Source organism: Labrus bergylta, chromosome 5, assembly GCF_963930695.1.
Source record: "Labrus bergylta chromosome 5, fLabBer1.1, whole genome shotgun sequence".
NCBI lineage: Eukaryota > Metazoa > Chordata > Actinopteri > Labriformes > Labridae > Labrus > Labrus bergylta.
The window spans coordinates 28,437,792-28,509,880 of NC_089199.1; the positions used below are offsets into that span (position 1 = coordinate 28,437,792).

Genomic DNA, 72,089 nt, shown 5'->3' on the forward strand with positions numbered 1-72,089 from the left:
CTATTTAGGTGGGACTTATGTTGAAATCCACCTTTCAGGCTGTGTTGCAACAGGCGGGCTCGTAGTTTTCAGTGTGAAAATGTTTGTTTGCAATTTTTAAAATACTTTAAATTGTGACTTTAGACATCTTTATTGTTTTGAGTGCTTGAAGAATTAAAGGCAGGGTTGGTAATTTTCGAAAAACTAGCATGATTTTGAAAGTAGCATTCCCTCCCCTCGGTGCTCCCTCAAAAGCCACGCCCCCTCACTTACATACACGACAATACATGTTAAAAATAAAGAAACATGACTATTTGACTACTCACAACGGGCCAAGTACAAACTCACAGTATAAATTCTGTCATCGTTGACGCGCTTTGAGTGTGGGATAGAGCACGCAAGAGAACGAGCAGGGAGACAGGGAGGCGTCTGATTGGTTCGTCAGATTGGTACCTCATGGCAGACATTGGTCAAAGTTTTTACACGCTTACAAACTGCCACAGATGACGGCTTTTCTTTGTTCCTTTTTCAGAGAACATGAGTTATTAATTTCTGTCAGGACCTAAAGACAATTTCAACCAAGATCTTAAAAAGTGGATCTGGAGAAAATTCCGGCGAGTTTGAAGTCAGATCGTGTTGTGCTTGAGTAAGCCTGAAAGAATAGTTTTCGGTTATTTCTTGTTCCTGAAATTTCCCCAAAATTGTCCTACTACAGTTAAACCGATGCTGCACACCACCAGACACTTTTATAATGATTATTTTTACTACGTTCTCTGAAATACAGAAACACAAGCACATCAATTCAACGTGGCTGCATATAACCGGACATCTGGATTAACTGACTTACGCATGGCATCAAAGACAGACTCCATATCCTATGCTGCCCAAGAGCTGCCTCAAAAGTGCCTGTGTGAGACTCACTCAACTTTAACCACAAATAAACCTACTAAAATATTACAGGTGCCTTAGTACATGAATATCTATCACATCATGACGGAACAAGATAATATACAACATAATCAAAAATAAAACATGAGAACGGGGGTAACGCTTGACATTACAACAGGTCACACACTTGGAATCTACCAAATCTTCTGGGAAGAATTGCGAATTGAGCAACTTAAAAAAAAACACAAAACTGAAATTAGGAAAATGGAAGACCACAAAAGACACTACTTTGTCACTGAAGAAGAAAGAGGTTATTTGAGAACCTTAGAGAAACTGCCTTTAACTTTGGCTCCTTCCAATAATTGAAAAGAACGGGTGGAGGGAGTTTTACCTGAAGGTGCTGTCCTCAACCTGATCTGTGAGGAGATGACTAGTGAAAGGGGTGAAAGGACCCTGCAGGTCTGCTCATTATGACACCATTATGTCATCGGACGCTCTATGATTTGTACCGTAGCTGCACATTGGGAACACAGCCCTCATGTTGGATATCACCTTTCTGTAAACTACATGATAAATGCACAGGAGAGCAGAGGGGAGGTGGAAAAGCACCACTTTATTCAGAACAGGTGGCCATGCGTGCTAAGGCTGAAATGACAAGCAGCTGTGGCAGCGTGCTCGCGCCAACATGCACACAAACACTTTCTCCTGAGATACAGAGTTTGACAAGACTGTCTGTCCGATGTTTCCTGAAATTTAAATCCTGCAGGACAGGAAGGAAGAAAACTTCTAATTTCACCTTCACTCACAAGTTCAAGATTTCTATCAACAAAAAGTGACTGCATTGTGTTGGAAATATTACAATGGTAATCTAAGAAAGTTTGAGGACAGTCTCAGGATCTCATGTACGAGATCCATTCTCTTGTTTATTGCAAGATAAGGTATCCAATGTTGTATTATTTGGATGCACCCCTTACATTGAAGGAGTCCCTTCTAAAGATGAACCTTGTCCACCATTAGTAACACAACCATTAGCGCATTCTCAAATATATCTGAGCAGCAATATCGTACATATTATACCACACAGTAATTGGACAAACAATCTTGCTTTTCATTTTGAAGTGTTTGTTGATGTTATTAACCTACTAACAGGAAATATAATGAAGGCAACTCGCTGCCATTCGTCAGGGAAGTCTTGCCAGAATGGAAGTGAGAGAGTGAGAGTGTCCAGATGCCGTCTCGTAGCAGAAGCTCCCGGCATGACGGACATGGATGGTATAAATAATGGAAGTAGGGACAAAACTGCTTCCCTCCAAAAATCGAAATGGCAATATATCGTCACATACGCCTTGCCAGTATGTGCATCGATGCAGATGTTTAAAAAAATCAATATGGCAGCTGTGATGGCAGATTTAAAAGACATCTTACCTATTGTGAAGTTCAAAACAAAGCCAATAGTTGAAGCCAAACTACATGGTGAAGTGCACGTTTCATTTCAAAACAAACAAGCAGTGGTAGATTAGCGGTTATGTTGCACACCCCATGTACAGAGGCTGTAGTCCTCATTGCAGCAGCCGTGGGTTTGAATCTGACCTCTGCCCTTTGCTGCATGTCATACCCAACGTTCTCCTCCCAACATGTCCCGTCTCTCCTCAGCTGTCCGATCATATAAAGGCAAAATAATGCTTGTACAAAAAAAACAAGCATGGATGAGAAACTATCCACCACCACAAAAACTGAAAAGCAATAGGAGAGTTTTAGATTTTAGTAAACACCAGGAGGTAGGGAGTTGGACACCATCCTGACGAGCTGCTAGCAACAACACAGGGCTAGCGTGTGCCGTCGAAACCACCACTTATCGACGCTTTCAAGCCCAAATTACCCTCAACTTCTAGGCAGGCTCAGAAGATCACAGAAGCAGTTTTATACTTCACTTTTAAAGACTTGTGCCCGTACAGAGTAGTTGATAACGAAGTCTTCAGGCAGATGCTTTGATGATGAGTGGAAACCATGCATTGTAATCTCCACTCATCAGTTTATTACAAAAACTGCAGATGCAGATTTTTGCAAATACATGTGGACAAGTACATTTTGGACTTTGTTGAACGCAATGGAAATCGACATGCAGGAAGACAGTCGAAACCATTTTTTTCCCTCTGGTAAGTAACCCATTTATGTTCTTCTCAAAGTTGTCTCTGCTATTGGCTGTTTAGAGTCACGATTGTTAGTGAAGTGATCAGACTCATTTTCTGTCATACATCTTCCTGTGAGTGAAGCAAGTGAAAAGACCTTTTCTATCCAGCTCCGCCTGCCTGTGTTACCCGCAATTTCCACGAACAGTAGTCCATGCTCGCTGCGTTCGGTCAGCACCACAGTGTTGCTCAGTCTGCCCAAATAATATCTAAATACACTGAGGGTTATTTTCTTGTGATTTTGCAATGCCACCGTCCTCCTTCAAAACAAACTGTGTTCATCAAATCCAACCCGGTCATGGAGAAAGCTGAGCCGGTTCAAAGACATCTCCTTGCCGTCTCTGCCGGGAGGTTTGTATATACGATTTGGTGAACGTTTTTGTGGGCTGAAGGGTGTAAATTGAAGCTTGTGTGAAGCTGTTAATAAACTGACTGACATCCCGACTGAAAGCCAAGCAGCCATGATCCCATGTTGCACAAAAACAAAAATGTTTTTGGAGATCTAAGAGCTCTTATCTCTAACAGCTAGAGCATGACACAAGGGGCTAAGGGCATGGATTAATGCCAAGTTGCTCTCTCGTTTCCAACCTCTCTGAACCAGTATGTGTGTGCGTTCATGGACTTCAGATTGATTGGCATGTCCGTCTCGCACGAACGACCTCCGAGTGCCAGTTTCACGCTAAAGCTCATTCCAGTGCCAACTCACTTTGTCAGTTGATTTGCCTAATGGACCTCCTTACCTTTCATGTTTAGCTGTTTGTTTGGCTCTCGTCCAATCACCTCTGCTCTTTCATAGCCAAGAGAAACAGACGGCAAAAGGTCCCACATGTAAACTTCTTACAAGAGCTCTGGGAATCCAGATAAGCCTCTATCGTTAGATCTTTAAATGATATTTGTATTGTAATTATTTTTTCCATCAAGAGATCTGCAGATGGGGTCATTAACCCCTACTGTGCTAGCCTTCCACTGTTTGAAAGAGTGAATGCCTACATAGACAAGCAGAGAGAAATACACCGTCAGCGTTGTGAATGCATGTCCAAAGGTTTGATATCCGGCTTCTGTCCCGAGCATCTACTCAGGCCTTTGGTCCAGTTTGAAGATGAGCCAAGCGTTAGTCTCTGTGGCGGCTCTGAAGGAGTGAGGCCGTGACTAACGTGAACCAGCGTCACCATCACTGAGCTGCCAGTCAGGAAATAAATACAGCTGGAGTGGACCCTAGACCAACGTGCCTTCAAGTTTGGTTTGATCCCAACTTCTCAGATCTCACCACACAAACTTATTACAGACTTTCAGAGGAGGTGTCAGAGCAGCAAACACAACATGTCACTATGGGACCACTAACTTATTTCTGTATGAAAGTGCACACAAAGAAAACAGTTAAATGTCAGTTCGGTTTAGCTAATATCCCATCGTTCTTTACTGAAAAACTTTTGGATTAAGCAGAAATTACATTTGAAGTAGTCTTTATTTAAAGGAGGAATATGTAAGATAACTTCTGAAATAAGTTATACAATGTCCTTGCTATATAATCAAACATAAAGGAAGCGTTTTATGTTGTTGTTACGTTTAAGTGCTGGCTTCTCTGTTAACAGTTCTTGCTATTTTTGCTTTATTTCCTTTGTTAACTGTTTTTGTGCACCAATACACCAAGACAAATTCCTTGTATGTGTAAATTTACTTGGCAATAAAAACAGATTCTGATTCTGATGCAGCAGCCAGTATGTCCTCCTTCTAAAGTTTCCATTCCATTATTCCATCCATGGTCCATGGTCCATGGTCTGGATTTGTTTTGACCAGAGAAGGTAGGCGTTTTTTAAGGTGTATGGTCGTTTTGATGCCCCTTGGTTTACCAGGTAAAAGGCAAACCAACTGGTGTAATAGCGATGGAGGCGGGCAAGCAAACTTGTTCAGATATAACTGATTCTACCCGACCTAAAAAGCCTGTCAGAGACATGTTGGTTAGGCTTAGTGCCAGAGCAACTCTCGAACGGGCACCAAGGAACAAATCCTTGGAAGCTCATGAGCAGTTTTGCCATGGATTGGTGCAAGTCAAGATCTGCAATTTCACAAGTAGAAGTCAAAGTACAGCACAGCTATACTTGCAAAGGTGAGGGTAAGACATGACACAAAGCTTTAAGAACATAATTGCCTTTCAGTGGAGGGATATGTTTAACATTTGGAAAATTAGGGGGTTTACAGCTCCATAACAAAAACTACAATTTCTTTCCAAGTCCTACTTTCCCTTTGGTTGTTTCCTCACATAGGAAGTGAGATAGAATGTTTTCCAATTATCACAGGTATGTGCATTTATGTTTGTATGTGCATACTTTATAAGATATATACTGTATGTTCTCCTGTCTTTAAAATCTCAGGGATTCCCCCCCTCCCCCAGCTTCATAGTGTGATCTGCTATGTTAGTCTTTAATGCAGCAGCTCATGCTCATGTAGATCTTTGGAACTGTTTGGAACAAACCAAACAGAAAGGACAAAAGAGACGGTGTTGTTTACATGCCTTCAGAAGATGGCACCTGCAACCCAACGTGCAATGCAGCATGGCATTCTCTGCAGAGATCAGTATTCATTTCATTTTATTTGACAAACAGTTAAAAACCTCATCTAGAAAAAAGCCAGAAAAAAAAATCTTAATTAGTTGTCAAATTATTCCTGTTGCCATCCATTAACAATACTGTAATGGTAAATGGTAATTGTACTTGAGCTTGTGTAGCACTTTTCTAGTCTTCTAAGTACTCAAAGCACTTTTACACCACAGGTCACACCTACACATTTACACAGAGGTTGCTATGTTAAGTGACCAACACACATAAGTACATATCACATTCATACGCCGCCGACAAAGTAGCGGGAGCAATTTGGGGTTCTTTGTCTTGCCTAAGGACACATCGCCATCGACCTGTGTTGAGAGTCAACCGACTCTTCCAACTGCCCCCCAAATGCAATTACGCAATTTAAATGGCTGTAGCGTTTTAAAATAAACCTTGGATGGCCCTTAATCTTAAAGAAAGATGTCACTGAAGTGTTTTAGTCAAACATTGAAGAAACAACATTATGTGAAAACATTTGCATTGACCTTATTTAGTACCTTATAAAAATGAGTTGATAAAATTTACCCATAAGAATGAAAAAGTAAAGGAAAGAGCAGGCTTGTAAATGATCTGCATACATTATACAATCCATGGCAGCATCTGTGGCCAAGTTGGAAAAGAGCCCTTCTGATCCACGGCCCATTTCAGCTGCCTGGTGGAACCACGTTGCCCAGGCCTGCGTTACTGTAGTGTTTAGTGTGACCCATGTCCCGCTCTCTGTGGGCAGAGCGGAGGCATTCCAGCAGCTGTCACGCTCCCATCCTTAAGTAAACCCATGCTGGCGTAATCGTCCAAAGGAAGCAGCCAGAGGGGTTGCTGAAACGTTGGAATCACGCACTCACTTAACAGAGCCCGCATTGAGCGAGGCTCAGCGAGCGAGGCGGCCCAGAGCAGATCTGCAACACCTGCAACACCTGCCCTGTTTCACGCAGCCTTCACGTCATGAGGGAGAGACGGCAGATATGAGATTTCTGCTGCAAGAAGCTGTTCACATCAGATTCCAGCCAAGAAATATCTTTGAACGAGTTGAGTTTGGCAATGGGCTGATTACTCTTTTTTTTTTTTAGAAATGTTGACATAACTTACACAACAGAACTGCATATGGAAGACATAGTAAATCAATTCAGACGAGTAAATCATTTGTTAATTAAAGGCATTAAAGGCCGGCTCTTTAAGTGTAATGACATACATTGTGTTGTTGTTTGAAGTAGAATTGTGGCCCAGCTTTTTCCAAAAATGTCTGTGATGCACGTGACACTACTAATACAAGGAAATGACTAAAAGTGAACCTGTAACCAATCTGGAAAGAGGGTCTTCATTGAAGGAATTTGTGGATGCATATTTGCGTTCACAAAGGGAAAAGCACAGCGCAAACCTTGTGCCTTAAGCCTTGCAGTGCACATCGATTCAACATATATTTGATTATCCACCTGGAACATAAAACTGTGAAAGTGAGCATCAGAAGTAACTAATCCCATTCTTGCACGTTCATAGTACGCCATCGACGAAGCAGCGGGAGCAACTCGGAGTTAAGTGTCTTGCCCAAGGACACATCAGACATGTAGCTGCAGGAGCTGGGAATTGGGCCCTGACCTTCAGGTTAGGAGATGGCCGACTCTACCAACTGAGCCACAGCCGCTCCTAGCAGGACTTGCAGGATTGCGAACTAAACAGATGGTACTAAAAGAGCTACGCAGCTGCACAGACGCTCCTGTCATAACCTGGCTTAACGGCCACGACAGGGACACAAGTTAACTGCAAGTAATCATGTTCTTTTTTTATTTGTATGAAAGTAAACAATTGAAATGATAACTGCAAACACTGATTGTGTACGTCAGTAAAGTCAGTAGTGTCAATGTTGATGTGGGATGTTGTGAAGCAAAATATAACAAAGACTGAAATGTGCAAATGATGGTTTGGGATGAGTCCAGGTGGGGCGAGAGAGAGAGAGAGAGAGAGAGACAAAGCCACACTGGGGTTGGGCTTTGTTGCCCTGAGAGCAACAGGCCCAGATCAGTGAACGTCACACTCCAAGTTGTTGACTGTAATAAAAATCGCCTCTTGGGAAGACAGTTTAAACCTTCTCCTTTGCTTTGGGAGATTTAGGTAACTGCTTGAATGTATATGCTGGATTTTCCTGTAATTTCAAATAAACTGAAAGCTCTGAAATGATAAAGAGTGGGATAATATTATTTCACTGCGCTGTGTTATGTTGAGGTGCATTAACATTAATGGACAGCACACACACACACACACACAATGAGCAGACATGTCTAAAAGTAGAGTTACCAAGAAGCATCATGTATAACTTAACAATGAAAGGCATTCAAACTTCAACACACATTTGCAATACTGCTACACTAAAGGCTCTTATAGAGGATAGTGAATAAATGCATTTTATTCAGCCTCAAAGCAGCAAGAAAAAGGCTGCTGATGCATTTTACTACGTGTTATTTACTACAGCAAGACTGCTCTGTTCCCCTCTCTACATACATTCACTCACACTTTCTCCCTCGCCGTCTCTCTAACACACCACACACGCGCGCGCACACACATGCACACACACACACAGAGGAGGGCCTGTAAGCGTCTTCCTCAATTAGGTGTGTTTAACTTTAACAGTGCGCCGGCGTCGGGCTAAGCCACGGCTCCCCCGAGACCAAGCCGCCAATCTCACTGAGTCAACACATGCATACATGCAGCGCCCTGACTGCCCCATGAAGTGCAGTCACATGCGCACACACACACACACACACACACACACACACACACACACACACACACACACACACACACTCACACACAATCTTACACACTGTTTGCTGACAACTGTAATGGGTCTACGTAGCAGTTTTGCTTCTTGGACACAGACAGAGCCCCCTCTGGAGGCCTCTCTGCACACATACACAATGCTGCTGAGACTTTTCAAGCCACCGGCTTCACCTGACTGAGATGTGGTTGTATGCTGAATAAGTGTGACTGTGTGTGTGTGTGTGTGTGTGTGTGTGTGTGTGTGTGTGTGTGTGTGTGTGTGTGTGTGTACAGGTGTTATACACTACATTCATTCATACAGAGACACCTGGTTGATTTGGAGTGCATGTTTCTTTGTGTGTGTGTGTGTGTGTGTGTGTGTGTGTGTGTGTGTGTGTGTGTGTGTGTGTGTGTGTGTGTGTGTGTGTGTGTTTTGACAGCTGCGTCTCTAACCAGGCTGCACAGTGTCCTCAGACGTCCCACAGAAACTTTAACCCTTAGACCCGACACCACAAACCCGCCACACACCACCAACTACACACCGCAAGCTCACTTCAACTTCAGTTCTCACAATAAATACCAGATTCATAAGAAGCTCTGCCACCAGGGGGCTCTCAATCAAAACAGTAAAAAAAAAAAGATGACGTCGATGCTGGCGGGGAATCATGGATGTGATTCTCTCTGCTACTCCCTCCACCTAAAAAAAAACTCGAGTTGACTGTAGTCAAGGTGAACAGGTGAAATAGACCTCAGGAGGAGAATATGTTTATTTACAAGCTTGTATCCGAGTATAAATTTCATGGTGATTTATCACAGCAGCACATACAGTAGCAGTACAGCAGCTTTCAGTAGCAGCTCATGCTTCCTTATGTAGCGGTCTCTGACATCCGGTGTTTCCAAAGCAACGATGAACATGTCATGTCTGTCATAGCGACTCTGTCATGGGATCCGCCACAAAAGGTACAGGGCGTTCCAACTATAAAATTAGGGATTTATCTGGTTTTAATCACTGTTGGAGTTATATGAGGTAATGTAAGTACTCAACAAAAAAATATATAACACAGGTTTAGTCAAAGTTTAACCCTGAATGTCTAAAACAAAAGCCCCCTTCTGGTGTTGCATTTAAATGACGCAGTTCCGATTTGGATATTTTACTGATTTTCTCTGCTGACAGTACTTAAACCTGACAAGCTCATAACCTGTGGCAGCTGATTAGCTGACAAAACTTTTCCATTATGTTTAAAACCTCTTGTGAGGAACATCCAGTTTGTGTGGATTTCTCACCCTCTTGTGGACAAAGAAATGTGTCTTACCTCTTTGCTTGGTTTTGTCCTTTACACACTGAAGTGGTGTTTTCAGGGGAAAAAATAATCCCCCTGCAGTCTGTAACGGAAAGAATCATTGCCTCTTTTTTTTAATGTTTCTGGAGCCTCGTTGACCACTTCATCTGACACCCTACAAAGAATTCTACAACTTAAAGGCTGTCCCTGTGTGATCAACTGTTTGAGTCCCTAAAGACAACAGAGACACGTTTGTTTCTTATAATCACACTTGCACAAAAATTGTATGTGAAAACAGATGCACACACTTGATAAAGTTTCACACATGGGGATATCAAGTTTAAATGTTTAACTTTCAATATTGAAACTTCATTGTAATTTTCTTAACGCTTGCGTGAGGCTTCCTCGTTGTTCAGAAGAAAAGAGAGACTGTTGGTCATAATCCAACTTGATTCTGTACCATTCTGACCACAGTACCCGGAGCCTGTTGGGAAACTGTCGGCTCTGGAGAATGTTCACTGAATTAAGAGTGTGTTCAGTGTGTGTGTGTGTGTGTGTGTGTGTGTGTGTGTGTACACCTTGGGGTTTCTACTTATGTACAATAATTATTATAACTGTTGGAGGGCGCAGACAGCTAAGCCTATGTGTTTCCATGCGTGTTGTATTGCATGCATGTGCATTTGTTCACGTTACTATGTGTGTGTGTTTGTGTGTGCAGGTCCTATAAGAATGCACATATTGTTTATCACATTCCTGGTGTGTGTGCGTGTGTGTGTGCGTGTGTGTGTGAGAAACAGACAGAGAAACCTAAACCTAACGGGTGCTGTGTGCTCCCAGCTCTGCCCAGCCCATCCACAAGCTGTCCCAGACAGAAAATTGGGAGGGTTGGGGTCCAAATTACACTCGGTGAGAGGAGAGAACGCTGCATTTGTTTCCTGCTCTGTGTGTCCAGTGTGTGTACAGTGACAGGAGTGTGTGTTGTGAAGTGTAAGGGGTTATGTGTGATGTGTTTTTTTCTCTGGCTTGGCGCACTGTGGGGTGAGAGCAGCCTCACTGTGACAGACTCTTTAGGGAGTATTATCAATATATCTACACTTAATGGCTGTCAGTCTTCAGTAGAACATAACACTGCTGTGCTTTGCTCTGTGTGTGTGTGTGTGTGTGTGTGTGTGTGTGTGTGTGTGTGTGTGTATTTCATGATCCTTTCCATCTTCCCACAGGGTAAGAAGAAGTGTGGAAAATGATTAAAGATTACACACATTTTGCAGTAAGTAGTGGTACAGTTTCCTTGTAATTTACTAATGCAAACTTGGATTTGGCAGAAATAAATGTAGCTGAAATCCTACAAAAACAAACAGACCCATTTTCATCAATTGCAAGTTAATTCGAAAACCTTAACCTGACGTAAAGTCAATAACTTAGCCCCCTTAAAAATGACCTGCAGGGTAAAACGACCCTAAATGAAAATATATTCCTAACCCTGTTTGCTACTGTTTGTTACTCTTGTTCTTTATGTGCACACCAAATAAGATCTTTAAGAGGGAAGATGAATCGTCTTTGCAAGATGATCTTTACACCATAGAGTAAATAAAAAAAAGCTTTAAAGGTCCAATATGTAAAATATCTACTACTGTAAATTAATTTATCATGACCTTACAATATGATCAGACATTAAGGAAACATGCTATGTTGCAGCAGCCAGTATGTCCTCCTTCTAGGTTTAGATTCTGGCCCTGAATGGTCTTTATTCGCTTTGATCAGAGATGTAGGCGGTTTTAAGGCTCCCCCACATCGCCGTTTTGGACGCCCCTCAGTTTGCCAGATAAACTACAAACCAACAGGTGTAGCAGCGATGGAAGCGGGCAAGAAAACTGGTTCAGATAGAAGTGATTGTACCCGACCTAAAAAGCCTCTGCATGTTTCTAATAAGCTCCACAAGAAGAGACGTGCTTTTCAAACTCGGATCAATATTGGAGATGCTTTTGAAAAATGGAGAGAGGTTAGAACGCAGAAAGGTAGAAAGGAAAGGTAGAAAGCTGGCTAAACACTGAAGCTTCAGTGTCCACGACATGGCAACCCTAGGGAGGAGGGGGAGACAGCGCCTATCAAGTGTTGAATGAGGACTGCAGTACCCATTTTAAACGCTAGGTGTGAGTGTGACATGTTGCTCCTTTAAAATCTATTGAAATGAGACTGAAGAACAAAGTTTTTATTCCTTGAACCCCTTCTATAAAGATGCCAGCCTCAAGTGGACACTCTAGGAACTGCAGTTTTCTGCACTACCACATTGGCTTTATTTTTTAACACCAGAGGTTGCCGCTTGGTGATTCCCCCCTTCGAAACAAAACCAAGAAAGGTCCCTTTTTTTGATAGTTGCAAATATCCTGTCATATTCTCCTGTGGTGAGGTATTGGAGAAGGTTGCGCTGCACTGATTTCAAGTCATTAATAATAAACATGTTCACTGTTTGAACCAATTGGAGGAGAGCAGGCATACACTGTGGATGTGAAAATGGAATGACTGAAGCAGGAATCACTCCAACTGCAGCAAATTAGTTTTTTACTCACCTCGAGCTTGACCTCTAATATACAGCCCGTCCTTACTCTGTCTCCACGACTTTTGAGATTAATATCTTTGTGAATTTTCTGTAAAACTTGTTTTTGTTTGTTTTTTTTGTTTTTTTACTCTAAAGTCACATTTGACAGCAAGAGATTTTACAAGATTTCCAGTTATGAGAGTCAGGACTCTATTGTGTCTCTGAAGCCTGTCGGGCTGTTTTGGTCCTTTTGTTTCTCTTCACACATTATGTGAACTAAACTGTTTTTATCTTTCATTGTTTATCCTCGAGTGTTTAGACTTTAACAAAAAGTTGATCTTTGACTTGATGAGTTGGAAGTCAAATCAAGAATTTGAGTTATAGCGAAATACTGTCATTGTTTAGATAACTTGTTAATTCCTGGTATACATGTTTGTTTTCATATTAACCTCACATTCAGCTTGGTTGGAGGAGAATATGATCCAGTCGGGGTGTTTTGTGTTTTTTTCTCTAGTTTGGTAAAAGTAAACACAGTGGTGTGTTTGGCTGATCTCTGGCGTTTAGAGGCTCTACTTAGTGGCAACTGGTCACTGCCAAAACAAACAAACCTCTGTGTGTGTGTGTGTGTGTGTGCATGTGTGTGTGTGTGCGTGCGTATGTGTGTGCGTGTGTGTGTGTGTGTGTCCAAGATGCAATGGACTCTGTGCACACTCGTGAGTACAAGTGTGTTGCTGCTAAGTGCCACTGTGTGTCAGCCAAAACAAACAGGCTTAATGAGAAGCAGCTCCTGGGACAGAGAGAGAGAGAGAGAGAGAGAGAGAGAGAGAGAGAGAGAGAGAGAGAGAGAGAGAGAGAGAGAGAGAGAGAGAGAGAGAGAGAGAGAGAGAGAGAGAGAGACTCGGCCAGGCCAAACACACTGACCCAACTGTCTCTCCCACTTGGACTTAAAGGATACTCTGTTCCCCTCTGTCCTTCTCCTATAGCTCGACCATCAGCTCCATCAGCCTCACCCCTCTCACCCCTCAACACTCCTTCCTGTCCCCCGACTCTCACCCCTCCATTCACTGCTGAGGTGTGAGGGTGACGAGGGTGAGAGGGGAAGAAGGGGGGGGAGGGGGGTAGTACGAGGTGAGTGATGGCAATTAGAAGTACATTTGTAACTGTGTGTGGGAAACACAGGGCAGTTGTGTTGCAGCTTGTTGGTGGGTTCACTTGGCTCTGCACGAGTAAAAGACATGAGTGAAATACAGAGAACGTGCCATAATGAGACGAGAAGAGGTTTACTTAAACGTAAAATACTTAACTGACTACAGGACTGTACTGAATTACTTAAAGATCCACACAGATTTACAAGCTTTTAATGATTAGTCACACTAATTGGATGAAAAATATCGTACAAATCCCGGATAGTGACGCATTAATTCAATGCTAGTGTGTGCAAAAACTGGATTTTATTTGAAACTGTATAATCTTTAATGTTTAGAGAAGGAATGTGCGACTTTTTGATCCTGCAGATGTCGCCCTTGAGCACCAGCATGAAACCAAAACCAAACTGCTGTTTGCCAACACCTCCGCTATTCTGAAGCCTCCGCTGTCCTCCAGCGACACACCTCCAACCCCCCCTCCACCCGCGTTCACACAAAGGAGTTATGAATTAGAACGCACCATAATTAAGCACCATTAAGACACCTCCAACCTATCAAGCTTAAAACTGTCCTTTGCTCGAGCTGCAATCGCCTGTGTCCTGCGTTGTTGTGTTAGCATGCTAATGTTAGCGCACTTTGTTTAACTCGTAGCTTCATTTTGCATGTAAGTTGACACAGAATGAGCGTGATCTAAAAACGCTTAAGTGACAATCAAATAATCAGTGAGTATGTTCTTCTCCTTTTCTCTAGTCCTTGACTAAAACAGCTTTATACACAAGGCTGTCTCGTCCATGTAAACGTGATGTAAACACGGCTCTGACAACAACACAGCCAGCGGGACTCGAGCTTCTCACTCATTGTAGACAGTCATGACTCAGAGAGACATTTACAGAAGATAAAATGTATTTCTGCTCTTTTTAATGATCAGATCTTTCAGCTCCCAAATGGCTCTTCATTTGGTACCATTTGACTCTTTTTAAATCAGCCACAGTTTGTATGTGAGAATGTATTTTACTTAAATTATTCATTGTTAATCAATTAAAAACTGTAATTCCCAGAATAACGCTATTTTGCATGATGTTTTGTACAAACCATTTATGTTATACCGGTGTGCCTGTGGCCCAGCAGTGAGGGGAAAAGATCATCCCTGCCTTCTGTTAGCAGCATAAAGGGGATAAAAAGGAAACCAGCTCTAATGCAGGAGCCGGCTTCAGTCCTTCACATCAGAGATCCGGCTTATAGAGCTCGACTTGTTCCTGGACAACGCATCACTAAGCTGTACCAGGCAGTCAGCTGTAACTATAAAAATGTGAAGCAGAGTGGTGCTAAGCCAACGTAAAATCTGAAATCTTTCCTGGCTTCAAAAAAAACCAAACCTCAAATACAAGCTGACAAGGTTCTGTGTGTGTGTGTGTGTGTGTGTGTGTGTGTGTGTGTGTGTGTGTGTGTGTGTGTGTGTGTGTGTGTGTGTGTGTGTGTGTGTGTTTACCGCATCCCTCACACTGACCCCTGCATGTCAGGTCATATCCTGCCCATCTCTCTTTTTTTCTTTTTTGATGGTTTCTGCTTTCTGTTTGCTTTGGCAGCTCCAGGTCTAATGGGGTTCAGGTGTGAAGAGTGTGTTTGCATGTTTGTGTGTCAGAGTGTGTGAGCATTCCTGAAAGCCTTTGTGTACGCGGTACAGTAAGTGTGTGTTTGTGTGCAATGTGTTTGTACGTCCAGTTATTTTGGGCGCAGTCACCATGGTCATTTATTTTTAGTCCTGAAAGAGTTTGTGTGTGTGTATGATTATGTGCACGTCTATGGGGATTTGTACACACCGTGCTTATGTGTGTGCATGGTGTGTTCTTTGGCAGCGGAGTGGCGAGCGGGGTTTGGAGGCTGCGGTGAGTTTGTGTGTACAGGGGTTGCTGGTGTGAAAGAGCAGTCAGAGCTCCTCTTCCCCCCGGAGAGAGTGAGTTTAATTTAGAGGAACAAGGCTCCTAACACACACTCGTGCTGCTGCCGTCTCCTCGGCCCGTCACTCCACGCCTCTTCCCTCCCCTCCACAGACCTCTCTGTCTCTCCCATTAAAAACCAACCATCTCTGCATCTTCTCTTTCCTGTCTCCTCTGTCTCACACTTCTCCCCTCTGTGCAACGTCTGACATCAGGTGGCAAACAGAACAAACTTAGAGGCTGATATTTACAGGACAAAACACTTTTGCTACCTTCTTGGCCATTTTTTGGTGAATATGGAGAAGTTCTTTGTAAGTTTGATTGTTCTGCATGAACCTAAGAAATGCTCCTTTGGGACTTTTCACATGCTTTACCTGTAAACAAAATAGTATATGGCATTTGTGCTTAAAGGCTTTGTATGTGATTTTTCACACTTAAATATAATATAAATCAAGTATATCCTCTGAAAATAACTCTGTGAGTCATGACTGTCTACAATGGGTGTAACACCCGAGTCCCACTGTCTGTGATGTTTTCAGAGTTTTCAGAGTCCTATCTTCACTTTGTTTACATCGCCCGGACGGCCGGCCAGCTCATCCCCGGCGTATAAAAGTTGTTTAATTGAGGGACTAGAGAAAAGAAGAATAACATACTGTACTCACTGCTTAACTGTGTTTCTAGATCACGCTCATTTCAGGTAAATTTACATGCAGTGTGAAGAGACGAGCATAATAAAGATCGCTAGCATTAGCATGCTAACACAACAATGCAGCGCGAGTTGTTTCGGTTTCATGCTGGTGCTCAAGGGCGACATCTGCTGGATCAAAAAAATCGCATGTAAAGCCTTTAAGGTCAAGTTTTGTATAAAATGCCGGGCAGAGGAAGCTAGCGGGGCTAAACAAGGCATTCTTAACTAAGAGGAGTTTTCAGTCACATTTACTGTGTACGTTCATTAGCATAACTCCTCACTAGAAGAGGTAAGACTCCATACTTGATTAAGTGTTATAAATGTTTTTTCAATGGATGAAAAAACGTCACCTTCACCCAAACCTATCTAAAACTGAGCTCCGTGCCATCCTCCCAACCAGTCCCTCTATGCAACAACAGCTCAAAATCCAGTTTGGACCAACCAAACTCCTGCCAACAAAGTCTGCAAAGAACCTGGGTCCAAGCTAACCTTTCAGGTTCATGTGGCCTCGATTGCTCCGTCTTGCCCTGTGCAACGTCAGAAAGGTCAGACCCTTTACTTGTGACAGCATGCAACGTGATATCACACATTGACTACTGAATCTCCTTACTGGCAGGACTCCCTGAACCCACATCTTAACCTCTGCAGATGATCCAGTGTGCAGAGTGCATCTGGTCTTTAGGCGACCCAAATCAGAACTTCCCTCTGCTGTCTAACTCCCTCCTCTAGCTCACAGTTGTGGCTAGTCTCAAACTTGAAACACTCGCTCTCAAAACAGCAACAACACCTAGTGTTTAAAATGGGTACTGCAGTCTGACTTTAAGACATTGAAGAGAGTTGCCCCCCCTCTGCTGCCCCCTCCATGTGCTCACAGGTGCGTCAGTATTTAACCAGCTCTGCATCGGTCTTGAAACCTTTCTGCCCTCAAATCCTCGCTTCATTTTTCAAAAGCTTCTCCAATATTTATTCTAGTTTCTGCTCGTGGAGCTTATTAGAAATATGCAGAGTCTTTTTAGGTCGGGTACAATCACTTCTATCTGAACCAGTTCTCTTGCCCGCTTCCATCGCTGCAACACCTGTTGGTTTGCCGTTTGCCTGGCAAACTGAGGGGTGTCCAAAACGGCCGTGTGGGGTCGCCTTAAAACCACCAACCTTCTCTGGTCAAAACAAATGCAGAGCATTCAGAAGCAGAATCTAAAGTTAGAAGGAGGACATACTGACTGCTGCATTGTTGTCAGAGAAGCCAGAACTTCAACAGAGCATGTTTCCTTAATGTCTGATCATATAGTAAGGTCACTTTATCATTTAATGTTGTAGATATCTTAGATATCGGACTTTTAAATCGATTGTTGTGTATATAGGAGTCACATTAATGTTTATGTTCCTATCACTGATGTTACTGCACTTCAGTATTGAGTTAAAACATGTTGGACTGCACCATGAAGAAAATCAAATATGAGACAAAACAGAAAAAAAAAAGTCCACAACATTTGGGGTGTTCAACTGATTTCATTAATAACCAAAAACATTGTTTTTTTTTTTTAGAAATGTTACATTTCAGTTGGATTTCCTGACCTAATGTAAGCCATATTAGAAATGAATTCAATCTGTTAAAAGTACTCAATCACAGTGATTACAAAACAGTCTCAGTAGTCACTTGGGCTACTTCGAAACATACTTCAAAAAGTTTAGAAGTCTGTGACTGAGAGACATGAACATTCACTGATTAGTAAGATTGGACATGTTAAAGTAAATTATCATGTTAAGGCATTTACAGTGTTATAGTCAGTAGTCACTAATGAGAGAGCAGAGATGGGATGATGTCATCATCCTCATGACGTGTGTGCATCCCTCTGCATGTCTCATCTCTCTCTGTGTCGCACACATCCCCGCCTCTCAACGCTGGGAGCTTACACCTGGCACTTTTCTGTCTCCTGGAATTTGAACTTAGTACTCGATGGTCACTGCCTTTGTCTTCAGGTATTCATTCAGAGCGTCTTGTCCTGCAGCAGAGACACAGACAGTGAATACTGTTATTAATAACCACAAACAAACACAAAAAGTTGTGTTCTTATAGATCAGAATAATACGAGACCCCTGTTTACTTTGTTCTCCATGTACAAGAATTTATCTATTCGCTGTCATTATTGGTTCTTTGTGTGTTTTATTTTGTTAAATTCAGTGTTTAGAATTCATTTCCTGTTTTATTTGTGTGAAAAAAGTGTGTCTGGTTGTGTGTCTCTATATGTCAGCCCTGTGATTGACTGGCATACAGTCCAGAGTGTAACCCCGCCTCTCGCCCAATGACAGCTGGGATTGGCTCCAGCCCCCAGTGACCCCACATGGGGTCACAAAGCTAAACCAATCAGCCAGTGTCCTTAATCTGATATGAAATGTTCCACTCAAGTTAAATTAATGTTTAAAACGGTAACAGAAGCAGTTTTTCTCACCCAGGTCTTTGCCAAAACCCGACTGTTTGAAGCCTCCAAAAGGCGAGGCCACATCCGTCTTGTTGTAGGTGTTGACAAAAACGGTGCCGGCGTTGAGCTTTTCACTGACGTACAGCGCTTTGCTGATGTCCCGTGTGAAAACACCTGACGCCAGGCCGAACTCTGTGGCGTTGGCCCTCCTCAGCACGTCGTCCACCTCACTAAGACACAGAGACGATGGAGCAGGGAGGAACGGAGAAAGTTAAAAACAGATGAATTATTGTGGTGTGTAAAATCTGAGTCATTTAGAGGCATGAGGTTATTTTGAGAAAGCCTTACCCGCTCTTGAATTTGGACAAGATCATGATGGGGCCGAATGACTCCTCTTTGGCGATGAACATGTGGTCCTCCACATCGACGAACACGGTGGGCTCAAAGAAAAAACCTAGAAGCAGACGTGTAACAAGTCAGATTGCGTCCGTATTACGAGAGGTTTATTACACCATGGAGCTTCAGGTCAGATTCAGAAAGCCTTACCTGGTCGCTGCACCTGTTTGCCGCCACACACAAGAGTGGCCCCCTCCTTCACGCCGGCCTCACAGTACTCCACCAGCTTGTCAAGGTGGGCTTTGTGGTTCTGAGGGCCGTGGTCTGTCGAGCGGTCCAGAGGATCCCCGACCCTCATCTTCTTCACCTCCTCGACCTGAGAGGAAAGACGGCCCAAAATAAGACGAGCACAAGAAAAACAGAAATGCAAACTGTACAGGATTTAGTGGTTAAAAAAACTCCCGTACCACTTTTTTGACAAACTGGTCATGAATGTTTTCTTCCACAAACAGTCGGCCAGCTGCGATGCAGTTCTCTCCCTTGTTGAAGAACACTGAGCTCATGCCCTGAAAAACACAAACGCAGAAAACATGGTTTTGTCTCTGCAACTGTAACAAATTGTGAAGATCAATTCTAGACAAAATGCTCCGATGGATGAACCCACCATGCGCACGGCTTTGTCCATGTCGCAGTCGCTGAAGATGATGAGAGGAGATTTCCCCCCGAGCTCCAGAGAGACTTTCTTAACGTTACTGACGGCACAGCTTCAGAAGAAACACAAGAGAACACGGAGATGAGCAGGAGAATTATGCTTGTGTTGGAGAAGCAGCGTTCAGTTTCTATGCTCCTTATATCTGGAACAAACTCTCATAAAACTGCAGGTCTGCTGAAACTCTCAGCTCTTTTAAATCCAGGTTGGAGACTCACCTGTTTACAGCTGCCTTTAATTAAACAGCTTTAATAAGATTTAAATTTTTTACTCTGCACTGTAATTATTATTATTTTTTTAACTCTTTTAATTTCTTCACTTTTTTATTTTTTATTTTTTAATTAATTCAATTTTAATTATTTTATTTGAACATATTTTCAGATTTTATAATATTAGTGATTTTTAAATGTTCTATTTTAATGTTTCTTTTCTTTCCTCTGTCATGATGCTTTTGATGTCTTGTGTGAAGCACTTTGAATTGCCTTGTTGTTGAAATGTGCGACATAAATAAACTCGCCTTGCCTTGCCTTGTGTTCGGCTTTGACTTTAATGACTGTGCTTTAAGTCTCACCTCTTCATGATGTGTTTTCCAATTTCAGTGGAACCAGTGAAGCCCAGTTTGCGGACGTCGGGATGGTCAGATAGACGCTGACCCACCAGAGCGCCTACAACAAAAGGCTGAGTTTAAGAACTCACACACAGTAAGCCCCATTCAGACTGCGGTATCGACGCCCCTGTGATGTTTCACCTTCAATCTGACGGACGGGGGATGAAGTGATCTCCCCTTCGTACCGTCTTTGGAGGTAGTAACAGAGGCGTTACAGATGCGAGACGGTTTCAGCAGGGGAGTGCAGTGCTGTGTGTGTGTATGTGGAGCTCCCTCTGTGCCGTGCTTTTGCACAACAGCAAAATGCAATTAATGGATAATGTTACACCGTCGCGCAGTCAATATGAATTTACAAAGATGTGATAACGGCCGAGCTTAGTTACCGCACTTTAGCGGGAAGAGAAAGAAGCCTGAAGAGGGTCTATAGTTATGATTCAATCTCAGTATTGTGATGTTTGATGAGGACACCAAAGGATGTCATGCTCTTGATTAGATAAATGGAAATGGAGCTTGTAAAGAGTCTGAAGACCTACCATGACATATAACAAAAAAACATGACAGGCGTGTGTTCCTACCTGATCCAGGCAGAATATTAACCACTCCTTTAGGAAGGCCCGCTCTCGCTGCCAACTCGGCAAACTTCATCGCGGTCAGAGGAGTCACCTGGAAACAAGTCACTTCCCTTTTTAGACAAACTAGCGACACAAATGGTAATGTCCATCTTAAATATCTCTGCATTGACGGCACTGCCATGTCATTAAAGTCTGACATGAACAGAACCCTGACAGCCAGTGTGGACGCTGACCTGAGCAGGTTTGAGGACCACTGTGTTTCCAGCGGCCAGGCAGGCGGCGGTCTTCCAGGCCAGCATCATAAGAGGGTAGTTCCAGGGAATCACAATGGCACAAACGCTAAGAAACCGAAAAAATGAGTCCTTTAAAATCAGCACTTTGAGGACATATTATCAAAAAATGCATCCTGTGCTGTCAACATAGATAACATGTACTCACCCTATTGGTTCCTTCTTGGTGAAGGTGAGGTTGCGATTGGGCCGCGCCTGGTTGATAGGGATGGTGCTGCCCTGCAAAAAAAGGCAAACATACAATTTTTTGCAGAGTACCCATCTTCTGATATTTCATTTGATTTTGCCTCTTCTGATGTGCGACGCCGGCTCCCAGGTGTTAAAAGCTGACTGTCTTACTTGGATCTTGTCACACCAGCCGGCGAAGTAGCGGAAGGTCTGGATGGACATGCCCACATGAGTCTTGAGGGCCAGCGTGTAAACAGCTCCGGAGTCGATGGATTCGATGGTGGCCAGCTCCTCCTGGTGTTCCTCCATCAGGTCAGCCAGCCTGTGTGGGGGCGAGCAGGGCAGAAACAGGGTCACTGACATCCCAGCTCGTGGTTAAAAATGTGTTGTTATTTTACCCCGTTCCAAAGGATGATCAGTATTATGCAGGATCGATATATGCAGGTATGCAGGACTAATTGCAGGATTTAATGAATAGGAGATAGTATGGAACAATGAAACAGCTTCAATGTTGCCTTCATGCTTTGTCCTCATGCTCACAAACGAGACACTTACACCCACTTCTTTAAAACATATCATTAAAACTCATTTCAACAACCTCTTCTTAAGGCTCCAGAGTTGTACAACTGGACATGATACATAGGACTTATCCAAATTCTGACATTGGGGCGTAACATGCTGCAGGGAGTTTGTTGAAATACTGTAAAGAATGCCACTGAGCCATATTTCTTTTTTCAATACAACATCTTGAGCCTTTCTGAAAATCCATACAGAGACTTCAGGGCAACTGGAAACTGTGAAGTTGTAAAGTGCCTGTGTTTGCCTACTTTTTCTATTCTTGCATTGCACATGATCTTAACTAGTGCCGTTGCCGTAGTTACAGCAGTCCTGCATCATATTTAATTCTCATTCACCTCGATGTTGTTAATAAATTTACCAATGACTGAAAACTTGGAGAACATCTTTCATCAGTAACAGTGTGTGTTGCATTGAGCTAAAAGTTTCAGAGTTAAGTTTAGACAGAACGAGTGCACTGACTTGTGGATGAGTCTGCCTCTGTCTCTGGGGTTCATCTTCCCCCACTCTCCTTCTTCAAAAGCTTCCTTAGCAGCAGCCACAGCCTTGTCCACGTCACTGATCTGGGCCAGGGACACGTCGCAGATGGCCTGCAGGACAGACAGATAGATAGATACAGCTCATACAATCAACCCAAAACAGACAGAAGGCTGGTTCTCCAACTAGAAGCAAAAATAATCCCTGAGGGGAAGTTCAATTTTTTCACTCTGCTGCACACAAATAGGCCGAAATACACAGACGTCCACAAACATGACTCTATGGGCATGCACTAATGGAGATATGTTATAGTAAGGGGCTGCATATGAAAGAGCACCCGATGCAATTGGGGGGGGTTCAGTGCTGAAGTGCAACCCAGGAGTGGTCCTCAGGAAAGAACTGGCACCTCCTGCTACCAGACCAATTTCCAGACTTGGTCCACAACAAGACTAGAACCGCCTGCCCTCCGGTTCCCAACTCAAGTCCCTGCAGACTGAGCCTCTGCCCCCCACAAATGGATACCTACTCTTTCAAAGTAAGGCGACTAATGATTGTGATTACTGTCTTTTTAATTCAACTTTCGACAGTAAACTCTACATGATATTAAACTGGCTGACTTGACATTTCATTACTTGCAAACCGTTAACCTCTTATAAGGATGGAGATTTAAAGACGAGTTTAGAAGGGAAAAAATGACCCAGATAGAAATGATACTGTCATATTATTTTAGTCTTCATTCAGTATTTATTTTCAGCCTGTGCTCTCTTCCTCACCGTGCCGTCAGTGGGGTTGATGGTTTTGTAGGTCTTTCCTCCTTCTGCATCCACAAACTCTCCATTGATGAACAGCTGATGGGGCATCTTAACGGTCATGTTGTTGATGCTTTTCTCCACCTGAGTGGTTTCAAACACACTGGTCAGCATGTTGTCTTCCCTAAACGCCAAAAAAGTAAACAAATACCCGCCGACACAAAAAAAAACAGCTCCTACATAGTCAACAACCAGTTCCTCTTCACCGTCCTCTCCTCGGAGCTTTCTGACGCACATCTGGATGAAATCCTGGAACGTGGTGTTCATGTACACGTCCTCGTTCTGCAGCTGGCAGGTGCTGGCTCGGAGCTTCACCTCCTCCACAAGCCTGCAGGCGGCGACAGGAGGGAGAAGAGTATTACAAACAGGGAAGCAGCTAGAGAATTAATAGTTGGGATTTCTGATGTTTTCTAATGTGCTGACTGAATAAAGTAAAATGTTAACACCCTGTTTTACTCAAGTTATTTGCCAATATATTTATTTTGATTACCAAATAAAATATATTGGCATCAAAAAAGTTGAAACGGTTACATTCTTAAGCTATGCATGCAGCTCTCTGAGGGTGTGCTTAGGTACTCTGTTTAGTAAATGTGGATATAGAGAGCTGTTTGTGCTGCAAAGATTTGAGAAATATGCAATATTGAGAAACAATGATCTTGAGAATACTTCAAGTTCACAACAGCTGCAGAAAAAAAACAACAATTAACATTTCTCTTTCAAGCCCTCGCACTACAGCAACCAGAAGTCATTGCAATTTTTTACTTTACTAATAATACTTCTTGTTGCACAAGAAATATATTGTGTAACAATCAACTTGCATGAGATACGTGCATGTAAGAATCGGTTGATTGACTTTCTAACTTCTGTTTTTTTTCTTTTTTGTCAGCATATAGTGTCAAAGCTCTGTCATTGTTTTCTTGCAGTTATGGTAATTATTTTTATTTTTTTAATCTTTTCAGTTTGATTCAGTTTCTAATAGGAAAGTCTCCAAATCGCCATGATACCAGATAATTCAGCTAACTTCTTATTGAGGAGGGAAATGTATCGTCCACACTGTTTTAATCACCTGACAACATCCATGGAAGCAGCACCAGACTTGAAGAAATCCGTGGAGTCTTCAATCGTACTGACGTTTGACAGAATACTCTGCCAGACTGCCTGTGAGGACAGGAAGTGAGAAACATCAGCATAGACAGTCAAACATCATTCAGCATGGAACAACTTTTCAGTAAAATGTTACTCCAGAGGCCCTACCCTCATCTGTTCAGCAAAGGTTTTCTCCTCCTCTGTGAGCTCCACAGCAGCGCTGCTTCCTGCACTGAAGTACTGTGCTGCAGCAATCATCTTCCCATCCTCGAACTGCAGATTCTTCACCATCAGCTGCAGAGAGAGAGAATGAAAATGTTTAAACAAAGAATCGAAAAGGAACAATAAATTTCACAAACCCCAGAACAACTTTGTAAAAAAGGCTTAAGCAGTAGTGTGGTAATCGTGTCACATTCAGTCAGCAAAAGTTATAAAAAAAGAGTCTATACTTTAAAGCTTCGTTATAATTATCACATAAATACATAATTATAGAGATTCATATATGTATTAATTTCAAAAGTCATTTGTACCCAATATGTAGGTACGACGGAGGATTAGGGCCATGTTAAAAAAATTAATAATAATTTCGAAATTAACTTCTTATATTGTATTTCTTTTTTTTAATTAAAAAAAAAAAGTCGTACATTTACGAGATTAAAGTCGTAAATTTACGAGATTAAATTTGGAAATTTACGACTTTAATATCGAAGGAAAAAAAAAGAAATCTAATATAAGAAATAATAAAAAGAAAATTAACATGGCCTTAATCCTCCGTCCTATGTAGGCCTAAAAATGCATAAAAGAACAATAAATAAGTCTAAATATATTTTTATTTTATAATTTAAAAAAAGAGAACAATAAAAATGATTATGTTTGATGTCCACGAACAGGTTTATAAGTTAATAATTGTAACTGAAACTGCAGCAGGTTCTTCAGACAAGCACTTTATTAGATGCAGGTATTGTTTTAATGGCAGTCCTGTTTAGATTCTACAGACCCTGTAGTGACTATCTGATGTCCACATTTATTATATTGCCTTTAGTCACTTGCATAGGTGTATGGAAAGTTGTTGACGCGTAAAAAATAAACAAATGTCCGAAATTAAAGTACTTTCTGATGTTCCAGTTTATTGTCACATATGAAGCAGACAACCCGTGATGATGATATGATGAGTTGTTATTTCCGAGATTATACTGTTGTCGTACTTTTCTTATCTTAAATAGCCTACTTGCGTTGTCCTGTGTTACGTATGTTCCCACCACCTATGCCCCCGTTTCAACCAACCACCTGACCAATTAACCCAAATGATCAATTATCACCACCTAGTGTCCAAATTGAGTACATAAATAAACATATAAATTAGCAATAAATTCACTTCACACTGCTACCTTTTCTCACAAAACCACACTGCTGCTTCTAATGGTAATGTCTTCTTACCCCTCTAATATCTTGATTGCATATGTCACCATGTGCATCTACCTCTCATGACTTTGTGTTGGTTTGCTGTGGCTTTGCGGGAGGGACACGTGGGCGGGTGGGTGTTTGAGAGCCTTTATGTTTAATGTGTGTATTTTGTGCTTGACTGTCTGTATCACACTGTTACTGTTGTATTTTTGTTTTTTTGTGTTGGACCCCCCCGCCCCCGCAATCCATCAAATAAACAGAATTTCCTCACCATATAAACAAATACAATACAGAAACACACACACACACACACACTAAATTGGCTCCTACAGACCCATTATTTACAGTCTAAGGTCCAGGACCAGCTCCAGACCTGCATTTGTTACAGAGCAGCAATACGACGTCCAGTCCATAAGGTGGCGGTATGTGTCTTGATACATATTTTTCCCTGACAAAGGCTGAGAGATATCAGATACACCTCACAGACAGATACACACACAGAGACTCTGCTGCTGCTGCTGCTGCTGCATGATGGCCAACACGACGCTTCAGTCATTCAACGTCTTCCTGACGGAGAGATTAACCGCAGCAGCTGTAGACATCTACGGCTTCGTAGAGAAGACAATCATAGACTACCAGGACGAGGTGTACCGAACAAAACTGGAGAACCAGAGGTTGCAGCGGCTTCTGGATTTGGTCTACAAACCGGAGATAAGGCTGCACAGGGCAGGTATGTTTGTCGACACACTGACAGCACCTTAAACACGGTCAGTCATCTAACACGCTCATAAAGTAGGACCATAAACACCGTGTGCAGTCAGCTCAGGCCTGCTGTTTGTGTGTGCATTGCAATGTTGGACGTTAGCATGTCAGGATAGCAAGCTATTTCAGAGCTAATGATGGAAACGTGACATGTGAACGCTTCCTACACATCCGGGGAATTTCCAAAATAAAACTATGAATTATTTATTCTGTTACAGTCGTTAGTTGTGTTCTTCGCTGCAAAGTAAAATACGAGTATATAGTGCTGGTCATTTTGCCACAGTGTTGCATAAATTAACCTCCCAATACAGATGTTGTAAACAGTGCAAAAAAGTGACCAAGTAACCTGATTGGACAAGAGGCCAATCAATGGGGACTTTTCACAATATAAATATCACTCCGCATCAGACATTTCAATTAAAACTGTCAATTAACATCACAGCAAACAGTCTTATACCTCAGAGTCTTATTCCACTGGTTTCCTGATAAATTAAAATATAAATAGATAGTAGTCGGTGTGTCCTAAACGACAGTAGTAAAAGGGCAAGATGTTTAGGTTGCTTGGCAACAATCCAGTTTCTGTAAAAATGTGGATCTAGTTGATTGGAGCAAAATGTTCCTGTCATTACTTTCTACTACTATTCAGCGTGTGTTTAACTGATGTGTAAAGGAGTTAGGGCTGGGCGATATATCGAGTTTTTAAGATATATTGATATATTTTCAATCCAGATGTAGGTTAGGACAATATCGTTAATATCGAAATAGTTCATGTTGCATTAAAATAATGTTATACGTTTCTTCTGTAGAGCTGCCAGTTCACCTATTTCTCATCTCACTGTTTCTCCCTCTTCACCCTGCTCCTCTCTCTCTCTCTCTCTCTCCCTCTTCACCCTGCTCCTCTCTCTCTCTCTCTCTCTCTCTCCCTCTTCACCCTGCTCCTCTCTCTCTCTCTCTCTCCCTCTTCACCCTGCTCCTCTCTCTCTCTCCCTCTTCACCCTGCTCCTCTCTCTTTCTCTCTCTCCCTCTTCACCCTGCTCCTCTCTCTCTCTCTCTCTCCCTCTTCACCCTGCTCCTCTCTCTTTCTCTCTCTCCCTCTTCACCCTGCTCCTCTCTCTCTCTCTATCCCTCTTCACCCTGCTCCTCTCTCTTTCTCTCTATCCCTCTTCACCCTGCTCCTCTCTCTCTCTCTCTCTCTCTATCCCTCTTCACCCTGCTCCTCTCTCTCTCTCTCTATCCCTCTTCACCCTGCTCCTCTCTCTTTCTCTCTATCCCTCTTCACCCTGCTCCTCTCTCTTTCTCTCTCTCTCTCTTCACCCTGCTCCTCTCTCTCTCTCTCTTCACCCTGCTCCTCTCTCTTTCTCTCTCTCCCTCTTCACCCTGCTCCTCTCTCTCTCTCTCTCTCCCTCTTCACCCTGCTCCTCCCTCTCTCTCTCTCTCTATCCCTCTTCACCCTGCTCCTCTCTCTTTCTCTCTATCCCTCTTCACCCTGCTCCTCTCTCTTTCTCTCTATCCCTCTTCACCCTGCTCCTCTCTCTCTCTCTCTCTCTCCCTCTTCACCCTGCTCCTCTCTCTCTCTCTCCCTCTTCACCCTGCTCCTCTCTCTCTCTCTCTCTCTTCACCCTGCTCCTCTCTCTCTCTCTCTTCACCCTGCTCCTCTCTCTTTCTCTCTCTCCCTCTTCACCCTGCTCCTCCCTCTCTCTCTCTCTCTATCCCTCTTCACCCTGCTCCTCTCTCTTTCTCTCTATCCCTCTTCACCCTGCTCCTCTCTCTCTCTCTCTCTCCCTCTTCACCCTGCTCCTCTCTCTCTCTATCCCTCTTCACAATGCTCCTCTCTCTCTCTCTCCCTCTTCACCCTGCTCCTCTCTCTCTCTATCCCTCTTCACAATGCTCCTCTCTCTCTCTCTCTCTCTCTCTCTCCCCCTCTTCACCCTGCTCCTCTCTCTCTCTCTCTCTCTCTCTCCCTCCCTCTTCACCCTGCTCCTCTCTCTCTCTATCCCTCTTCACCCTGCTCCTCTCTCTCTCTCTCTCTCTCTCTCCCTCTTCACCCTGCTCCTCTCTCTCTCTATCCCTCTTCACCCTGCTCCTCTCTCTCTCTCTCCCCCTCTTCACCCTGCTCCTCTCTCTCTCCCTCTCCCTCTTCACCCTGCTCCTCTCTCTCTCTCTCTCTCTCTCTCTCTCTCTCTCTCTCTCTCTCCCCTCTTCACCCTGCTCCTCTCTCTCTCTCTCTATCCCTCTCTCTCTCTCTCTCTCTCTTTGAGCCAAACTCAACAAACTAAATGGATAACAAAACACAGAATTGTGTTTATTTTGTTATGCAGAAAATTTATTAATTTCACAAACAGGTATTTTGTTTTCATGTACATGTTGAACTTGTGCAACTGACTGTTAATGAAAGACATATCGATATATATCAAGTATCGCCATTCAGTGAAAAAATATCGAGATATGAGTTTTGGTCCATATCGCCCAGCCTTAAAAGGAGTATCACTCTCGGGGTCATGATGTTGTACTGAATATCAACACTGCTGAGACTGGGCTGTAAAGGCCCTGCCAACTGCAGCATTGTTCCTGTGACTTTATCAAAGCAGTGCGGATATTCAGTATAACGAGACCTCTCATGTGATAGTGCTTCATTATATGATAAATGTATACAGCTTGTAAAACATATGGTCCATTGTATTGTTATAGTGTGCTTGAAGGATACATCAGTACACTTGGCATCCATACCATCCACATCACAATACCATAATTCATTATTTAAATCAACTTTTATAATTTCAAATGTTGTATCCCAAAGTTTCAGTTTGAGTGATTGGGGTCATTTCTGATCTCATTTTTTAATCAACCAACAATTGTATGCAAATGACAGTTATATCTAAGTTTTAAGGTATGTTCATTTGTTTTCATGTCCATCAATGTTTTCATGTATTTTTTAATTTCACATTTGAAAGGAGGTGAAAAACAACCCTCTGAACAAAACCAGTAACCAAGGGTTCATTTCCCCTCGATGAACTTGAGTCACTGACACAAGTAGAAAATAAAATAGCTTTAAAAGGAAGATGTTGATCCAATCGTAAAAAAAAAGGATGCAAACCACATGAATGACCTGCACAAAGCACCTTCTTAGTGAAAGCTCTCATTATGATTTGCATTTTTTTAAATAGTGAGCATGTGTTGATGCATTTCTTCAGTTACTATGTTGAAGTGAAGTCCCATACAGCAGCTGTATCACGGATGAATAATAACTAATAACAGTTCTAACTAGATAACCGATACTGATATTTATATTAGGGAGAGAAAAAATCTGATACTGATATATCGGCCAATATCTTTCTTAGATCTGCATTCAATCTGTAGAGATAGATAGAAATAAACATTTATTGTGTTGATCCCTCAAATGAGGTTATCACACACTGGACGTACTAATATCGACCGATATTATCGGCGGTCAGATTAATCGGTCGGGCTCTAGTTCTAACCTGTAATCTTGTATTCCCCGGTTTTATTTTGACACGGACTAAATGTGGTGTTTGACCCAACACCTCCCTTTCATTGTCTTTAAGTGTCACACCGATAGCACTATGGGCAATATGGGGAAAGTCAAATCATGGACTTGAAGGGTTGAAACAAAGCGACATGTATCGTAACAGACCTCAGACAAATACTATATATCCGCCATCTTGTTTCACTTTTTAAACATAAAACATGGTAAAGCAGCACTTTACATCCATTTAACTCACAGGATGATAAATGAAACCACACGAGAGGCTAATGTTTATGTCATACTGGAGTCAGCACAAACAGCTGTGACGTCATCCTCATGAGGTCATTTATTACAGCTGTGGAGGTCACATTTTCCAGAGAAGCGACTCTTAACATTTCATAAAAGCTAATAAGGGTACCTCACATCAACATGAAACATCCTCTAAATCAACTGAACCTAAACTTCAACGAGTAAGCTTTTGTATTCTTAATGCACATTATAAAATCTTTCCCCTTTCTGTCATCTTTCCTTACGACACAACTCGTGCAGTCTGGCCTGGCTATCCTGTCCTGGAAAGACAAGCTGTCACATAATTAATTCCAAAAGAAAGGAAAAGGTATCAACCAAAGGCTCAGTTTTGATCTTATTGCCGCACATGTTAACATGAACGTACGCAGAATTCAAACGTTCCTACAATGAAATGCACAACTCTACTCGGGTGCTATGGTCTGATTATTGTTCTTTATTAAATTTCTGCACCGATAACATGCAGGCTAATGAATACCTGACCCATCTGTGCATTGTTGAGGCCAGAGATCGGATGGAAAATGTTACTTCATGATTATTTTTTTTTTGCTTCCATAATCACTAAAAAGTCTTAGAATAGTGTTAAAACAGAACATTTTATCAAGGTGTATTACTGAGTGATTTCAGCGAGCTTCCTTAATAGTGAAAGTACGGTCCATCATAATGCATCACATGCATGCTATGCACTATGTATCCAACGTTTGGTGCGTTTAATTCACTGTTTGTTAGAGGCTCTGCTCACTACGTAAAGGCTCTGCTCACTGTTTCCAAGCCGTTACTTGCCTTGGATTTCTCTGCTGCTGTTAAGACAAGCATCACGTCTGGGGATCAATCATGTTTCCCCACACTTCTAGTTCATGTATGATCAAAGAGGTTTTTTTTTTTTTTTTTTTTCCTTCCGAGCTGCTACCAAAAACATTTTCCTATCCACTGTTACAGATGCAAGCCCGAATGATTTTCCCACACCGACACAGGAGGTTTGTGCTCAGGAGCAGCAGACGCAGAGGGAATGTGTTCCCAGTGAGGAGCCCTTGAAAGAGGAGCAGACTGAATCCTGGACCAGGTCGGGGGGGTCACCCGGATGTCCTGCATACGGCAGCGTAACCGGCCCGATGACTCAAATGGTCAGAGTCGGGGAGCGGGAGGAAAATCAGATGCGAGACACCCTGAGTCAAGCTGCGACAGCTGGAGAGCACAGTGGATTCCCCGAGCCAGACAACCTCATCCGAGTCGTAACCGTGGGAGATCAGTTCGAGTACGAGAACCAATCGCAAGAGGAGCAACCCTTACCGTCCTATCGAGTGTTCACGGCGTACACAAGGAAGGCGAACATGTTTTTTTGCAACATCTGCGGTAAGCCTTTTGGGAAAAAAGAAAAGCTGAAGCTGCACATCGCAGCTCATTCTGCGAAACGTTTTCCCGAGTCCGGCAACCGGACGTTCACCTGCTCCCTCTGCGGCAAGGTAACATACACCAAATATCACATGCTCACCCACATGAAGTCACACAACAACGAGAAACCGTACCCCTGTCCAATCTGCGGCAACAAATACAAGCTGAAGAGCCACGTGAAGGAACATATACGGACTCACACGGGGGAGAGGCCTTACACCTGCTACACCTGCGGGCAAAGCTTCAACAGGTCGTCCACGCTGAGCAAGCACGCCAGGAGCAAGCACAGCGAGAACAAGCCCTTCAAGTGCGTGCAGTGCGAGCTGAGCTTCCCTCTGTACATCGTGTTGAAGCAACACATGAGGACGGTGCATGGTTACATGTTCCCTGTGGGAGACGACCAGCCCCCGGTGCAATGCTGAATACTGCTGAGGCTCAGAGGTTACAGACCTCTTCATTTTAAATAAACACATCTGTTCTAATGCTCTTTAATGATTGTACACTGTAATTGGAGTTGTAGATAAGATTGCCTTTTTAAAAGTAGCACTTAACGTCTTTTTTTTTTTTTTTTTTACACTCTTATGATGACCTCTAATGAGATTGCTTAACGACTTCCTGATTCTGACAAAGTGTTTATAGTAAATACAATACATGTCATATATTGCTTTGCACTGTTGTTCGACATCTCTGATTAGCTGCACTTCTTTTACGTCTGCCTTAAATCACACGTGGCTTTGTTCTTTTAGTAGCTCCTTTAAAAAATGTTTGTCTGTGTTGTACTGTTTGAAAAATGCAGTGTCAATAAAAACAGTACATGGACATACTGCTCGACTTTTTTTTCATGGTGTGACTTAAGTGGATTTAAAGTGCTGGTGCTGGATTATTGAGAAGGATACCTTACTAATGTACTTTTGAACATTGAGAGATTCAAACAATAGATGGTGACTTTATCAAACATTCGTGATAGGAGCCTAAATTGTAGCATCGAAGCTAATAGTAACAGTAGATTACACTTTGGTATGGCAGATATTTTACTTTTGTCCCCCCCCCTTTTCCCTTCAAGTTTTGGTGCCCCCTGGAGACCACTGAGGGGTCAGGACCCCTGCTTAAAAAAACTACATTATGCATCAGATTGAAATGTTTTTATTGACTCAATCGTGAAAATATCAAAGTTAGTTTCTATTTGCTAGGAAGGAATATCTAAAAAAAAAAAGTCCATTAGTATCTCCAGAGACGTCCAGTGTGACACGTGTCCTACAGAGAGGTCTATGGACTCTCTTTTAATCGAGGTTCAAGGCAACAAAAGAAAATAAATATCTGGGCTGTGAAATTAAGGCTAGCTGCTCAAAGCTATTAAACAATACAACTGAGTGTCTGACCCAACTGCTGCAAAATGCATTGTGGGTAATGAAGTAAGGTCTTCACAATACCAGACGTTTAAACTTGGATACAACCCTATAAAATCAGACGATGTTGATACCTGTTTAGTGTTTTTATACCACGGCAACAAAATCAGAATTGTAAGGCACCCAATATTAGATTTTAACAATATGTGCAAGCAAGGTCCTGAACACGCTTTTACTATGAACATGCTCTCTTACTTTGGGGTCAAAACTAATACCGAGTAAGTGTTCATTTTTTTTCTTTTTTTAGCTTTAGTGCTTTTCAGTGCTGTTGATAATTTAAATTAAATACTGTATATTGTAGCGATTACAAACAAGTGATATTAAAAAAAAGTATCAAATTAGGCCTATTGAATATTTTGACAACTATTTTATTTTTATTTTTATTTTTTTGGGGCTTTTTGTGCCTTATTGTAGAGAGAGGACAGTGGGTAGAGTCTGAAATCAAAGAGAGAGAGATAGGATCTGCCTGCCCGCTTGAAGGACTATAGCCTCAGTACATGGGACATGCGCACAAACAACTACGCTACCAGCACCCTGATTTTGACAACCTTATAGTGAATGCAAAAGGTTTTGACGAGGGAGAAGATTGTGAGCGATATATTTAAATTGATTGCCCTTTGAGATGCAGATCTAATTTTAAAGGGATCCTAAGAGTATATAATACATAAAAACATGTGGTTTTGATGGTTTCAGTTTATTTAAGATAAATTCAATAAAGTTTCAGAATCATGAAAAATGAAACCACGCCCACTGGCAGGAAAGTCGGCCTCTCTCAATTGTAAAAACAGCAATTCAGGTTCTTAAAATTCTGGCCTCCATTGAGGATAGAAAAACAGAAACGGATAGGTCACATATCCTCCTCCTCTTCAAGCAGTTTAAATAAGTCTCAGAGCTCCCCAAAACATGTCTGTGAAGTTTCTTGTTCTAAATCCACTCTGATCCTATATTTGATCATGTCTATAAACCCCTCTAATTTCAGCCCTGCTCAGAACAGGCTGTTTCTGTGTCTGTATCTTTAAATATGTAAATGAGCTGTGTCTGACAGCCCTCTCTGGAAGGGCTTGGGTGTACTCGGTGCTTTCTCGCTCCGTGTCCTATTGTTTACGGTGAGAAGGCAGACTCAGAGGGCAGAACAAACACCTAGCTGTGGGAGTGTCACCCACCTGGGGGAGGGGTTACTGCCCTTTGTGATGTCATGAAGGGAAAATCTCCAAACGGCCTGTTTGAAAACACATTTTCTGAAAAGTGGAGCAGGCAAAAGATGGAGAGGATGGACTTTTCTCATAATCGTGGGGTTTGTAGACAGACTAGAGACACAGTAGTGTTAGCAAAACCATTATCAGTGCACCTATTAGTTCTTTTCACATGTTTACAGGAACTTTTTTTCAACATGTATTGTGTTTAGAGACCAATTTTAGATTTTCTTTACACATACTTTAAGGCTGATGTGGTTTTGAGGCGGCAAACAGTAAAATTACTGATTAGTGTGAATCAATATTTTGGTGCTGAGTACTTCATCATCGACATGCGAGAGTCTTACATTTCTGTTTCTATCCTCGCAGATGCCAAACAGCCAACTGAACCTACGCCCACAGAGGACATCCTCCCTAAAAAACAGGAGTGGAGCCCCGGTGTGTGCCATTACGAGGCGGGACCCTCCCAGGTGAAGGACGAGCCCGAACAGCAAAAGGAGGAGCTCTGGATCAACGGTCACGAGGAACAACCTTCAGCAGAGGACAGCGATGACGGCGACTCTTTGACAAAGGAGCTCATCAAAACGGTGCAGCAGTTAGAGGATTGCAGAGCAGCAGAGGAGAGCAGGGAGCAAGAGCAAACCCCGGACCCCGAGGAGGAGGAGGAGGAGGAGGAGGAGGAGCCGGAGCACTCAGAAGAGAAGACCAGCACCACCTTCTACCGCTGCCACATATGCAACTACATATTCACCAAAAAAACTGTGCTTACATGGCACCTCAAGACGCACGAGAGCAAGTCACAAAACAGCAAGACGAACTTTGACTGTCACATATGTGGCAAGCACATCCCCTGTCAGAGCAACCTGCAGAACCACATGAGAGTCCACACAGGAGAGAGACCCTACAGCTGCCATTTCTGCGGGAAGTGTTTCAAACTGAAAGGACACATGACGGAACATATAAGAACCCACACGGGGGAGAAACCGTTCAGCTGTCACATCTGCGACAAGTCTTTCAACAGAGGATCCACCCTGAGGAAACACGTGTTAGCCAAGCATAAGGAGGAGAGGCCGTACAAGTGCGGGGACTGTGACGAGTTGTTCACCGAAAGGTTGCTGATGAAGAGACACATGAGGAAAGTTCACGGCATCAAACTGTCCACAAATCAAAGTCCTGCCTGAAACGTTCATTACTAATGCACGATGCAAAATGTTCCACAACACATGAAAGATAGGTTAAGGTATCTTGTGAAATGTTTTGAATATTTTTGGAACCAATACCAGAAAAAAGCATTGCTCTGAGAATGTACTAATTTGCATAAGCCCTTTCACACATGCACTCCTGAAAATGTCTTGAAAATATCAACACAGCTTGCCCCTTAAATCTTCCTGAGTTGCTCTTTCACACACGTGCCTCAGAGCGGGAGACGTTTGCTGTATGATGGGGGGGGGGGGGGGGTCTCGGAGGGCAAGACATGATGTGAAACAGACTAAAGGATAATCACCCCCACTCAGTCGTAGTTAATTCTGCTGAATATTTCCTCCTGCGTTCTCACATCTCACCCCGACTTTTTACAGAAACTCTGCTTTGGGGGCTGGTTTGGAAAAATCCGGATAAAATTGGGGATAGCTGCAGTTTGCGTTTACACATGCAGCTCGTGCCAAAAAAATTGTGGACCTTTTCAGGGGGTTTGTGCATGTATGAAAAGGGTCTTATACTACAAAATGTCCTTCTTCATGAGGTCAAAGTTTTAACAGTTCTTTCATTTCAGGACTTTGCACAAAGCCAGGCTGACTGATCACCAATGCTTGCAGTCTGTTTTCTAAGTCCCCGTGTCCACCTAGTTGTTTTTTTTTTTTTTGAGCGCCAGAGTCCTTTTGTTCAATTGTTTTTCAATTAGTAGGCGGCTGCCTGGAGAAAAAGAGCAGTGCACAGCGTCTTTTTTCCAAATGTTCAAAATTTTTTGTGCAGCTGCTCCGAGCGCTCAAGTTGGAAATCTTTTAACTTTTCAGAAAGGCGCTGTTGACATCTCCGGCGGCCTCTTATCAAAATATATGATATTCCCTGTAGTTTTTTTCCGCCTATGGATCGTGTCCTGTACTCACATCCTCTTTGCTCCGAGTCTGATCAGGTAAAAATGATCATACAGCTGCCGTTGTCAACAGACTGTTGTCATAGTGACAGGATGGATGTGCAGCACTTTCCTTCTCAGCACACAAACGCTTCATGCAAACACCCCCGAGCACACAGCCAACGCATTTCTGCCCGGAAAAAAAAACCGCAATGTCAATCCCTTCTTCACTGATCAACAGTGTTCAGAGCGTTGTGTCGGAGCAGCTGCGTGCTGGAGGATTGAGAGCACTGCCTGTCTCAAATCATGGGACCACTTTCTACACTTTAGATGTGCTGGATAGTTGTTCTTTTACTCTCATTCCCTCCGTGTTGGAAACCTCTGTTCAATGTAAACATGAAGCACCAAGATTTCCCTCTTCAGCTTGAGAAACAAAACCTTGTTAGAGATGAAAGTCGTGTCTACGTAAAGTCAGTGACTGTCAGTCCGTCCACTTCAATCAGCTTGAAAACACTTTCTAATCGAATTATCGAGCACCATAATACCATGTAAAAATGTGGTACTTTGTTTGACTTGTTATATCTATGTTAGACTATGAAATGATTTTATACATTTATATATATATATGATATATGTACTCTATACATACCTCAGTTGTACTTCTCTTCTTTTCCCAACGTTCAGTGTTATGATATTATTGTAAAGCAGCTATGTGAACATGAAAATATATATAAAGTAAAAAACACATCATCACTGTGTGAAACACATTTATTTATCATGTAGTGGTGCAAGAAGTGCTAAAGTTGTTGGTGTACAAACTTCAAGGTCACATATTATCCTCCTTTATAACAAGTTTAAATACTTCCCAGAGCTCTCTTAAATATGTCTGTGAAGTTTCTTGTTCTAAATCCACTCTGATCCTGTATTTGATCATGTCTATAAACCCCTCTATTTCAGCCCTGCTCAGAACAGGCTGTTTCTGTGTCTGTACCTTTAAATATGTAAATGAGCTGTGCCTGACCACGCCCCCTCTCTGGAAGGGCTTGGGTGTACTCGGCCTTTCTCGCTCCATGCCCTATTGTTTACAGGGGGAGACACTCCCCCTCGTGGGAGTGTCACCCACCTGGGGGAGGGGTTACTGCCCTTTGTGATGTCATGAAGGGAAAATCTCATGAAGGGAAAATCTCCAAACGGCCTGTTTGAAAACACATTTTCTGAAAAGTGGACTTTTCTCATAATTGGGGGGTTTGTAGACAGACTTACACATGTTGGAGTTAGAGAAACATGGTGAAGTGTATTTTGCACAATATGTGACCTTTAAGTTTGAGACTTATTTAAGAGTGTCTGTCGCCTGTAGAGAAATAGAACTGAAGTCTCTGAGGTCATTTATTATTAATCTGTGTCTTCCCACTTCAGAACTGCTACTGTATATGGCAAAAAGAATGTCTTGGGAATATTATTACAAAGCACACCTGTGTCTAAAAGTGCAGTCACTTTAACAGAAGAACAAAGCCAACAATATGTTTTATTCCATGTCTAACAGGAACTTTAGAGTGCAAATCTAAAATCTGCACTGCACACACTCCTCTCTTTTTGGACTGTTATATAGTTGTATTTTTGGACCTCTTTGGCCTTTATTAGACAGGACAGCTGAAGAGAGAGAGGAAATGTGGGGAGAAGAGAGTGTGGCATGACGTGCAGCAAAGGGCCGAAGTCTGATTTAAACCCACAGCCGCTGTGACGGGGACGATAGCCTCTGCACACGGGACGTGCAACCTCTTTTTTTTCTCCTTTTAAAGCTCCTGTGAGGAGTTTTTGGCTGGTAGTTACACTGCCTGAAATGAATATTGATGCCTCTTCATGAGCTACAAAAGCACACAAACCATCATCAGTTATTTATTTCCATATAGTTATTGAATGTTTTTCAGTGTTGCTGCAGAGTGTGCTTTCTCCAACTACTCATTGGTAATATTTGCAGTGAAGAATGTAAAAAGAAGGCTGTTCCTTCAGGGTGCAGAATATTGTTTCGTCTAGCACTTACGCCTGGCAGCAGTTACAGAATCAATAGTCCTACAGATGGTCTCCCTTTTGTAACTCATAAAGAAGTTTAAAAACTCCTCCCAGGGGAGTAAGTTATCGTTTTTTACTTTAAATGTCTCCCCAGCTTCATAAATCCACTTACCGCCTTGCCATCTTTGCCAAACAGCACAAGGCCTGTCTTGGTGACGATGCCGGGTCGGCTGGCTCCGGGGATCTCCAGCGGCTGACCGTTAGCCGCTGTGCCGTTATCCACCAGACTGGAGCCATAGAAAGTGACTTTCTAAAGGAGGAGCAACACAAAACGAAATCACATCTGTTAAGACGATTTTAAGAAGAACTCAACACATATCATTGTTGTTGGAAGTAAATCCTCTCTTAAAGTTCTTTTTGTCTTGAAAAAAATCACCGTGAGCTACTGGCTGCTTCTGCAGTGAACCTGGAAACCTCCAACAATCAGGAATCAGGTATTTCTCTGTACTCATGACTGACTGATTAACAACCTTTTCTTCAACAGTCGAAAACCTAAACTGCTTTGCTTCATGAGGTCAGTCTTTTAGTCTTTTACAGAGTGTGTAAGGATCATGAGTTGCTGTGAGCTACCTGTCCGTCAACCTCTGCCCAGGCACCAGGGATCTTATCGTTTCCTCGGATCCAGTTGTGGATATCCTCAGCGGACTGGTCCCAGTCGATCTGCGCACAGACAGAACAATCTGTTGCCATTATGTCTTCAGATGCAATACACGGACATTGTAGCACTTACTGTAAATATTTAATTTAAAATTCTGAGTTCAGGCTGTTCAAGAGAACCAAAAAATGTTGTTAAAGTAAGGATGTGCAACTTTTTGATTCAGTAGATGTCGCCCTTCGATTGTGTCCTGCATTGTTGTGTTAGCGGGCTAATGTTAGCACACTTCAATTAGCTCGTAGCTTCACATTTCATATAAATTGATACGGAACGGGCGAGATCTAAAAACGATTACGTGACATCAGAATAATCAGTGAGTATGATATTCTTCTTTTCTCTAATCCTTGACTAAAACAGCTTTATACACAAGGACAGGAGTCAGCCGTCCCGTCCATGTAAACATGATGTAAACACGGCTCTGACAACAACACAGCTGACGGGACTCAAGCTTCTCCCTCATTGTAGACAGTCATGACTCAGAGAGATATTTACACAGGATAGACTTGACTTTTTTCTGCTCTATTTATGTGTAAAATATCACACATCATGCCTTTAAGGAAAATGACGATCCCCTTATCTTACCTTAGCGTTGTCTTTCTTCTGGATGCACTCATATGTGGCGCCCTCCTGTGGCTGTATAATCCTCGGGGCCTTCGACGCTGCGATCAGCCTCACTGCATCCACCTGAGAGCAAAGCGATGCAGTTTGAGCGTGACATCTTTAATCATAAACTGTCACTTTTCTCTACCTAATACAGGCACACAAAAAAAATACAACAGGACTAACAGTAGGATGATGATATGACCTCAAAAACAACAACAGACAAATAAAAAAAGACAAAATTAAGAACAAATAAACTTTATACAGTAGTATCCCCTCAGATATTGCATAATTTATAAAAAGTTACTTGTATGTAAATTATTTTACAGAGTGCATCTAAGATTTTAAAAGAATCTCAAAACTCACTTTGTCACTCAAGCCGATTTCTTTCCACTGTATACTATTGTTTGATACTTTATGAGTTTGTGGTAATTACTCTTATCAAAGAGGACATGATTTTGCAACGTCACAGTCTTTGTTATGATGGAAAGCTTGAGAGGAGAGCTGACTGCAGGCGACGAGAAAAGAGAGAGAGAAAGAGAGCGAGGGGGTCCTTCACATGATGCATTCATTGAATTCCTTGTTTGCTTTTCTTCACTTACATCAGACCTTTCATTCATAGTCGTTTTCTGAAGGTAATCCGTAATCTATGCACACAATCGATAGACTTGAGTCTAAATATTTGCCGTGTGTGCAAGTTGAACTTCACCCTCTGTGGCAAAACAAAAGCCGGTTAAAGTTTAACAACGGTCTGTTAAGAGTAACCATTTTGTAACCCACAAACATGCCATGCTGCGGCGTGGTGGACAGAAGTTCAGCTCCTCCAATGAAAGGGATCGAGACCAAGACAAGACCAAGACATTTAGGGATCGAGACCAAGTCAAGACCAAGACATTTAGGGATCGAGACCAAGACAAGACCAAGACATTTAGGGATCGAGACCAAGACAAGACCAAGACATTTAGGGATCGAGACCAAGACAAGACCAAGACATTTAGGGGTCGAGACCAAGTCAAGACCAAGACATTTAGGGATCGAGACCAAGTCAAGACCAAGACCAGGGCAGAGTGAGATCAAGACAAGATCAAGACCTTAAACATCACTGAAAAATCATCATTCTGTGCAGCAAGTGTGTCACTCATTAACAGCGGAAAATGGTGGCCATAACCGGGGGAATAAAAATCGAATTCTAAATGAATTGAAGACCTTTAGACCAAGACGGATCTCGAGTACTTTAAGAGTCCGTGGCTGAAATGATTAACAGGCTATAACTTCCCTTCCTGGCAGGATTCTGTCGTTTGTAAATTTGTTTTCGGGACTGATCGAGTTTTCCGACACTTGTAAATTCATCCCAGTGCTCGTAAAAGTGTTGGTTTTGCACTTCCTTGCCGCCATACTTTTTTCTCTTTTTAGCTTCACCCGCCACCGTCCTCTTCCGCCTCTTAGCCTCAGTCAGTACAGAGACGGGCTAGAGGCGTCTTCTAAGCTGAAGGCTGCTGTGTGAACTAGTGACAAAAAGCTGTACGCACTTCACCCGCTGTCGAAGTTACATAGTGCTGAAAACAGTGAACGGAGTGCAATTTGGACATGGCCATTCCCCTTCTGTTTAACTTATTGTACTAGAGGATCGACTTTGAAACTGCGATTTTAAGGTAGAAAAGATACATATTGTTGCTTAAACGTCATTGTTTGCAGGCAGTATGTGCTTTGTGTGTTGACACTTACTTTTCTAAAATTCAAATGATTTCCCCGCCGCTTTTATTGAAGGGAAGGGAGAAATCAAATACAGATATATCAGATGGACTGAGAGCTTTAGCCCGAAAGAGTCTGCCTGATGCTCGGCCTCAAACAGTGACAAAGACATGCCATGTGCATTTTAAAATAAAGGCCTACAGTTCCTTAAGGATGGAATGGAGCAATCTTTTTGCATCGATTTCAGACATTTCCTTCCATATTGATACTTAGTCACACCCCTCGTATCTATACGCAAACATGGAGTTGACTTGGATTTAGAAAGGGAATGTACCAAATGGCGGAAGTGACCCTGAAGTGATTGAGTGAGCAGCCAATTAGTTTGTTTTTTATGGGAAAGACGTTGCGAAATGTGTCATACAGAGTTTATGGTGATGTTTCGTCCGTTTTGTGGAACCCAACCACGTACAGTCTTTACATCAAAACAAATCAGCAAACAGCATTGTTCAGTGAAGATAATATCCTACATAGATCATATCTTGGTGAGTCTAAATGAGTACCGATGATCTGTGAAAGCTGAGTGCAATCACAATATGTCATCTTAAATACAAACTAACACTACATTTATAAAAGTATAGGGAACTTCTTTCAAATGTTTTTCTGCATGCCATACGTCTTCCTGCTTTCTCTTTTAGAAACAAACTCTACAAACACAACCTAAAGTTCTCCTCCTTCCCTATATCAGTGCACTTACCATGCCTTTGACCCCCTCTGGGAAGAGAAACCTCTTGTAGATGGTGTTGACGGTGTCATTGGGCTCGACGTCACACTCTCTCTGCAGGAGGATCGGCCCGGTGTCCAGTCCGTCATCGGCCCAGAACACAGTGAACCCGCCCTTCTTGTCGCCGTGGATCAGGGTCCTGTGTGTGTGTCAGCAGACAGCAACAGGTAAGAGACTGAGCTCTGCCCACATGTCTGAACTCGCCTCATGATCGTCACTCACCAGTTGATGGCGGAGGCTCCCCTGTGGCGAGGCAGCAGCGACGGGTGGTAGATGATGGAGCCGTGTTTGGGGTGATCGATGACGTCCATGGGGATGAACTGGGAGCAGAAGGGCAGGACGTTGAGCTCGGCACCGGTGGCTTGGTACTCAGAGACCACCTCCGGGATGGGCTTGCCCTTCAAGCGCCAGCGGGGGAACTTGAACACCGGGACGCCGTCCTTCTCGGCCTCGGTTGCTACAAGAATGTAAAAAAATCACACTCTTGAATTCCTAAATTGGTTTAAGTCGCACAAATACAAGGATCTAAAGAGAGGCCTATTATTTGTCAGCAATTCATGTTTCTGCCTTTTCTCTTAACACTAAGTCATCAGTTCTGGTGTAATAAAACTATGAAGTTGTTAGTTATGACCAGGGCCTGACGATATGGGATTTTTTGGGCTGATGCCGATTTTCGGCCACTGCTTTGATTTAAAGTTTGTCAGCCCTCGGGGGCCCGTTACTGTCCTGTGGCCGTAAGCGGTTGCCTGTTGACAAGCAGAGCCTCTGATTCTATTGAGGAGGTACAGAAGGATTTCAGAGCACCAATTTACAAGAATTAACAAAAAAGTTTGAGAAGCACAAATCTGAGCGCTCATTTGTTTGTTTAGCATTTGGAAATTTGGATTAAAGCATGTTTAATATATCAAAGGGAATGCTGGAAATGTTTAGTTCTAACCAGAGACTGTAAATAATAATGGACGGAGCCTGAGTGACGTCACCCATTTGTTCCTGCAGGGGGCTTTGGAGGCTCATCAGCAGCAGCCGCTATGCTGGAAATCGTGTCTCAGCTTTACTTTGAGTCAACCTAACGACAGGCTGAGAGCTGAGGTTTCAAGCCTCTTTACACACCGTTACACCGCGTGCTCCAGTCAATCAGGTCAACTACTTGCCTTATTGTGAATAATGTTTATCGTTCTTAAAATCAAAACCGATGAGTTATCAAAAAATGAATCCCCCCGTACAGTGTGTGCCAATTGAGGCATGAGCTATTCAGACCTATTTTGTTTTTTGAACCAGGCTGTAAACAAGTTTATTTCGACTGTATAAACTGGCTTTTTGAATGAGTGTGTATGTGACTTCTGGTTCTTCTGCAGCCAGCCTCAAGCGAACACTTGACAAAATGCAAGATTCAGCATCATCTTAATTTTTCATCCTAACCCTAACCCATCGATGGAGGCTGCATCTTGGTTCTGACTCACAGCCACACCCCCTTTTCCTGGTCTTTCAGTCATCTACATAAGGCAAAGTGGAAGCTTGGAGCTTCCAGTTCAGCACCAGTGCTCACCCAGTGGGTCAGCCTTGCCATCCTTGTCGGGGATGGTGAAGACTCCTACGATGGTGTGGCCGTCCTTCCTCAGCTCCTTGTAAACCTCCTGGCCAAACAGACTCTGACCAATCACAGCGATCTTCATCCTCGCACCTCAGTGTTTTCCTGGAGAAGACGCAGGGACAACCAGAAAACGTGTTGGGAATGGTGTTATCACGATACCACATTTTTAAAGGTAGATATGATACTAGTAAAAAATCTAACTTAATCAATAGTTGTGAATAGTTCGCTCTCTTTCACCTGTGGCAGCTTTTAGGTGAAGACTGAAGAGCTCCAGTATTTTTGATCTTTTGTATTCTAAGTTGTGGAGGAGCATCGTCGTACAATATAAGAACAAACTGGACATGGTTCAGCCTGGCTGACCTCTCATCAGTCTGGCTAATATCAGTGCCTCCTTTAGGTCTTACCATGTTTTAACTCCTTGTGTAATCTGTTGTTTGTACGTAAACTTGTCTTTGTTTGTGTTTTCTTCTCATGTGTACGGGCTGCACAGTAATTGCCCCAAGAGGGATTGATCAAGTTGTTTGAATTGAATTGAATTTAAGGTTGTTAAACTAGGCAGCAAGATAACAGGGAAGCATTTCTGAGCTGACAGACCGGTACACATTGAATTTAGCCATCAAGATTACAGCTAACACGCTGCACCCCCCCCCCCCCCCCCCCCCCTTTGGTTGGAGTATGAAGTCTTGACTTCAGGGCGCAGGATGCCCAGGATGAGGACTAAAAGAGGCATTACATCCTTTGTACCACCAAGCATTCAGCTGCTTAATAAGCTCTGATTATACAGGATGAACTCAGCACTCTGCACTTTAGTTAACTTTAGTTACTGTGATGCTTTAGTGTGTTTTTATGTGCTGTCCTGTAAATGTTTGTTTGTTTAGTGTTTTATGCTTCTCGGTGCAAGGCTAATTCCCCGAACCGCAATAAAGGTTTTATTCAAGTTCCCAAAATGTTGACGACCTTAGTTTGACTTAAAGCTGTAAACTGAGTCCAGCATGAAAGACATTTTATACAGCAAGTTTAACGACACAATTTGGGTCATGTGCAATACATGTTGTGTTGTGTTGCATTCGTGCCTTACTTTTTATGTGTGGATGTGTTTTTCTATTCTTTTTATTTAATGATTCTAAAGGAAGCAGCTGAATGTTTGGCAGCAACATTGAGTCCAAGACAGATATCCCCAAGCGGACATTTCTGTAAGGTTTTCTTTTGGTGCATTTTTTTTTTTTTACATTCTAGCAAGTACTTTTTAAACCCTGATCAACAGAAATATCACTTTTAGTTCCAGCCTTTCACTGGCTGCAGGACGTTTAATGCTCTAAGGGGCCACCGGCATCAATCATGGCAACGACATCTGAGTATGCTCGGTAGAGTTCAGACACAAGTCACAACCCGACTGTGCATGCACGTGTTGAGAAATATCATGCTCAGTGGTTGGAGAGGTTACAGAAACTCTCTTCCACTTTATGCAAACATTTCAAAGCGTCACCACAGGGTCCAAAGATCACAGAGAGCAGCGGGGGCTCTCGACATGTAACTGCAGATTCTGTACGTTAACCAGGCAGAAGACACGCGTCGACTACTGTAGCATTCCTGCGCTGAAATGTACTCAAGAGTTCATACACTTTATGAAACTCTAACAGCACAAACTGAAATGTCATGTATTAATATTACATGCGGAGTGATATACATATTTGTGCATGTGTTTGTCATTCTGCAGCTTCTCTGTCCTTTTTCTGTCTGTGTGTTTGGAACAGTCGTCCCAGCAACGTCTCCGACTTATACAAAACGCTGCAGCACGCCTGCTAACCGGGACAGAGGAGTCAGACATCAAATCAAACGTTAAGACTCTCTTCAGTGGCTTGTGTCTGCTTCAGGGCTGATTTTACTGATTGTTTCTGGAGGTTTTGAAATGGATTAGCACCCCTCCTATCTTGATGATAACTCTTGCACTATCACACTCCAGTTTGACCACTCAGGTCAACGAACCCCACTGCTCCTGGAGGTCCCAAGATCCAAACTTCAAAAACAGAGGCGTTGCAGAACCCGAAATCAGTCTTGGTCTCAAGACCCGGTCCCGTCTCGGAATCAATATAATTTCTGCTTGGTCATGTCTCGGTCTCAGACTCCGGATTTTAAATCAAGACCATCACTGAAAAGCTATTTTTCCACATCATTACCATGACTGGAAGGAAAACGCCTCTTAATAAAAGAACAAATAACTTCAATTCAATAATAACTTCTTTTTTTTTATCCCCCGGTTACTGCGGCAACCTTCCTAGTGTTAGCTCTCTGGTCTCGGGTATGTCTTGGTCTAGGTTAATGTGATCTGGACTACAACACTGCCTACAAGTTTTCTTACTCCCATGAGATCTGCTTTTTTTTTTTTAGTCACTCCTGACGACACATCTCTTCTCAATGGCCTTTAATTCTAGTTCACCGTGGTATTACATATCGTATATCGTACAGAACATGTGTTATAACTATTCTGTTCCTGCTTCTTAACCTCTGTTCTTTATTAAGTTTTATTCTCAGATTTGTTAAATTCTTGAGTTTCATTTTACTTGTTGTGTATGATCGTGGCTGTGGGTGCTCTTGTCCTTTACTGTTTCTCTTGGTTGCACAGCCCTGCAGTCCATGGGAGTTATTTTAACAGTGCTTTATAAATAACTCGACTTGACTTTCACCACTTGGATGAAAAACTCAAAGCTGCACAACCATCTGCGCAAACTTATCCTAGAAAGTGCTCAGTAACCATGACTGTGTGTGTTTGATTGTAAGGCGGTGACCCCTGAACATGAAAGAGGCAGACTCTACTAGCCCCTGTCAACCAATCAAAACCCCTTATAGCTCGTACCTTCGGCGTTGACCAATGAGAAGCACGCAGCGGCTGAAAGGACTTGACAGCTCACTGAAGCGACAACGTTCAGACTTTGCAGTTACAGATCTCAAGTTTGTGCACAAAAAAAAAACCATTCTTGTAATCATCACACATTATCCACATCTTTCTTTTTTTGTGCAGCCTTGAGTTGAGTTATGTCACCGTCCTCTACAGCTGCTGCAAACAACTCAAAACAGCTCCTAAAATAACTTTTTGTTTGCAAAGCGGTAAATAAGACACCTGTACCATTGCCTGTTTATATTAATGCACTTTTAAGAGTTATTATTCGTGCATTAAAACAATAGCAGATAGGAGTGAAGTTAGTGTTCTTACCCCCGCCTGCAGATCCAAAGCTTCTCCGCTTGCCTCGAAAGAGAGATCAGACAGAGACCGTTGCTTTTAATTTCCTTCCAGCAGTCACACAAGCAGCTCCCCCAATTACATAACATGCAAATAAAGCCGAGTGATTGGAGCCGTGCGGCTGCAGGAGGGGGCCGACCAATCAGCTGCTCCAAGCTTTCAATGAGTCCATCCACCCGGAATGTCAGCCATGAGAAAACACTCCAACTTTACAATACAAGACCGGAAGTAATCGTTCTTTATTTTTATACATTTTCCTGGCTTAATTAGTAAAGATAAAGAATTCTTTCAGTATAAATATTTGTCCATGAATCTTTAATAAGCCTCATTAATTATATCTATTATTAGCTTCTGGATGTCAGGACTCATCATTTTGGACCAGAGACATCCAAGATTTTTAAAGATATGAAAATCCAAACGTTAAAAAAGCACCTTTCATTCTTAAAAATATTATATAGGATTATTTTACAACATATGTATTGCATTATTTTATATTAATTTTGTAATAATTATACAAATAATAATTACAAACAGTGGAAAGTATAATTCACTAAGCTATGACATGAATCCCTCCCCCTCTCCATCTATTCAGATAGCTTGTAGTATATTTGTAAATTAAGATTATAATATAATATAATATTAAAATTATTTTTTATAGTTTATATAGGCCTATGTATGTTTTAAATAGTTATAAGTTACAAGTTATAAATAAATAAATATATAAATGACCTACAGATTCTAAATAATACAAAAACAAAAACAACAGCAACTAAAGAAAAAGAAAAAGAAAACATGTATAAGAATTTAGTTGAGAAAACAAAAGGGTCAGTTGGGAGAGTGAATGAGGTACTTTGACTTTTCTTTCTTTTGTTGTGGATTTGTGTTCTACATATTTTTAAAAAGAGCTATGGCTTTGTCTATTGTTTTATATTTTTGAAATAAAGACATCAATCTACAATCCATCAGTGAAAGATATTTTCATTGAATCATTCCTATGGCATTACAGATTGTCCATGAGTCTTTTCCATGAAGCCTTACTTACAACAACTATCATTTCTGTATTGTTTTTTTAATGAAATTTCAAAAAGTCAGTCAACAATTTAGTCAGACAATGAAAACACACTGGTAGTTGGTGTAAGTCAGGAACAGCTCACGGTCCTGACTCAGACCTGATTCATATGGAGAACAATCCTTTAATGGAACATCTCTTTGATCATGTTTTTGCTTTGTCTTAATTTCTCTTTAAAGCGAAGGAAAGGAGGAGACAAGTTACTTAAAACAGATAAATGTCTCAGACTCCATTTTTTATGTAATGTACGGGTTAGATTATATTGGTCCTACAGAATTATTAATTCACTACTAATACATTTATCTCAATCACAAATATGAATTCATTACAAACATATTCATCAAGTTATTTCTGATGTGTTGAAATTAATTAAAACAAACTTTTAAGCTGAGCTTTAGTGGAGAATAATAAGTCGTCCTCCAACTCAAGTTTGTTATGAACTTGGTGAATGGACTTATCCCATTCATACACATTCCCACACCGCTGACCAAGCAGCCGGAGCAACTTGAGTTTAAGTGTCTTGCCCAGGGATAGAAACCACCAACCGTGTACCTCAAGGATACATCGCTTTGTGTCCGAGTTGGGGATCCAACCCCGGACCTTCTGGTTAAGAGACGACCGACTCTACCACTGAGCCACAGTCGCCCTCTTTATGTGCAAGAATAATTTACGATGAAGCAGAGAGAAGATAAGACAGCGCTGTTAGTCACTGAACAGCTTTGTTATCTAAAGATAGACGTGTGTCAAAACCTGAGCGCCCGTAACAATCACTTCTGGAGCTGGTTGTTGACACATTCATAAATAGCTAATCAATGCAATGAATCTGTTTTACAATGTCTCTTAGGTTACTGCCGTACACACTGGGACTATGAGGTTGATTGGGAGAAACATGACTTTGACCGGTTTGAGCTCAGGCTAATAACTCTAAGAAGTTATTCACAGATGAATCTGGAGAGAAAGGATCATAACTGACTCTGGGAGCTGATAAGGTTGGTGTTTATGTTTTCTGCTCCTGTTGAAGAAAAAAGGTCAGAGGGCAGGAGGGTCAAAGTCTCGCAAGTGGCAGCAAAACAACAGAGCTGCAAACCTGCAGACGTTCAACGCCAGGAGATGTTATGTTAGGAATGCAGGTTGTGATGAGGAGTGGGCTTCTGAGGCTGCACCTGAACTCTGCTGAGCTGGACTGGAGGTGACCGGGGGGGCGGAGGAGGAGGAGGGTCTGCAGCGATCGCAACTGAAATGACAAACTGACCGCTGAGAGGGAACACGTTTTACAATTTGACAGCAGCAGGATGATTGGTTGAGTGACCTTGTGGCAGAATCTGGTTTGGAGAGCAGGGAGACGGAGGGAGGGAGTGGTAGAGAGGAAGTGTCTGAGTTAAATGAAGGAAAAAAAAAAGAATGAATGTTTGAGAAAATAAAAACAGTCTCTCTGCTTGCGTATTCTTTCAGTGTGGATTCTGTGAACATGCAGTATGTGTTGTGACATTCAGCTGAACTCTCTGAATGTTGACATGATTAAATTCTAACCACAGGAAAAGAGTCTGGGGGGGGGAGAACTCAAATTGTGAAGCTGTGACTCAGTGGTAGAATCGGTCGTCTGTCAACTGGAGATTCAGGGATTCGCTGTTTGTCAGCTTCTTGTGAATGTGTATGAATGGATTCCACTTAACACATAACTTCTTTTTCAACTACTAAAAATGCTCATTCATCCACCGGCCCACGATCACCTGTAGTCTCTGACATAAATGTAGCAGCAGCATTCACTGAGCTTCCATTTTCTTTATAGATCTGTCTGAACTTGAACTGCTCTTCAGTGCTTGCGTGTGTGTGTGTGTGTGTGTGTGTGTGTGTGTGTGTGTGTGTCTCACTCTCTGTGTGTGTGTCAATGTGGGTGTGTGTGTTTGTGTATGGTCTGATCTAAACTGGTTGTTTCTAGCCTTTTGTTGTCTTTTAGTTAATGATCCACTCAGTGCAGACACAGAGTCTGACAGCAGCTTCAGAGAGAGAGAGTGTGTGTGTGTGTGTGTGTGTGTGTGTGTGTGCACGGAGGTATCAGATGCACATATCCATTTTAAAATTAAGAAGACTATAAAAATGTACTCTTCTTTACATTTTCTATCTGAATTCTTTCAAACTGTTTCAAATGTTTAAAGCAAAAAAAGAAGAAATCTTTGTAATTCTTTTTATCATTTTTTTGTCTTTCTGATTTTTAAACACAAGGGGGCAGCAGTGTACCAGAAAACAGCTGATACTCAGGCCCATGACTCTGAACCAAAGAGAGTACTTATGCACAAGTTCAACCACTAGGTAATGATTCCGTACACCTTGTAAAAGTAAGTCTCAAGATGTTCTATTTAAACTTAAGAAGAGATGCTTCAACATACCAGGGGATTTTCATTTGCTCCGGTTTACTCAACATCTGACTTTGCATGTTTCTTTTTTCAAACACCCCATAGAGCAAAGGTCGTTGAGCATCACACTGATCACGTATTCGTTCCTGGAGCCTCACCAATCATAGCGATACAAATGTTTCCTCTGAGAGCAGTAGAGGGAAAGTTATAAAAGAACTGGTCACCCTCTTTGAGAATGAAAAATGGTCAGTGATGTCGTAGAAATCTGGCCGCTTAATAGGTTGTTCAAACCTTAGATACTGGTATTATGATGGGGAAAAGAGGATCTTCAGAGAGGTCAAGGGGCTCACCAGAATCTTTATAAATCATCTTTCACTGAAGTACTTCATTAGTTTAATTTAGTAATGATGCAGCTGCACTAATCCCTGACCTTGACATGAGTAGTTTGACTAAAACAATCCTTTGTCATTGCACTCACTTACTGACGATTAAAGGTTCTTATCGTCCCTCTACAGCTGAGATATTTTCACATGCTGATGGAAAACCAGTGATGTAGTTGAAGGCTCATAAAACCAACTTGAGTTTGAAATGCTGTAAGAAAATAAAAAACAGAAAAGACTCTGATGGCATGAGCAGATTCTCCTGTGCTTTAAAAACTGAAGGTGCAGAGTTTAATGGAAGAGCGTGTTAGAGGAATAGTAATAAATAGTTTAAGGAGTTTAGATGTTTTTGAAGATAAAATCACACTCGGGACCAAAGTTCCCTATATTTCAATTTGTGTGTTTGGATTTAAAATAAAATAATTTGTGATCATCGCCCGAATGACTACAGTCCACTTCAGAGAAGAAAATCCGTACTAAACTTCATTTGAATGAATCCCACATGCAAAGCTTTTTTTTGTTTTTTACTTTCAGTCTGTGTAACAGTAACAGTGGAAGCAGACAGTCTGAGTCTCCAGTTCTCTGAGTCTAGACACAATTTGTGATTTATTGTAGTCCTAAAGGGCTTCATAGTTCACATTTAACCCAACAAATGGAGGTCTACAAATATTTAGCAGATCATGGTAAAATAAATCATCAGTGTTTCCACAACCTGGACGAATGTAGCACTGTAAACCAACACACACACACACACACACACACACACACACACACACCCTGTATATTCAAATATGTTTGCTTTGTATACAGCAGCATGCTGGCAGAGAGGAGGATCCACTGTACTCTGAAGTGTTGACAGGAGCTCCACATATCCATCATTCAGATTATAGTTATACTGTGTGTGTGTGTGTGTGTGTGTGTGTTTGTTTGTTTGTGTGTGTGTGTGTTTGTGTGGTATGTGTGTGTGTGTGTTTGTGTGTGTGTGTGTGTGTGTGTGTTTGTGTGGTGTGTGTGTGTGTGTGTGTGTGTTTGTTTGTTTGTGTGTGTGTGTGTTTGTGTGGTGTGTGTGTGTGTGTGTGTGTGTGTGTGTGTGTGTGTGTGTGTTTGTGTGGTGTGTGTGTGTGTGTGTGTGTGTTTGTGTGGTATGTGTGTGTGTGTGTTTGTGTGTGTGTATTTGTGTGTGTGTGTGTTTGTGTGTGTGTGTTTGTGTGGTATGTGTGTGTGTGTGGTATGTGTGTGTGTGTGTGTGTGTTTCCATCCTGATTGGCTGAGAGCTCTCCAGTGGGGTCGCTGTTGTGTATCGAGGCCTCTGAGTGTATTTTCACACCAAACTCGGTGCTCCACACTGCTGGAGATTCACTGCCTATAAATACACTCTGTGCACACCATGTCCTCCATCAGCCTTCCTGGAATAACCCCCCCCCACACACACACACACACACACACAAACACACACACACACACACACACACACACACACACTTACACTACCTCACTACCCCCAGGTTGTAATTAACAATCTACAGCATTCTAGGAAATCATGGAAAGAACAAACATAAATAGAAGCATCAACTTTCCGTGCTTCTCCTCAGGTTAGTGAATAATCCATCGTATTTGAACTCAGCCTCAGAGGACATTCTCTCATTTTCATCTTCTTCCACAGCAGGTGAAACAAACCCCGCCATGCTTGTTTCACTGCGGCATGTGAACGACTCTCTCACAGCTTAAGAACTGTGAAAAAAGTCACAACGATGGGAACACAGTGGAAGTGATTTAACACGCACGAGAGAAAGAGGGCTTTTATTTAAGAGCTCTATAAGTGTGTGCAATGTGCTCCAAGTGTTTATGTGTTGGCATCCCGTGACTCTCCGGCCATGTTCACCTTGGCGCTGGGGCAGTGGATGGCAGGCACCCCGAAGGTATAAAAATAATATACAGCCCAGTTAATAAAAATCCAGGACGCTGCCGGAGGGGGGGGGGGGGGGTTTCAGACCAAAAAGTCTTACATAATGCCATCCAGCAGGAGAGCCAAGAGGGAAAGGAGACACGGCTGGCATTGGGTGAGGAGGCAACAACAATGACTTTACTTCTTTTCTTTTTTAAATGAGACAACAGTGGATTGTTAGAGCGCTTGTTTCTCAAAGTTGAAGCCACGTTTCTTTAAAAACCTGCTGCTAAATTCTCGTCCAACACTTCCCTGACTGACTGACTGACTGACTGACTGACTGACTGACTGACTGACTGGTCTCCGCCGTCTGCCATAATGAAAAAAACACTTACTCCTTTTTTTCCCCCTCCAAGAACACTGCCCTCTCTCAGTTTCACAAAGCAGTCTTAAAAAAAATACTTCCCACCAATGTTGTACACTTCAGGTGTAAAGAACATCTCTTCTTCTCTTTAATGGCCGTATTTCTTTATGGTGTTAAGCCAAAGCCTTCAAAATTTATGTCGCAATAAAACCAGGACTTACACACACATATAGCATAAAGCAAACCCCTGAGGGCTAAGACTTTAGGACACATTGAACATGTGCGTCAGCCACCTTTTTGGCAGCCTATATGCAGCATGACTGATGTTAAAGTCCCTCTTCCATTACTGAGCAGGTGTTTCCCTTCACAGCGCTCCTTCTCTGTCACAGTGACAAGCCTTCCCAGCTGTTTGGTCCCATTAGTCTCTGCTACACTATAAATCCCCCTCTGTCACACAGTGCACGTGATGACCACTGATTCTGTGTTTTTTTTTGAAGGTTCTCTATTCAGCTGTGAGATACTGAGAGGAGATTTAACCTTCAAACATATACCTGCAGCAAAGACACAAAAAACATTATCAAAAAGTCTGCTGAGAGCGGGTCAGGGAAAGGTTGACCCCGAAGTCTGCGGAGCTGCAGAACTTATTTCAGAGTGCTGAATAAATCAGAAACTTCTTGCATTGGCAGTTTTTTTTGGGGGGGGGAGAGAAGAACGGCCTGCCAGAGACAATTCACTTATCGCTCGAGGGCCGAGCCAAAGAAAACCATTAGAGTCTGAATCAGATGAGGTGAAATGTTTTTGGAGGAGCATATCCTGCATGCGAACAAACCTCTAAGATATTGGAAAAGAAAGGCATGCAGGAAATACACCAGACACAACTTTGGCAAAGCGTCTTTTATCAAGTTACACACGTTTTAATCGCATGAAAAATCTAAAATACATTTGTTTTGATAGGCTTAAGATCTTAAATCATCAGTAATCATCACATTTACTCTAACAAATCTTCACGTGTCCTCTTTACTCTCTCTTCCCTTCTGCTGAGACAGTGCGGGGGACGTGGAGCTGCAAGCCTCGGTCTGACTCCGGCTCCGCATGGCTCTCCAGAGGCCTCCTTGAAGAAACAGCAGTGGTGAATTTCTGGCTTGCATGATAACTGCTGATGAAACGCTCAGCCTTTGCCTCGCTTAGGGACCGTGATAAAAATACTTCTCACCCCATCATTACTTCCTCCTCTGTGCATGTCACAATAAAACGTGCTCCCGACTGAAAGTGGAGCTCTCTCTCTGAAAATGAGCTGTCATCGTGTCACGTCAACAAGGTTACTCAAAAATTGAGTTAAATCTACTGTACATATTTATTTTCATTTACATCCTTGGTAAAGTCACACTGAGTGAAATCGCAACTGCTAGCACTCCAATCATGATCATTCAAAGTGCAGTTAAATACATTTCTACCTCTATAGGACGATTTTATTAAATGCTAACTTTAGCGTTTCCTGCTAACTCACCAGTGAAAATCTCAGCACTGCCAGATAGAGAGGTGATGTTGTTCTTAAATATAACCCCATCAAATTATGTGAAAACTATACTGTGAAAGCTGTGGTTCTCACCTGGTACAGCCTCAATCATATTGATTTAATGTAAATTTATGCGATTCAAATCCAAGACGGTAAAAAAAAATAAAACGTGACAGAACAAAAAAACTGAGCATGTTTTAAAAAGTGCTTCACAGAATCTTTGGGCACGTTTTTTTTTTCTTCCAGGCAAACATTCACAATGCCTCCGCACTTTTGGGCAAACCCACCAGTTGAGAACCACAGGTTTAAAGATGATTGAAACGTATACGTGTGTGCATATAGATATAGATATGTGCATTTATTTCTCTACATACGCACTAACCACTGCACCACCAGCGCCCCAATAAAATACTTTTTTTTTACTCATAATTAACTCTCTCCTGATTTAAATGTATCTTGGAGCCCCCACACTTGCATCTAAAAATGTGACCCCCCAGGACCCTGTGAAAAGGTTCCTCCATACGTTATCCCAACACTTTCTTTCAGCCAGCAGAGTGATCGTGCTGAGTGAGGCCACCTGGGCCTAATTGGACTCAGAGTGGAGCCTTCAGGTTGTGTAGTGTTTCTAGTTTGACCTAAATAAGCTTAAATAAAACAGATTTCATTCTTATCATTGTTAGTTTGTATTCAGCTTAAGCTTCACACTTTGAAATATTATCATGCTATGTTGCTGTTTAATGATTTACTGTTTCAGTGGGAATTTCATTCTTTGGCTTCCCTTTCTCCTTGCAATGGTTTGCTCCAATTAGGGAAGGGCCAATAGAGGGATAAAGGCAGACTATTCCATATGGGGTGAAAATTGTTGTTTATTGGCAGCTTGCTGTGAGGCTGTGTTTTCTTTCACTTTAATTAGTCTCGTTGCTTTTTATTAATTTACCAGCGACACATTTTTTTTTTGCTCTTGTGCATTTTTGCTAAATTAATCCAACGATTTCTGCCTCCTGAGGAATTATTCTACAACATCATTATTTTTATTCACCACCTGTGCCGAACACCTCGAAGAATTACAACCTGTATTACTCAAACCTACATGAACAAAGTGATTAATTGTCAAAAATGAACATCAATGTTACTTTATTTAATTATAACCAGATATAAAAGTGTGTTGAGTGGCCTGAGAATTTTGAGTGCATTTTCACAAAGTTTTACCAACAGAGCTTTACAGAAACTATCTGTTATTTAAGATAATAATTTTGACAACCTCAGAGCAGACAGAGCCTCATGCCAACACGATCTTTTGTGTCCCGCCCATAGACCATTAGTTCCCAACTTGGGTCTGGGCAATACAAGGTCGGGAAACAATGGTCTGTGAGACCCCTTTCACTGGGAGAAAATAAGTCCATGGAAATAATTTCTGGGCATAAATAAAGTCACCAAGTCAGGATTGGAATCTGAAAAGCAGTCGGCTGTGTTTAGTACTCGCACAATAGGGTGAGCATATTTTCAATCCTCACAATGTGACAGTTTCATTTTACCACAAACTTCACATGTATGAGCTTATGGTACATTTGGATTTTTCATCAGTGCACCTTTCAACCACATGGAAAGAGACAAAAAAATACTGTCTCCCAAGATCAACCAAAACTTCATTTCAAAAACACCAATAAGCACAAAACAGATCTGTGATCTGCACGGCACTCGTCACAAAAGGTGGTAGGCAAAGGTGACCTCCTGAGCAGCCTGTTTAAGTTTTTTGTCACCTGCGTTTGCCTCATTGAAGTAGATCACAACAGTGCTACTTTCAGGCTGTAACCCTGTAGCCTGTGTTTACTCGTTTTTATAAGGCTTAGCATGTTGGCATGAAAATTGACACTTGTAGTGAGTGCAAAACACAGAATATTCATTCAATCAAGCTGTAACTCTCCTGGAGCTCTTCGGAAATTGTGATTCCTTTTCGGCATGACAGCTAGCCTACCTGTCCTCACGCAGCAGGTCCTGTTGGTATTATAAGATAGAGGCTAGCTAAGCGACAGCCGCAACCCCGAGATTTATTGACACGCGTACAGACAAATCAGTGTTGAACTTTGACTCATGATGCATTGGTGATGTTTTTTTTAACAGCAAAAGCCTTGGCAATGACATGGTTGGTAAATACAGAAAAATCTTTGTGTATTGTTCTGGTATTTCAACTGGTTTAATCAGGGACAGGGGCTGTTCAAAACCAGGACATACCGTATTAATGTCGGTCCCGGACAAAGCGGGACAGATGGTCACCGTATCACCAGAAATCTTCAGGACTTTTTCAGTTGTCCTAGAAATAATAATTTTTTTTTAAAAAAACAAGATAATAAATTAGTGCAAGGTGGCCAATGGGTGAACAACTGTGAATGCCAGCAACAGAACCCTGGAAGAAGCCAAACTGTGTGAAGCAGATGTGCCACCAGCCTCCACAACAAGCTCTCCACTTGTTTCTGTGCTCATGTTAAACAGCTTGTGCAGCAGGCTGTACAAAGTCTTCTTGGCTTATTTTGGCTCGTCTTCCTGGCTGGGAGGAGAACACTGTTTTGGTGGAATATGAACCACTTTGAAAGTATTTTTGTCTGCATGTATTTGAATATATGTGTGTACAAACTCTGGCTGTGATAGGCTACCACCTACTCACCTTTATGAATGTGTGTGCGACTAGTGGCCTAAATTAACCATCAGTTTTGGGGTACAGAAAAAGGAAAATCTTCACTTGAAAGACATATTCCCAAATTATTCTTTTGTTGAAGAAATGTCCTAATTCAAAAACTGCAGAACATGCTAGCTAGCATTAAAAAAAACAAAAGCAAAACAAATACAGCCATGGCGACGACAGAAAACACAAAGCATAAAGTGAGATGGATGTTAGAAATGGAAGCCCAACTTGTTAATTTGGGGCAACAACACAAGTGTTTCACCATGTTTGTTCACTCTCAAGTCGAGTTTTGAGAGTGGAGACTCTGGTTGTTGGTCAATGAATATCTTGATAGAACAAATCTGTTAAATTTGTTATTATTTGATTTCATGCACGGTGTCTTTCACAATTTCAAAATCGTTACAGATTTTGAAAATCTTTTAGTCTGCCAGGCTTTATCTGTCTCTTTAAATAAAGGCAGAATATCTGTACCAAACTATTTTAGTACATCATGTGCTGGTGGGCTGTTTCATGTGATTTAAATGCAGTGTCATCAATCAAGTCATCCTAAATGCCCGTCCTGTTGGTGTCGACACTTAGTACAAAAACAGCTTAATAGACGACGTACCACATACCTGGTTGGAAGCTATGAGTTTACAAAGCCTTAAATAACACAGTTGGACTGCGGTCAGCTGCTGGAGGATTTCAGTCCACATATCTGTGGACACAGGCTTTGCTTGAAGTAGCTTTTGGACTTGAAGCAGGTCTGAAAAATGCACTGAATCCAGCCTCCCTCCTGTGATGTGTTCTGACTGTTTATTTGCCTGGCAGGGCCCATAAAACCGACCTGCACTTTCCACGCTCCAGATTTAACCGTAGATGTTCCTCCAACTCACCTGGGGCTTGTTTTCTGACCCAGAACTTCCCTGCAACTCTTAGCTGGTATTTATTTTTCAGCTGAAAGGTATCATGGGTCTGTTTGTGGATCTTAAATTGGTCTCAGATAATGAAGAATACTGTTGGAAGTGGGGCACAGTTTATTGTAAAAGATGTGGGCTACCTGAATGTTTTATTGTGGAAAAAATATGCAGGACTGTGTCTAGAACCAAACAGGCGTATGTTCATTTAACATTTTTGCACATAAATATGAGACCTCAGGACGTGACGCCATTTGCAGCTATTTTTTCTGGAAGCACTTCATCGGAACGTCGAGCAGGCCCGAGAAAAAGAGGGACAACATTTGTTGTCAATTTAGCCCCCGCTCCCAGATGAAAGCAGCTCAGTGGATTTATGGGACCTCAGTACAGGCTGCCATGTGCTGGAGGTATGCTGCTTCATGTGGATGTGAATACTTAGCAGGCTTATGCTGCCATGGCTTCCTATTTAGTGCATCTGAGAGCATCGTACTGAGCTTGGCTCTGCAGTGAGCTGTGTTATCTGAGAGACTCATTTAGTGCTTATATCTGTTTCAGTACAACGTCTGTAAATCCAAGAGTGTCTTGCTGTGGAACTCGTTGCAACTGCCAACAAAGTGGTTTCAATTGGATTTGACTTTTGGAAATCTCTCTGGATTACATAACGTTGCAGTCCTGTGTGCAGATGGTGCCTGTTTGTGTTTGTTTGAACCACAGATCTCTTATAGCCCGATGCATTCAGCCAGTCTTTAATGTGTTTGTAGTGTCTAAGATAATGAGTCGTGCAGTCCCTGTACGTTGAACTCTTGTGAATGTTTAAAATGGCCAGTGCTCAGATGGCAGCAGACCTCAAGCTGAGCCGGAGCCAGAGGCCCCCCTGTTCATTTCAATCAGGCCTGTAATCACTCACAAGCAGCAGTGCAGAACAATGAAATCCAAAATTACATTCTGGCCGGGGAAGAAGTTCACCAGGATCCAAGTTCCTGCACTGTATCACTGGATGGAGTTTTTGTCCATCCAAGTTCCTTATTATGTGTTTCAGTTATTGTACGCACACACACACACATAAAAACTGTATGCAACTAAATGTGGCACATTGGAAATTAAATGGGATTCACACCTCACACAACTAAAGTGTTAGACCTCATGATGCCAATGTGTTGATTGCATGTTTCACAAGAAGATCTTCGACAGCTTTAGTAAATCTATTTGAATACTTTAATTAGCTTCCAGGCTTCTGCCCTTGCACCATAACTAACAGTCATCGTTATAAAATAATCTTCTAATGATTAATATGAGTTGTCTAATGTAGCAAACCGTGTCTTAACACAAAGGCTGTTTGTCATGATTTGCTCTTTAGTTTTTCTAAGTTAGGTTTCTTTGTTATTCATCCTAGTGTTTCTTGTTTCCCTTGAGTGTTTTTGTCTTCATAGTTTAGTGTTTAGTGTTTCATGTGTTATTTTGTAGTTCTCCTCAGTGGTTCTTCCCCTCTGTGTCAGATCATTCTCTTATCTCGGTGTTGCTAGTTGTCAGAGTTGCCTCGTGATTCCTCGTGACTCCCTGTTTTTTTGATCTTTGTGAATTTTTGTTGAACATTTTGAAAGTAAGTTTTTGTCGGCCGTTTGCCTTTTTGTTTCGATAAATAGTTTCAGTTTGATTCTGCACTTGGGTCCACCTCCTTTTGTTTTTTCAACACCCGTGACACTGTTGGCTGTTCTACCTAAAACACCAAGAAGACATGTCGGTAAAGTTTAGACTTCAAGTTTTTTTACAGAGTTCAGAACCCTGATATTTATAGCAATAAATACAAATGGTATCTTTTGAAGGAAGGAAAACAGACCACATACAAAAGACAAAAGTAAAGAGGAGATTAAAAAAGGGCAGTTGGACACCAGTAGCACTATAGGGGAAATAAAGTTTCAAAAACAGCTGTTTTTCTTCAGGCAGAGGAGCATGTATGTGGTGCGGCCTGCTAGTGAAAAAGTAAAGCCCTGTGATTTTTTTTAATGTAACGTATATTTACCCTGACATTGTTTTTTTAGCTCAGTTTTTCATAAAATGAGTTAAATTACACAGAGCAAAATTAAACTATACTGCAAAGCCGTATAGCCTAGCTTCAGTGCCTGCCCTCCAGCCGGTCTCTCCTTAAAGGGGCAACGCCGACCAGCATCTCGTGTGGCTAATAAACCTACTTTTGATCAGAGGTGTCAAGTAACTAAGTACAAATACTTTGTTACCTTACTTAAGTAGAAATTTTGGGTATCTATACTTTACAGGAGTAATTATTTTTCAGCCGACTTTTTACTTCTACTTCTTACATTTTCACACAATTAGCTGTACTTTCTACTCCTTACATTTTAAAAATAGCCTCGTTACTCCTATTTCATTTCGGCTTGTTTTCATTCCGGCTTGTCGTCCTTCAAAAAAACACACAAAAAAAAAAAACCTATCCAGATAAATCGCGCCATCCGGATAGAGTGAATTTGATTGTGGTTGGATGAGAAGTATAAACATAAACCATTCCGACACGCTGTGGTGTGACCTAAGCTTTTGTGCTTACTGGCATTTTTTCCCTGACATTACTTTTACTTTTATACTTTAAGTAGTTTTGAAACCAGTACTTGTACACTTTGAGTAAAAAGTTTGAGTTGATACTTCAACTTCTACAGAAGTCTTTTTAAACCCTAGTATCTATACTTCTGCCTGAGGAATGAATGTGAATACTTTTGAAACCTCTGCTATTGACGAGTATACTTCATACAACCCCACTTTAAAAATACCACACTATCCCTTCAACCTCTTGTTTCCAGCCATGGAAAAAGACACATTTCTCCCTGTGAGAACGTCAAATAACCCTTTCTACACGTGTGAATCAGTAAAATGACATGTTTACTTAAATGAAAGCTGTGTGTGTGTCAAAGTGCATCTATGTTTGCCATCTATTACTTACTGGGTACAAACTCATTCAGTCGTGTCAATCACCCAGTAAAGACAGCCATTCACCAACACACGTCGGCAACAAGACGTGACATCATACCCCAGGTTTCCATGGTGAAACACATATTGGGCGACACACTGTTCCATAGTACACCGTACAGTACACACACTGTTTTCTACCAAACAGACTTTGACAGGCCAGCCTGTCTGTTGCCTCGTGCAGAGTCACCACAGACTTAAAAAAAACACAAACCCACTTCAGTTGTACTTTTTAAAGCAGCGATTCATCACGCTCGCAGGTTACGCTGGGTGAGCGGTCCCCGGTCTCAGGGCTGACTGGATGAATAAAAGGGGGGGAACAGGAGAGCAGTTCTCTGCAGGGACAGAGAGCTCAGTCTGGTGGAAGTCGACCCCGCAGGGTTTGATATCAGTGGTAGCAGAGACGATCCCACCGCTCACACTTAGACAAACATCGGGTTTATCTTGGAGTTGCATAACAAGCCACCATGTGTTTCCTGAGACGCCATCTGTGCATTTAAACTGAACGTGACTGTATGGTAGCATATCTTAGGGAAAGCCACAGGTCTGTCTATATACATATATCATGTATCTACTTTGAGAAAGTTTGACCCGATGTACATTTTTATCCACACTTGACTTTTCAGCTGTTAATCATTCTTGGCTGGAAAATCTATCTAAAAAAATTGTGGGTATAGGTAACATCCATAAAAAGCTACAGAAATAAACAGGACAACTCTCTATTCACATGACTTAACGTGGCAGGACTCGTTACTAGAGGTGTTATTTTCCATCGATCTGGATTGATCCATTATTGGTTGAATAATATCTAATAGAAACAATGTCATCGTTAAGATGCGGCTTTCAGTTGAAATTCCTGCTGAATGCTGTTTCACAGTTCAAGCACAATGTGAATCATAACTGAACTTTAAAAAATGCTAGCTGCAAGCTAACAATGGCTAGTGGACAAAACAATCAGGATGAAGAAGATATTTCGTCCTTTCTATGAACTAAAATGCTTAGTGGACCTTTTTGGGACAAAGTCCTGCTGGGCTGGCCATCCAGTTTTATTCCGACCATGTTTGGATTTTTATTTTTCTTGCATATATAATCGCTGATAATGGAAGTTGGGTAGCTATGGCAACTTTATGAGCTACTTTACGCTTCTTTTTCTCTCACACTCCACTTCTTTCACAAATCATTGATCATTTTGAGATTCTGTTCTCAATGTTTTATGTTAAAGGCTTTATATGCGATTTTGTGATACAGCAGGTGTCGCCCTTGAGCACCAGCATGAAACCAAAACAACTCGCGCTGCATTGTTGTGTTAGCATGCTAATGCTAGCGATCTTTATTATGCTGGTATCTTCACACTGCATGTAAATTTACCTGAAATGAGCGTGATCTAGAAACACAGTTAAGCAGTGAGTACAGTATGTTATTCTTCTTTTCTCTAGTCCCTCAATTAAACAACTTTTATACACGAGGGGAGGAGTCAGCCGGCCGTCCCGGCGATGTAAACAAACTGAAGATAGGACTCTGAAAACTCTGAAAACATCACAGACAGTGGGACTCGGGTGTTACACCCATTGTAGACAGTCATGACTCAGAGTTATTTTCAGAGGATATACTTGATTTCTATTATATTTAAGTGTGAAAAATCGCATATAAAGCCTTTAGGCTGTAGCGTCTGCATTACTCTGTGCACAGCTAAAACAAAAATGTATTGCATTGGCATCAACCAACCTGGGTGCCTACCTCCAAGCCTTATACACACTCGAGTAATGTATCATTAAAAACTATGTATTGAATAACTGCTTTCATAATTTCAGGTCACTAAACTACCTCCAGTAGTTGTCAAATGGTTCACTCCGGACAAAATACTGCCATCTTATCACTAAACCCAACAGGTTTGAATACCTGGTACAGTCCATCAACTAATACTCTTTGAAATAGGTGATGGATGATTTAAAGGATTAACAGAAGACTTTAGGGGTTTGGCTAGAAATTCCAACTTTGTATTTCAGACATTCAGTGACTAAACGGTCTGTCTGGGATGAACCATTTGGTGAAAGTCAGACTGATGTTCTTCCCCTGTGGCTCATTTGGCTGAGGTGAGTATGATTCATCTCAGATCTAGGTCTGGAAAATCAGTTTGCCTGTGATCTGTGTAACACATTCAGGAAAGCAGACATGAATAAAAAAGTTGTTTCTCGTTATTATCAGACCTCAGTTGTATCTCTCACAAAACCCACAATAAGGAAATAGTTGTGGTTTAATAGCAATTCATTGCAGGAAATGCAATATTGCAAATATTAATGAGGCATTAAAGTGGGAACCAACCAGAAGTATAATTAAGTAAAAAGTATTTTCTTTCTTTTTCTTAAGTTCCAGTTGACTGACTTTGGCCAGGACTTTGCAGTCCAGTGCCCAGAAAGACGACCTTTGACCTTCACTCCAAATCAAGATTTTATTCTTTGTTGAGAGATTTTCTTTCAACTTTTTGCAAAACTTCCACGGATTTAAAGAACATGAGGGTGATCTCATAACACATCACTTATTATAATCTGACAATATCCAGCCAACATTACATAACAGGAGTGAGACCCGCAGACTAATGGGCTCTGTATGGGGAGTGGATGTTATGGCTTATTTAAAAGCCTTTCATTGAAGGCCGTCAGGCTGTTTGAAGAACAAAGTTTGTCGGTTGCACTGAGCCGAGCTGACTCACCTCATCCATCACAGTGTAGAGACATGATACCAATGAATGTGGCTTCATCCTCTGGTCCAAGTTCATTTGTAGTTAACCATGTTACGCAGATACAATGTTATTTCCCAAGAATCAACTCAACAAACATCTACTAGAAACCAAGAATAAAGGATTTTTCCCATCAGGATGATCTCATAAGCAAACCATCACCGTTGTTTAAATCTGCATGTTATTTGATTTATTACCATATGACAGTGTTGAATAGAAGAAGATTTTATTTACTTTGAGTCATGCTACACACACACGCGCACAAACAGGATCCTATGGACACTCATGGAGAGATGTCAGAATAAGGAGCTGCACTTGAAAGAGTGTGTGAGCAGTTGGGGGGGGTCAGTATCTTCCTCAATGGCACCTCAACAGTGCTCAGGAAGTGAACTGCCCCCTCTCCAGCTACCAGACCAGTTTCCAGTTGTGGTTTGCCCCAGTGGGTCGCCTGTCAACAGGTAGGTGCCACATGTTCGATGTGTCCTTGTGCAAGACACTTGTCCTTAAAATTATTGTAACAGTTAATGTTTGAACACAACAGGAAGAAGATGACAACCACCAGCACCCACTCAGACCAGCAGAGCCCGCCTCCCAACGTCCTTCCATCAGGTGTGATCCTGGTGCGGCCTGCAGCACCCGAGCTCACGCTACAGCTCGAGGAAGAGGAGAATCAGTCAGGTGAGAGGAGTGATTTCATTCTGTGGTTTCATTCCGGGACTCAAGGGAGGACTTCTACTGGATCAAAAAGTCGCACATTCTTCCTTTAAGTTGTAATGACAGTAACAGGAACAAAACTTTTACTTGTGTGTTTAGTGTGTACACTGAGGACAGCGACAACTTCATCCCCAGACGACAACAACAGAAGAAGTTTTTCTGCAACCGAGTCGGTGTCATGTAGGATAAACGAGGTAAGAAGCAGCCTTGAGAAGCAGCACGTTAAATGTGCTGTAAGGACGATTTTCAAATCCTAATCGATATTGAAAATGTGGGAGACCACAGGCATTAGGACAGCTTCAACTGATTTCTAACATTTTAAAACAATGAACGCACGCTCACACCTGCTGGCTGTAGTAACATACACACCGTGGAGATTCCTCAGACACGTCAGCTGGCTGTGTGGTTTGTCTTCATGAGACGTTACAAAGACACTCATGTTGTTGCCATAAATCCACAATCTGCTCTTCTTTTTCAATATTCCACTTGGCTCAGGAGCTCAGTTGTGTTCATGTTCGCTGCCATGTTTGTGAGCTGTTAAAGTACATCCGATGTGTGGCGCTGACCAGACGCTCTCATTGGCTATTACGGTTATCATACGCAGGCAGGCAGTTGAGTGAATCTTTACATCCCTAGAGGTTATCATAAAAAGATCACTATCACTATCACTCACTGTTCCTCCAGTAAAATAATCTGGAGAGATGATGGATAGAGAAAAATCCAGAGGCATGTTGGGTCATATTTCTAGTTTAAAATAGGGACGTTCCTAACCGAAGAATACATGACATGACATGACATGTTATGACATCGATCAAATATTGGAGAGTAAGGACTTTTACCTGCTGTTTCTGTAAACTGCCTCGAGATAACATTTATGAATTGGTGCTACAGAAATAAGATTAGAAGATTGTAATTGTAAAGGAGTATGACTTTATGAGTAGAATGAGTATACTCGATATAGCTCTACAATGTTTAGTGGTTGTTGAATGATGCAGGAAATAAACTTCCCGCTCAGCACACAGCCTGCAAGACAAACAAAATACGACTGCAGAGATACAGCATTTATTTATATCACAACCTAATTTCAGGCCTTATTTGTCAAAGTCTGCGTTGTAACACCCAGATACAGCAGCTTGTTGACTTTTGAAATGCCCACAGCAACAAATACACACACACACACACACACACAGGCACTCAGCAGACTACACTAAGGACATTTGTCTGTGTGTGCAAAAGTCTTATTTTTTTATACGATTGTGCAACATATTGCAGCACAGACTTTTAAAATAGTTTTGCATTAAAAAGCATTCCAGCACAAAGGCGATCATGAAGAGGATACAAAGAGGAACATCTTTGCCTAAGACGGTTTGGATTTTAGCTTTATTTCACTTCCATTGCTTCGGGGTTTTTTTTATAGCGTTGAAACCACAACATGTGTCCGTCTAATGTCTGACGGGAGATGCAAAAACCTCACAGGCCCAGTTTCATCCCCTGCTACAAATAACAAGCAGAGCAAATAGCTCCCTGAGGAAAGCAACATTCCTCCTTTTAGTGGTCACACTGGGAAAAACAGCAGGATTAAATGGGCTGAATCTCTCTTTCCACTTGATTTAATTCCCTTAGAAACATTTTGTGTTTATGTATTAACATTTGAGTCTAATTCTGCTGCTGTAAATGAATCGTTCCTCCTCACGTCTACAGACACAGCTGGATGAAATCACTCATAAATCTCAGAGTCTCATTCCCCCAAAAGCCAATTAAAAGTTACTTATCCAAGTAATGTTAAGCCTTAAATAACATTTCCTATTCGTTCCAGCTGTCTGTGTATTTTTTTTTACCCTCATTTAAACTAACTACCAACACGGGACTGTCTTCACACTCCACGCTTCCACTGGTGTGTTTCTGTCTCCCTTTGACCTGTGGTTTCCTCTGGAGAGTCAGGCTGGGGCCCGGAGAGAAAAAAAAACACAAACATCATTAACATGATGGTCTAAGTCCTGGAGTGACCTTTAAGGAAAAAGAGAGCTCCTTTCTCTGCAGTGATTGATTAATTTGAAGGGACATTCAAAGACACCCAGAAACCCGGGAAACCAAAGCTTCTCACTTATAAAGTACTGCTGTCCTGTCGGGACTCATCGAGGAGGGAATGTGGAGCAGACAGTGTTAGATGCTTTTATCCAAAGTGACGTACATCAGAGATTAAGTACAACACTGATCCATTCATACACCGCCACCGAAGCAGCGCAGTTTAAAGTGTCTTGCCCAAGGACACATTGGACATGCTCAGCTGGGGATTGAACCCTTGACCTAATGGTCAACCTACTGGTTGAGAGGCAACGACTCTACCAACTGAGCCACAGCCGCCCAGTGAGGCAGGTGTGGCAGGTGTGACAGTGTGACGCGTTTCCTGTTCCACATCCTTTTAGCATATTATAACAGGAAAAGTATTTGTATGACCTCTGATGACAGAATTCAACAGGAAGTTGACATAAACAGGAAGTTGACACTTTACATAGCACCCTCTGTGTGACTGTGTAGGTGTGACCTGCAGTGTCGAAGCACTTGAAGAAATAACTAGAAAAAGCTTCAAGTGCCATATAATTCAAAAGAGACAAAAACAGTGCATTTAATATTAACAGAAGAAAAACACTAAAGTGTTCTTTGGCCTGTTGTTTGTGTGCTGGCAGTAAAAATAACAGGTCTTGGTTTTTCTTATTTTCTTATATCTTATAATAACGGATGTTTCTGGCACTGGAGCAGCAGTAACAATAGTCATTACATCGGTGTGTTAGCTTAGCTGAAAAGATGAGTCTTTTGAGCTGTTTTTTTCTGCAGTCTGGTGAATTTAATCGAAATGTGTTCTGAACCCTGATGATTTGGTTTCCACACCAACTCCTGAAAACACACCTGATAAATGCTTGTTTGGTGAAGGGCTGTTAGTGCACAGTTATTTATTTTTTTTTGGAGCTATATTCGGTGAAAACAGCTTCTGGCTATTTCTGTAAATGGCATTATGAGAGCTGTGAGAGAGAAACTAAACAGTACATGTGGGAGCCTGAAAAAAACAAAATGATGCTGTGAAGCTCTGTAGAGTTAAGGGGTTTGCAGATCTGGATGAATCGTCTTGGTCCTGTTATCAACACTTGACATATATCAGTGTTCAGACATTGATCTCCACATGGACCCTTTTGTTCCCCTGAAGACAAAGGCGTTAGAACTGAAATACTCGCAGCTTCTACGTTTCCTAATTTATGGCTCCCTCGTGGCTGCTGGTCCTGTGAGTTCACAGTGTGAATGATGACCAAGGAGGCTGTTTATACCCCCTCCCCCATAGAACAGCAGCCCAGCACCTCTGAACCCTGACTCTGACTTTTACAACCTCCAGCTGCTTCTGAGGGTTTTAACCTTGTTCTTGCAGGAGCGCCCCCCCCCCCCCCCCGCTCCTTCAGCCTGCACCTCTCTTACCGTTTGTTACATAACCTTGTTATTCCCATAACTCCCACATGTCCTCGTTTTTCCTGCTGCGCTGCTGTGAATGAAATACACTATAGGACTGCAGTGTTTGGGTGCACACATCCACCCATCCACTCTCACTCACAAACACGCTGTGTGTTCCTTCCTCTTCATCATCATTTTGAGGACAACTTGTCCAAAGTGAGATAAATACGTGTAATTTACCCAAAACAAGGACAATTTATGAAACCCTCAACAAACTGCAAACTGTAAACATTCCTCCCAGACTTCCAGGTGAAGCAGACAAACAAAAGGAGGGGGTCTCCTGAGGTAAGGCTGCGGACGAAGCAAAAGACTCTGCTATACGATGCTTTTATGAGAATATTTTGCCGTTATATCAACGCTACGTGTAGTTCAACTTAATCACACTATCAACAAAAGAGCGGAGAACAACATGCTGACGAACAGAAAACATAATTCAGCCGTTTAATTACGTGCACAGAGATGGTAGCAGTCGCATGCAGGCACTCTATGTCACAGTTTATAAACGTCACCCCCCACCCCCTCACTGCCTCGAGCTGAGGGGAATTCTCTGGAGAATATCCTGCTGCGTACTCACATCAGCTCTCTTGCTTGCTGTGGAAAAAATACTCGGGGTCTGGCGGGAGAAACTCCATCAAATATCAGGAGTTTTTTGCAAGTGTGAAAGCCCTAAAATTCACACTTTTAACATGGCCACCTCTATACACCGCTATGAATCCAATAAACTAAAGGCTAGTTCACGTTTAGTACAAATCGGTGTTAGGCTTGGCTTGTTTATGTCTCCTTTGTGTTGTATCACCACCTGCCTCCACTTCTAAAACAAAAAAGACCAAATAATAAATAAATTGTCAACAAACAACATTTAAAAAGTGAAAGAAAAGAGAGAAAAATGCCTCCTGGTGGTGGTTGGGTTATAAAAAACAACAACTATAAAAAATAGTCGGTGTAAGGATAAATCCTGTCATGCCAAGTGTCTGTGTTCAAGCAGAAGATTTACTTTCAGCCCTGAGTTTACCTGGAAGTCCTCTCACAACATGTGTCATATCTCCCTCGCCCCCCTTTGGGAATCACTGACTCAGCCCTTTGTTTTACACCGACTGTAAATCAAAGCTGCGTCTAAATAGAATAGAATAGAAATTAGTTTATTGATCCCAAACTGGGGAAATTGTGGCGTTACAGCAGCAGGTTGTCCAAACCGTATTGACAGTGTTGCCACAGGGAGCTGTCCAGAGATGTGCAATCAGTGATACATATGTTAAAGTGCAGGAGTGTTGACATGTTATCAGCAGAAAATATTCAATATAACGGCGAGTAGACGGACAAATGAAGTGAATTTGAGTGCAGGGATCATTTGTAAACTTTACATGTGCAGAACAGATTACAGTAATGAGAGACAGATAAACACCACAGTGTTTTTGTCAGCTGTTGCTCCTCCCTTCAAAGTGTAAAGTAACTCTGTTTCTCCTAATCAAATAAAACACGAGCGACTGTAAGCTCAACAAACCTTGACAGGATTGGAGAAGTTTCGCAGTCTGAAACCACCAGGCGTGTGTCCATGCAGCCTCTGGCATATTGTCTTCAGAGTGTATGTGGGCGTGTGTTTTCGGCAAAGGTTTTTTACAGAGTCAGCATGACTGCGGAGTGGTTTACCGGCCTCCAGACTGTGCTTTGGAGATTTACGAGATGTTATGAAGCTACTCCAGGAGTGACAAAGTGAACTCATGGTTCACATCGTCAAAGAAAAGAGAGGAAGGGATTCAGGAAGATGACATATAGACCGTTTTTAAAATGCTTATTTTATGATAATAAGCCAATTTTTCCAGGGTGTAGTTCGTAGTTTCCTGGATAATTTTATTGCAGAGTTTTTGAAGTCATGCCTTAAATGTGAGAGAAACCTTTCAGTCTCAACCAGGCTTCTTAACGGTCTCCTCACACGGCAGAAATGAACCGTATGACCCTTTAGGTTCGGGTTCAGGTTCAGGTGACTTTATTTGTAGTTATATTTGTTTGCAGCAAGCAAGACTGACATCCATCACAACACACAGATTGCAAAACAGATGTAACAAGGAACAACACATTATAGAGAAGGACAACATGATAAGAAAACCTGTAGACCAGATGTTGCTATCTGAATTTTTCCACTTGAAATTTTGGATCTGAATTTTAAAGAGGTGAATTCAGAACAAATAAATTCAGATGCATGGTTTTCAAATTCAGTGGTGTTTAAATTTCAATATTTAACATTCAGTGGCTGTTAAAATTCAAATAATGATGTCTCTGATTTGCTTCCATACCTGTGGTCAACCAGTGACAGTAAAGACATCTTGAAGCTGCTCGTCGTCTTCCAACCTCGCCAACTGGGTCACACACACACACACACACACACACACACACACACACACACACACACACACACACACACACACACACACACACACACACACACACACACACAGTTCACAGAGGGTGTTCAGGGTTAACTTCCTGAAAGAAATACAGTTCTTCTTTGAGGTTACATTTTGTTTTCCAAAAAACGTTATCCATAAAATGATGTAGGTATTAAAATCAACAACTGCCAGTCAATAATCATTTGTATACTTTGTTTTTTTTTTAATGGCAGTGAAAGATTTTGTACTACATGTAATGTTCATTTAGAAATCCCAATTCTCCCATCACTACGACGACACAGGTTTGTTGTTCCTCTCGTCTGATGTGACCCACAGGAGCAGCAAAGTTCTTGAATTACAAAAAACACTTGACATTTCTTCATAATACTTCTACTTGATCTATAGACTGTATATTAAGATGGACAATATGCCTTACCCTCCTACCTTTGAACAAAAATGAAGCCAAATTACCCTCCTGACGGGCACTGACACGTTGTGCATTAGATTTATTTAATATTAGTTTATGATTGTGGACAGAGAAGAAAGGCTGGGATGACATTTCTGCACAATGGATGACAGACACAGACTCTGCCAGTTTCTTGTACAATATATTTGTAATTGAACAATAAATACACATTTCAAATGTTCTTGATTCTTCATAAACACAGTTTTCACAATAGACTTTTACAATAAAGGATCAAAATGAATATTTTTCATTATAGATAGAAAGATATTTTGTGTAGCCACATGTTTTTACTCTTTCCTCAGCAGATGTTGTTTCCACCTCCAGGCTGCATTTTTGGGGGTTTAGATGGCAACATGGTCTTTACAAACCACAGTAGTTATGACTTTCCAGATCTTTAGTCAAATCTGAATCTTTCTTCTCATAAGTCACCACATCTTTTGTCTTCTCGTCCTGAGTGCACGATGTTACATAATATTCTCAGAATGATAATAAGCTCATACTTGGCTCCGTTTTGCCTTCTCTCTCTCCTTGGAGACCAAGTCACCGCTAAAAGCTAAAAGCTGTCACACTCTCAGGGTCTGACTGGTGGGGGGTTTCTGTCTCTCTTTGCTGCGTGTAAGCTGAGAGGCCTGTGGGAGGCCGTGGGTTGTTACTCGGTTTTATGACATCGCTCAAAGGAGAATGAGTGTGTGTAGGTAGAGAGAGAGAGAGAGAGAGAGAGAGAGAGAGAGTGCAGAAAACAGAGAAGAAAGGGCAGCGTCATAAAACATTGAATAATAAACATTGTGGCCACGATGACCAAAACAATATCAGCTTTTCCAATTTGTTTCCTCCTCATATTCTCCTTGCACCATTGGAAGCAGTCTAAACTTTTGTTTTAACTTACTACAGTGGCATTTCTTTTCCCCTTAAAAGATTTTGTTCAGAAAATCCCATCCAGCACCGTTCACCTGGATTTGGTCTTTCAAACAAAGGGCGATAATATCTAAAAATATTTCTTTTCACAAACTGGTGAAATTTAAAGAAAAGGTCAGGATCTCTAAACTTTATCTGAGGATGATGCACATCCACCAACAGATGAAACAATGGAAGCCATCACACTAAGCCATCCTCTAATTGACCTCTTACATTAAAGTGGGATATACGTTATAACCCTTTTTTGGCCTCGGAAACTTTGAGTGAGAGCAGACGCGTTCGTTCCGTCCATTATTATTTACAGTCCATGGTCAGGGCCTTTGGAGGTGCTGCCAGAATGCAATCCAGCAAATTCACACAAAAACTGAAACTGTTCACATTTCAAGTAGTTCACAGGTTAACATTTGCATAGCCGCTTCTTCAACTCTTCAAATATAACATGTTCCTCAACTACTATACCTGACTAAAGGATATCCCAGTACTTGTCCTCTGACCACAGCTGTTCAGAATCAGGAAGGTCTTGGCCTCCTCTCGACCTATACTCTTTCACATTACAGACATATGCAC

General features: G+C 41.9%; 2 protein-coding genes and 1 long non-coding RNA gene across 3 annotated transcripts; 2 read left to right on the plus strand and 1 right to left on the minus strand.

The window, feature by feature from the left end:
• Nucleotides 1–17,485: 17,485 nt before the first annotated feature.
• Nucleotides 17,486–46,817, minus strand: aldh1l1 (aldehyde dehydrogenase 1 family, member L1). The gene is made up of 23 exons (XM_020639561.3): nt 46,665–46,817; nt 43,409–43,555; nt 42,085–42,319; nt 41,836–42,001; nt 39,372–39,473; nt 38,705–38,794; nt 38,247–38,384; nt 24,215–24,340; nt 24,027–24,118; nt 23,141–23,288; nt 22,925–23,044; nt 22,137–22,264; nt 21,270–21,420; nt 21,079–21,149; nt 20,874–20,979; nt 20,644–20,731; nt 20,033–20,126; nt 19,417–19,516; nt 19,220–19,318; nt 18,963–19,128; nt 18,765–18,870; nt 18,447–18,646; nt 17,486–17,999 (listed from the first exon to the last, which is right to left on the minus strand). Exons 2-23 carry the CDS (start codon nt 43,533–43,535, stop codon nt 17,944–17,946), a joined length of 2,709 nt encoding a protein of 902 aa, XP_020495217.1. The 5' UTR covers nt 43,536–43,555; nt 46,665–46,817; the 3' UTR covers nt 17,486–17,943.
• On the plus strand, nt 25,917–36,820 carry LOC136179280 (zinc finger and SCAN domain-containing protein 31-like). The gene is made up of 2 exons (XM_065955361.1): nt 25,917–26,180; nt 34,363–36,820. Exons 1-2 carry the CDS (start codon nt 25,979–25,981, stop codon nt 35,172–35,174), a joined length of 1,014 nt encoding a protein of 337 aa, XP_065811433.1. The 5' UTR covers nt 25,917–25,978; the 3' UTR covers nt 35,175–36,820.
• Nucleotides 46,818–48,621: 1,804 nt separating the features above from the next.
• Nucleotides 48,622–55,017, plus strand: LOC136179354 (uncharacterized). Its single transcript, XR_010666493.1, has 3 exons — nt 48,622–48,749; nt 49,984–50,070; nt 53,790–55,017. It is a non-coding gene; the product is annotated as an uncharacterized lncRNA (long non-coding RNA).
• The last annotated feature ends 17,072 nt before the right edge of the window (nt 55,018–72,089 follow it).

Coding starts and splice junctions, on each gene's coding strand:
- LOC136179280 (XM_065955361.1), top strand. CDS start 25,979: ATGATGGCCAACACGACGCTTCAGTCATTCAACGTCTTCCTGACGGAG. Junction 26,181..34,362: donor GATAAGGCTGCACAGGGCAG/GTATGTTTGTCG, acceptor CTATCCTCGCAG/ATGCCAAACAGCCAACTGAA.
- aldh1l1 (XM_020639561.3), bottom strand. CDS start 43,535: ATGAAGATCGCTGTGATTGGTCAGAGTCTGTTTGGCCAGGAGGTTTAC. Junction 23,289..24,026: donor GCTTCCATGGATGTTGTCAG/GTGATTAAAACA, acceptor CGCCGCCTGCAG/GCTTGTGGAGGAGGTGAAGC. Junction 19,517..20,032: donor GGAAAACACATCATGAAGAG/GTGAGACTTAAA, acceptor TTTCTTCTGAAG/CTGTGCCGTCAGTAACGTTA.